The 71166-nt window shown below is 47.5% G+C and overlaps 4 protein-coding genes and 1 pseudogene across 5 annotated transcripts; 2 read left to right on the top strand and 3 right to left on the bottom strand.

Annotated features, from left to right (window-relative positions):
• The first annotated feature begins 34913 nt into the window (after positions 1 to 34913).
• Positions 34914 to 36282, top strand: LOC136450337 (cytidine deaminase 1-like). The gene has a single exon (XM_066450730.1). It carries the CDS (start codon positions 35026 to 35028, stop codon positions 35971 to 35973), a length of 948 nt encoding a protein of 315 aa, XP_066306827.1. The 5' UTR covers positions 34914 to 35025; the 3' UTR covers positions 35974 to 36282.
• Positions 36283 to 37605: 1323 nt separating this feature from the next.
• Positions 37606 to 41826, top strand: LOC136450340 (uncharacterized; annotated as a pseudogene).
• A 674-nt stretch (positions 41827 to 42500) lies between these two features.
• Positions 42501 to 45034, bottom strand: LOC136455016 (protein FAR1-RELATED SEQUENCE 5-like). Its single transcript, XM_066455217.1, has 4 exons — positions 43480 to 45034; positions 42947 to 43405; positions 42796 to 42857; positions 42501 to 42722 (listed from the first exon to the last, which is right to left on the bottom strand). Exons 1-4 carry the CDS (start codon positions 45026 to 45028, stop codon positions 42501 to 42503), a joined length of 2292 nt encoding a protein of 763 aa, XP_066311314.1. The 5' UTR covers positions 45029 to 45034.
• A 2762-nt stretch (positions 45035 to 47796) lies between these two features.
• LOC136450339 (protein REVERSION-TO-ETHYLENE SENSITIVITY1-like) lies at positions 47797 to 50842 on the bottom strand. Its single transcript, XM_066450733.1, has 4 exons — positions 50764 to 50842; positions 50542 to 50675; positions 49167 to 49540; positions 47797 to 48327 (listed from the first exon to the last, which is right to left on the bottom strand). Exons 3-4 carry the CDS (start codon positions 49446 to 49448, stop codon positions 47908 to 47910), a joined length of 702 nt encoding a protein of 233 aa, XP_066306830.1. The 5' UTR covers positions 49449 to 49540; positions 50542 to 50675; positions 50764 to 50842; the 3' UTR covers positions 47797 to 47907.
• A 709-nt stretch (positions 50843 to 51551) lies between these two features.
• On the bottom strand, positions 51552 to 54905 carry LOC136450338 (calcineurin B-like protein 10). 2 transcript variants are annotated; one of them, XM_066450731.1, is made up of 9 exons: positions 54709 to 54905; positions 54401 to 54614; positions 54229 to 54311; positions 53910 to 53969; positions 53269 to 53377; positions 53139 to 53191; positions 52480 to 52560; positions 52268 to 52380; positions 51554 to 52086 (listed from the first exon to the last, which is right to left on the bottom strand). In XM_066450731.1, the coding sequence occupies exons 1-9, from the start codon at positions 54736 to 54738 to the stop codon at positions 52032 to 52034; spliced, it is 798 nt and encodes a 265-aa protein (XP_066306828.1). In that variant the 5' UTR covers positions 54739 to 54905; the 3' UTR covers positions 51554 to 52031. The 2 variants fall into 2 exon arrangements, with proteins under 2 accessions (XP_066306829.1, XP_066306828.1); XM_066450732.1 differs by lacking the exon at positions 52268 to 52380 and having other exon boundaries at positions 51552 to 52086.
• Between the last annotated feature and the right edge of the window lie 16261 nt (positions 54906 to 71166).

Here is a 71166-nt window from a genome sequence, read left to right as displayed (position 1 = left end):
CACTTGGCTCGGTGGTCCTTGTCATAGTGCACCTCAAGAATGGGGTACTGCGGATGGTGATCCCCCATCGTGGTTTAAATTTCAAATGGATATGTTAGAACAAACATTAAGAGTATTATAATATGATGGAACATTAATACATAAAAACAAAGTAAATGTAAAAGGAATAAACTATTATGCAAAATTAGTGAATAAACATATATCATAATAAACATAGCTCCAAGGTTCCAATGTACTAACATAGTAGTTTTAAATAGCATAGCAAACAATTAACATTAATATAATAAAATGTATGCTATATGCACCTATTGCCCTTGTCTTCTATGCCTGCTAGCCTTGTGACCAGGTTCTTTGCAAATGGAGCAAAGATTCCTACCATGGGTCTCGTTGAAGTCTCCTCCTCCGTACATGTCTTCGCCGTACCCTCTCATAGCGTCGATGTCCCCCTTGACTCGCTTCTTCTTCCTTCTACCCTTGCCTACATTCATTAGATCCGGATGCGGCATGTAGTCATAACCATGATAAGGTGGCCACTATGTTGGGTCAATGTATGGCTCGAAGCTCCTCTCCCAAATACTAACGGTGTTCGAACAGAGATACAAGGGTGACAGATATGGCAGATTCTCATAGTTATACCTGCGAACACTGTAGGCCGTGATCATATGAGAGCAAGGGGCATGCATGATCTGAGGGATGTTGCAACTGCACTCTACTTTTTCAAGATCAACACAGGAGTTTCGTCCACCATAATGTTCACCGCCCAAGCTTGTGCCACCCTTGCCCTGTACACTAAAGATATGGCGGCGGGGAACATACAGCTCGGTGGTGTGCTGCTTGGCCAATTCCTCGGCCTCTGTCGGTACGGGACCCACAGGATACCCCACAAGGAAGGAAGAAGACCTAGACCAATTAGGTTTTCTCTCCTGTAATCTTAGTAGTAGTATTACTCTATAATCTTACAAGGAACTCTCATTGTAAACCGACTAGGATTCTGGCCTCCTGACTATATAAAGGAGGGCAGGGCACCTTGGATCGGGAGTTCAATAGAGCAATTGTACGACACAACACTTCATAATCAATCCAACGCAAAAGCTAACACCGACTGGACATAGGGCTATTACTCGATCTGTGATCGAGGGCCTGAACTAGGATAAACCGACTGTCTCTTGCGTTGACCATCGAGTTCAGCATACGCCAAAGCCCAAACATATTGCCCCGGGTACCCCTGTGGCAGGCTATCGGTGGTAAAACATCGACAGCTAGCGTGCCAGGTAGGGGCTTTTGGTGACTTTACATCCGAGAGCTTGATGAACCTCGACAAGCATGATCTTCTCAAAGGGATCAACCTTCATCTTCGGTTCATAGATCTGCAAGGCAGGCGACGACGGCAAGCTCCAATGGCCGTCTCCTTGAAGAATCAGATCATCATCAGGATCATCCTATTTCGATGATAACGACAGATCAACTTGCTGGAAGATTCGCATAGCTCAATCCGACTCAGTTCTCGCAAGATCACATATCTGATTCAAACTCAAGTTCTGCTTCCAAAAGGAAGTCTTATCCGAGTTCTTTTGGAAGACCGAGTTCTTTTTGGACAAAGCTCCAGGGACATGACGTCAACCTGTCAAGAATACTACTCGGAGTACGCCCTAGAATACTTCAAAGAAGTCGGGTCTTCTTCCGTTCAGACTCCACAACATGGCAACATCCTATCAGTCATGGCACGAAGGATCCACTTATCCCATGCTTAGAATGCCACTGAAGGGAGCCCAGGAAGGTCTCGTTTTAACCATAACATCTCAAGACTGCATCATTCACTGGCCAGAAACCGTTCCTGAGGATAACGACGCCCAACTAGTCGATGACACGACAACAGCAATTCTACCCTACCAAGAAGGAGATTCCATCTATGACTTTGAGACCTCTACTGAGGTCATCAATAGCTCTGCCAGTACAGAAATCAACGACGATGACAGAACAACTCACGCTAGAGAAGTACTCATGATTCACCATCCTCGATCACCGTTGATCCCCCCAGAAGCACCCGACGTAAGATCTTCAGATGAATCTGAGTCCAATATATCACCATTTATCTAGGGATACGATGGTGAGACTGAGAGCCAGAGGCAAGCAAGAGAAAGAAAGAACAAATTGAAACAAGGATGACAACGCCGTGCGAAACAGCGGAAAGACACATGGATCAAATACGAATCAGACCTGGCAGAGTACAATAGAAGAAAATCAGAACAGAGAAATCGAAGAAGGACGAGCAACGAATACTCCCTACGATAAGATCCAGGAAGCACTAGAAGAACTCAGGGCGACCTCACATCCCAATGAGAAACAAGAACAGCTCTGAGATTTCCTCTGATCAACAGTCTTTAAAACAAACGATGGAAAGGCAACATCTCATGAACAGGAAGATCAAAATCAAAGGAAGTCTGCTTTCGATAGACTAGGACCAAGTGGAAGTCACAACGGAGGAAGCCAAAGAAATCACAGTCAAAATAACCGAGTAAAGCAACCAAGAAAGGACAGAAGCAGAGCACCTACTCGGACAGCCACGCAAAGCTACTCTCACCAAGACTGATAGTTGGCAAGAAGGGGGCGCAGAGTCAGAATATACAGAAGCCAGAACGCATGATAGATTTCCCTGTTTTGCAAACAGACTTGCTTCGATTCGACTACCTCATAAGTTCAAACCGTCCAACCACTCCAAATACGACGGCAAGACCGAACCAAAGCAATGGCTCAGGATCTACTCTCAATCGATTGAATTAGCCGGAGGAGACGATGACATCAAAACCTTGTTCTTCCCCATGGCCCTAGAAACCATGCCGCTTCAATGGTTTGACAAATTAAATCCCAGATCAATCAGAAATTGGGAAGACTTACAAAGAGCTTTCTGTGAAAATTTTGCGGGAATTATTACACATCCAATCACCCACGCAGAATTAAAAGGACTCAAGCAGAAAGGAGGTGAAAGTCTCAGAAATTACTATCGACGATTTGGCGAACTACGAGCTCAAGTACATGACATCACACAACGAGAAGTAATCGAAGCTTTCTCTCATGGAATCATGGCTAGGTGGCAATTCCAAGACTTCTGCAAAGAAAACCCAAGAAATAACGAAGAATTCAGAAGAACAGTAGAAAAGATGATTACTGCAGAAGAAAAACAAAAGAAAGATTCCCTGAAAGGAACTACAGAGACAACCCGGACAGGCAAAATCCTCGAAACAACAGACATCAGGAAAGAAAGCGAGGTCCAGACAACACGGTAGCGATGGCTGACAAATCAAAGAAATTTACCAAGCCCAGAAGATATGACGACATCGAGAACATGCGTTGCCCTTTGCACCCCAACGGGAGGCACACCATCGGAAATTGCTACACCTTCAACGAAAGGTACACTAGAAAAGATAGCAAGGGAAACAATAAAGAAGACAATCAGAAAAAAGAAGGAGACAACCATGATGACAAGGGATTCCAAAAATCCAGAGGGACAGTAGCAGTAATCTTTGCCGGGATTCCAGACTCTAGAAGCAAACATCAGGAAAAGCTAGCGCTACTGAACAATTATGGCCAGCAGAACCCGCTACTCCAAGATATCTCAACTGGTCAGAGTACCCAATCCAATTCTCAAGAGAAGACCAGTGGACCAGCGTAGGAAACGCAGGCCATTACCCATTGGTTCTAGATCCAACCATTGCCGGCATGACTGTCACGAAAGTACTAATTGACGGAGGAGCAGGACTCAACATCATCTTTTCAGAAACTCTAAGGAAGATGGGACTACAACTCGCCGGGATGATCACACCAACAAGCACACCTTTTTATGGCATAGTACCCAGCAAGGCAGCGATGCCACTTGGACAAATCACTCTACCGGTTACCTTTGGGACTCCCTCGAACTACCGCACAGAGTTCATCAAATTTGAAGTCGCAGATTTCGATTCCTCATATCATGCAATTCTTGGGCGACCGGCACTAGCAAAATTCATGGCAATACCGCATTATCCGTACCTGTTGCTCAAGATGCCAGGGCCTAACGGAGTTCTTTATCTTCGGAGCGACTTAAAGCGTGCATTTGACTACGACGTACTAGGCGATCCAAATTGCAGCAAAGGCACAGGCAAACGATGGAAGAAAAGAAATAGCCACTATCAGCTGCAGAAACAAGCCAAGAAGAACTAGAGATACCGGCTAAGAGACCAAGCATCCTAGCACCACCAAAAGAAGCCAACGTAAAGCAAATCGACCTAGGCACCGGTGATCCCACAAAAACAGCAACCATCAGTGCCCACCTATCGGCAAAATAGGAACTCGCGCTCACCAACTTTCTTCGGGACAACAAAGATATCTTCGCTTGGAAGCCGACCGACATGCCAGGGGTCCCAAGAGAGTTGGCTGAGCACGGAATTGATATCAATGAAGGCTCCAAGCCTGTAAAACAACGACTATGATGATTCTCTCCCGACAAGAAGGCAGCAATTAAAAAGGAAATTACAAAACTAATGGCAGCTGGATTCATCAGGGAAATTCTCCATCCGGATTGGCTAGCAAATCCAGTTCTGGTATAGAAAAAGAACACAGACGAGTGGCGCATGTGTGTTGACTACACAGATCTCAACAAACACTGCCCAAAAGATCCATTCGGGCTACCACGCATTGATCAGATAGTTGATTCAACTAGCAGGATCTGCCCTATTATCTTTTCTCGATTGCTATTCCGGGTATCACCAGATCGCATTAAAAGAAAAAGACCAAAGCAAGACATCTTTCATCACTCCGTTCGGCGCCTACTGCTACAGGACAATGTCGTTTGGACTCAAGAATGCTAGAGCCACTTACCAAAGAGCCATCCAAACATGCCTCAGTGATCAGATCGGCGAAAACGTAGAAGCATACGTGGACGACGTGGTTGTAAAAACAAAGAACCCGGATACACTGATTGAAGACTTAAAACAAACCTTCGAGAACCTGAAGAGGTGGAGGTGGAAATTGAACCCAAACAAGTGCGTATTCGGAGTTCCCTTAGGACAACTACTCGGATTCTTGGTCAGTCATCGTGGAATCGAAGCAAGCACCAAGCAAATTCGAGCAATAACAGAGATGGGACCTCCTCGAAACATCAAAGAAGTACAAAAACTAACAGGCTGCATGGCGGCACTCAACCGTTTCATATCAAGACTCGGCAAAAAAGGGTTGCCTTTCTTTAAACTACTAAAGAAGACAGACAAGTTCGAGTGGACAGAAGAAGCCAATGAAGCTTTCAAGAAACTTAAAGCATACCTCACCTCCTCACCAGTCCTCACACCTCCAAAGAAAGACGAAGACATGATGCTATACATTGCAGCAACTACTACTGTAGTCAGCACTGGCAATAGTAGTGGAAAGAGAAGAAGAAGGGCGCATATATAAAGTACAATACCCTAGTATACTATATCAGCGAAGTGCTATCAGAATCAAAAATCCGGTATCCTGCATGTGCAAAAACTACTCTACGCCCTACTGATTACTTCACGCAAGCTTCGTCACTACTTTGAGAGCCACAAGATTACCGTGGTGACAGATTTCCCACTAGGAGACATCTTACACAACAAAGACGCAACAGGACGCATATCCAAGTGGGTGGTTGAACTCGGTGCTCTCAACATCGATTTCACCCCGCAGGAAAGCAATTAAATCTCAAGCCCTTGCTGATTTTGTTGCCGAATGGACAGAAATTCAACAACCCGTATCAAGCGCCATTCTTGATCATTAGGAAGATGTACTTTGATGGATCACTTAAGCTAGGCGGAGCTGGTGCAGGCGTCCTCCTAATTTCTCTAGACGGAAGACAACTAAAGTATGTCCTTCAGATATTATGGCAAGCCACCAACAACGAAGCGGAATATGAAGCTCTCATACACGGGCTAAGAGTGGCTATTACACTCGGAATCAAGCGACTACTCGTATACGGCGATTCGGCAGTAGTCATCAACCAAGTCAACAAAGATTGGGATTGCACCAAAGAGAACATGGGTGCCTACTGCGCTGAAATCCGAAAACTCGAAAAAACACTTCCAAGGACTAGAAATTCTACATGTCCTATGGGACTCCAACATTGCAGCAGATGTTCTTGCCAAGCTTGGATCCGACAGGGCAGAAGTCCCACCCGGCGTATTCATAGAGGAGTTATCAGCTCATTCTATCAAAAAACCCGGTGAGACAACCACAGAACTCACAGCAAAAAGCAACCAGATTCTGGTGATCAACACATCATGGACACAGGTTTTTATTGATTACATCAAAGAGAATAAGTTGCCAGCAGAAAAACAGCAAGCCACACAAGTCGTCCGCAGAAGCAAGAATTACGTCCTAGTAGGAGACAAGCTATACAGAAGAGCCGCATCATCAGGAGTACTCCTAAAATGCGTCTCATTTGAAGAAGGCAAACAAATCCTAGACGAAATACACTCAGGCTGCTGTGGAAATCACGCCGCTTCAAGAACACTAGTCGGCAAAGCATTCCGCACTGGTTTCTACTGGCCAACCGCTTTGAAAGACGTAGAAGAACTCGTCAGAAGATGCAGAAGTTGTCAGATGTTCGCAAGACAAGCTCATGTGCCAGCCCACAACCTCATCTGCATTCCACCCGCTTGGCCTTTCTCCTGCTGGGGGCTGGATCAAGTGGGACCTCTCAAGAAAGCAAAAGGCGGTTTTCGAGTACATCTTTGTAGCAATCGACAAGTTCACCAAGTGGATCGAATACAAACCACTCACAAAATACAGCGCAGCCAAAGCGGTCGAGTTCATCCAAGATATTATGCACCGCTTCGGCATGCCCAATCGAATCATCACAGATTTGGGTTCTCCCTTCACAGCTACAGAATTCAAAAGTTGGGCACAGGATTGCGGCTTCAGTATAGATTATGCATCAGTCGCACATCCAGAAGCCAACGGACAGGTAGAAAGGGCCAATGGACTCATACTAGCCGGATTAAAACCAAGATTATATGAAGAACTAGTAGACTATGGGGCAAAATGGATCGAAGAATTACCCAAAGTTGTATGGGGGCTAAGGACTCAAGTAAGCAGAGCCACCGGATACTCACCTTTCTTCCTGGTATACGGATCAGAAGCCGTACTACCCTGCAGACCTGATCTGGACGTCACCAAGGATAGAACAATACGACGAAGGAGAAGCAGAACACACCCGAAGATTAGAACTCGACAGCATAGAAGAAGTCAGAGTAAATGCTACCCTGCAATCAGCAAAATACCTCCAAGGACTAAGGCGCCACTACAACAAGAATACTCAATCTCGATCATTACAAGTCGGAGACTTAGCACTAAGAAGAATACAAAAAACCGACAGATGCCACAAACTACTCAGTCCATGGGAAGGTCCTTTTATCGTCACAAAAGTCATCGGACCAGGCACATACAAGCTCATAACTGAAGATGGAAAAGAAGTCAACAATACATGGCACATCAGTCAGCTACGGAGATTCTACGCATAAAAACAAATCAAGAGAGAATATGTATACAAGACGCAAGAGATCAACGTTCATGATCAACAAAGATGCCGCAATATATCATTGTAACACATCAATATTCATGATCAATAAAGATGATTATCTCTCGACAAACATACGTCTCATGGCTCTATCCGAGTTGTCTCTTAAATGCAAAATGGCTGAAAATACGCCTGAGCATCCCGGCCGAGAGCAAAATAGCTGAAAAGACGCTTGAGCCCGCCGATAAGGGTAGCTAACAAGCTGACACCCGAAATAAAATACAAAATGGCTGAAAATACGCCTGAGCATCCCAACCGAGAGCAAAATAGCTGAAAAGACGCTTGAGCCCGCCGATGAGGGTAGCTAACAAGCTGACACTCGAAATAAAATGCAAAATGGCTGAAAATACGCCTGAGCATCCCGGCCAAGAGCAAAATAGCTGAAAAGACGCTTGAGCCCACCGATGAGGGTAGCTAACAAGCTGACACCCGAAATAAAATGCAAAATGGCTGAAAATATGCCTGAGCATCCCGACCAAGAGCAAAATAGCTGAAAAGACGCTTGAGCCCGCCGATGAGGGTAGCTAACAAGCTGACACCCGAAATAAAATGCAAAATGGCTGAAAATACGCCTGAGCATCCCGGCCGAGAGCAAAATAGTTGAAAAGACACTTGAGCCCGCCGATGAAGGTAGCTAACAAGCCAACACCTGAAATAAAATGCAAAATGGCTGAAAAGACGCCTGAGCATCCCGGCCGAGAGTAAAATAGTTGAAAAGACACTTGAGCACGCCGATGAGGGTAGCTAACAAGCTAACACCCGAAATAAAATCAAAACGACTGAAACTAAGCCTGGGCATAGACCAGAGCAATATCAAAAGCAGGACCCTCTAGCTACTTGTACCAAATAGCAAGAGGCTCGGGGGCTACACTAGAAGATACCCAAGAACATGAAGATCTACATATAACAAAGTTGTTTACAACGCGATGGATCAAGAAAGGTCATCAACACAAAGATCTACATACAACGAGTTGTTTATAGGGCACAAGAGAAGGCCAGACAAGCACTCAACAGATCAAGAAAGGTCGTCAACACAAAGATCTACATACAATGAGTTGTTTACAGCGCACAAGAGAAGGCCAGACAAGCACTCAACAGATCAAGAAAGGTCGTTAACACAAGTTGTTTACTTAAACAGAAAAGTACTCAACAAATCATCCGAGGGATAGGCAGGGCATTCAGGCAAAGAAGACATCAACAAAAAGGACCTTCATTCAAAAAAGAAGTATAATGTCATATTACAAGGCACGGGCATAAAAGTCAAATACATCAAGCCTCATCAGGAGAAGGGAGGACAATATTAAGATTATCTACTACCCTACTAGCTAAGTCTTCAACTTCAGGCTCCATCCTCTCAACAGCATCGATGTATTCTTGACTATCAGATTCCTCTGCTATCTTGGACAAAGGGACCGCTGGAGCAAGAACCCTAGACTTAGGGCCAGAACATTCTTGGTACACAGTTGAGCGCACCTCTTCACAAACTCTTGGAAACGAGTCAGAATTCGAGGAATCAACTGAGCCCAAGATTGCTCGTCATCCGCTGGAGTTCGAAAGAACGTCGGCTACTGAACGAAAGGATTTCCACAAAGCCTTCCAGTTTTCAGTAGCCGTCGCCAACCTGCCAGACAAGTCTTCAATGGTTTTCTGGGCCTGCACAAGATCTCTATCAGCTCCACGCCTAATCAACTTAGCAAGCGCAAGTTCCTCTTCGGCATGAGTAATTACCTCCTCAGCCTTGTTATGACTTGTACGAACAAGAGTTTTCATTTCTTCAACGCCCTCCGAGAGTTTCTGCTTTTCAACCAGAGAGCTGGACGAAAGCAGCAGACAACAAGTCAGCGGAAAGGAAAGTTTCATTACAAAAAGAAACAAAAATAACTCTCAATACCGTTGCACTCCTTCTTCATGGCCTCCAAGTCCTTCACGGCCGCCGAGTTCTTTCGGGCCTCCTGAAGAGCGGCATCCCTCTGCTTCTCGATTTCAACAGCCCGAGGCACGAAGAGATTTTTCTTCATCCTGATGCGTTTGTCGCTCAGCCTCCAGCTCAGCTCAGAGGAGATCAAGATCAGCTTTCAGGGTGCTCACTTCTGAAGACAACTTTCTCTCATTTTCAGACGAGAAAAAGAAGCCAGTATGGTCATGAGAGAAGGACTGAGCAAAAAGATACAAAGAAAAACAAAGAATAAGGACCAAAGAAAAGCGAACATCCAAAGAAGGAACGATGAAAAAGCTTACCTGGAGCTTTTCTCCAAAAGAAGTCGCAAGGGACGACAAGTTTCCTCTAGGCAGCAGTTAATTCTGATAGCCGATGAGTGGCATCGAACTAGCTGCACCACATCATCAGCAAAAGGAGGACCGCTGGAAGCAGAGAGAAGGAGAAGGAGAGGCCGGCCGAGGCGAAGAAGGAACTGACCAGAGCGACCTCCTGGGAAGCCGAGGCCAATCCCTCAGAAGGACCCGACGCAATGGTCACGATCACCTCCGAGGGTGGCCAAGTCTACAACGGCGCCATCGCCAGAAAGCTTCAGTAGCCCCCGTAGCCACTTCACCAATAGTACGCTAGCGAGTCCTGAGGCTTGGTACTCGGTGGCACGGTGAAGGGCTAAGAAGAAGTCGACGAAGAAGCGAGAGAAGACGAAGGACTAAAAATTGATAAAAGAAATCGCCGATGAGAATAGGAGAACAGAAGCAAAAGAATGAAGCCAAAATCTACTCACTCGGTCACCTTCTTCCTCGCAAAACCAAAAGAAGACCTCGTAGGGGGGACCATGGTGGCAAAAACGTCCCCGCCACTTGGCGACAGGAGCGGTATAGCCGATACCGGAGCCCCAGAAGAAGCCAGGGCTGGAGCCGTGAAAGAACTCGGCAGCGGAGGTGTGGAAGAGCTCGGTACCAAGGCTACCAAGGAACTCAACACCGGAGCTTCAGAAGAAGCCAGCGCGGGAGCCTCAGAAGAACTTGTACCCGACGTCCGGTTACTTCAAAAAGATCAAGACTAAAAGTCAAGACAAAGAGGACAAATTCAATAGAAGGGGAATATGAAAACAACTCACCACCGCATGATAAGGGGTACTTCATCATCCTCTTCCCCTCGGTCTCAACCAAGGCACCCGCTGAAAAAAGAATAAAAGCACTCGGTTCAAGACAAAAACAAGAAAACAAAGGGACAAAGAGTATAAATATGCTCACCTAAGAGCATGCTAGCTACAACTGGAGTACCTGGAGGAGTACTTGGCTTGCGAGACTTCTTGGAAGCAGGCAGGCCAGATGAAGACCCATCCATTCGCCCCCTCTTCGAGACACTACAAGGACTGCAGGGGGACTAGACGAGGAACATATTCTTCATATATGTCAACAAATCTAGAAGAAACTCCAGGAAACGCTGTGGAGATTAGGGACTTACTGGTTGCGGAAGCTCCGGCAAGTTTTTTCCCAGTGTTCGCCACGATAGGGGGAACAGCAAGAGAAGGGATCGGGTCAACAAAGTTGCGCCCAAATTCCTATGAAAAAGAATAAAACAACAAGACAAGGAAAAGTTAAACAAAGAGAGATACACCAAGAATACATAAAGCACCCGAACGAGAAAAAACAACTTACAGCTGGAGGAGGGTTATTGGCAGAGAACTCAAAGACGGTAGGCGGGACAACGCTCGCTCCTTTCAGCATCTTCTGAAGACGCTCGAGTACTTCCTCATTGGTTAGCTCAAGTGCTGGGACCACGCGTGAAGGATCCTCAGCCCCAGAGTACTTAAAGCCAAGGTGCTCTCGCTCCTTCAAAGGCTGAACTCGGCGATAAAGAAAACTCGAAACAATGCCGAAGCCAGTTAAACCCTGCTATTTCAGCACACTAATCCTATCAAGGAATGGCTGGATTGCCTGGACCTTAGCGGGCGACACAGGGTTCTTATCCCATCGGTCATTAACCACGGGACCAGTCCCTGAGTGGACAGCAAGGGAAGGGATCAGATTGGCGGCATAAAACCAGTCGGCACGCCAATCTCTTACAGAATCAACCAAGTCATAGTCAAAGAACTTGCTCTTAAGACCCTGGCGAAATTGAATCCCACAACCACCAAGAACACTGGTTTCTTCACGACGGGGTTGGGGTTTCAGACGAAAGAAGTAACGAAACAGAGAAAGAGAGGGAGGAATTCCAAGGAAAGCTTCGCAAAGATGAACAAAGACAGAAAGGTGAAGGACTGCATTAGGAGCAAGATGGTTCAAGCAAATCCCAAAATAGCTGAGAAACTGATGAAGAAAAGTAGAGGCAGGAAGGCAAAGTCCAGCACTGAATGAAAGAGACAAAAAGGACGATCTCACCAGGACCTGGAGCAGGGACCCGATGCTCGCCTAGAACTCTCCATTCAGCAATGGCCTTGCTCTGGATCAAGCCATCGCTGACAAGCTCATGGAGCTGCTCCTCAGTGGTTGTCGGAGCCGGCCAGGACTTCTGGGCGGCCCTCATGGCAACAAACTCCTGATTTTCAATCACGGAGAGTGAAGACTCCTCGTCCATGAAGGAAGATTGGGACTTGCTTGCGGTTTTCTTCTTACCCATATACTAACGAAGGAAAAAAAGCGACTAGGGGAAGAGAAAGCCTAGACAAGCGGCGCTAAAGACAGCGGCGGCAATGGCGACGGCGGATGACTGAGAGCTAGGGTTTGAAGGCAAGAGAAAGGCAGTAAAGAAAAAGAAGACGAAAGGTCTTTAAATAGATTTTACAGCGTTAAAAATAGCCCACCAGGCCCATTAAAGCACCGTGTGAGAACATAACGGTCCATTTACCGACACAGCTAAAATGACGGAGGGCACAAATCCACACAACGGTACAATTTAATGGGCAGATTTCAGACTTATCCATCCAGCGATACTGCGGAGTTATCAGATAACTGCAAGAACAACCCGTCAACAAAGAAGAAAAGAAGGGCAACTTCACAAGGAACATAAGAACTCGGTTCTTACGAAAAGAACTCGAGAATATCATGAGCCACCGGAACTATAGCAGAAAAGTAAATAACAACTCAGAAGACAAAGATTCTTTCCATTACAAGCGACTTCAAAAATAGAAGACTACAAATCTTACAAGACCCAACATACTCGGTACCACGAAAAGCAAAGTAGCAAAGAAGAACACGGACACGGCTAGGTTCTGGAACGACTACGTGTCCCAAATTGCTACTCGGAAGGACAAACCGCCATCGGCTACACTGTTTTCTTCAAAGGACGGACGTAGTGCTTCCAAGGTGGAAATCAGCAGCATGGCAGGACAACATGGAGCAGAGAAGGTTGGCAGGCATCTATCTACCCAAGACCGATGTGATGCTGGATATGGTATTGATCTACACCGGACAGTCTCAAGACAGGGCGACGAGGATCAACCCAGAACTGCCAGATGAAGGAACGACGTCCACATCACAAGACTTCCTCCATCTACCGCCACGTACATCCTGGTACATTGCTGCTGCGGGATTACCCAACCTCTAATCCCTATCACAAGACTTCCTTCAACTACGACAAGACGCACAGGAACTATGAAACAGGCCCGGGGGCTGCTCTACTTCATAAACTACCATATTAGTGATCACAAAGGTTTCAACAGAATGTTCAATGGATGAAAGCAAGCACTCCGGGAGGGTATTTATAGATCAAAGGAGCGGTGCACATGGACTAGGAGTACGAACAAAATAAGACTAACAAAGGAACATAGTAAAAGGACGGGACTCAATAATGGAAGACTCGGGCGAGAGGGAACAATACTCAAAGACGGGCATATTCGGAAGAATATACCGACACAGTACAACCCGTGAACAAAAGGCATTCAAACTCAACCACCACCATACAACTACATCTGACAACAACAAACTACTAGAGAATATACCAAAATCCTGCTTCCAAGTTCTTCCTAAACAAAACAACCCGAATATATGCCCGGGGGCTGCAAAAGAAGAGGTATACAGTTCTATCGAACAACTTAGACTCAAGACCCTCCAACTTTTTGTTCCAAATAGCAAGAGGCTCGGGGGCTGCACTCAATGAGTGCACTTTTTTCTCCAAAAAAAAGCGCACACCACTCAGAATGTTTCTTCAAGACAGACGGCGTTAGGACCACAAGACAAAAAGAACCCGAACACAGCATCAGAGCTCCTTTTCAATAAGGAAGTCGGGGAGCCTTTCAACAAAGAATCAGGAAGATTTCAAGAAAAGACCATCAAGCTCCTTGTGCCAAACAGCAAGAGGCTCGGGGGCTACATCCAAATGGGAGTACTTTTTTCTCCAAAAAAGTACAAAAAGTACACACCACGCAAAGATCTCATGAAGCGCTACACGGTTTCGCTCAAGAAAGCACTCGGATGACGCTTGTTCCTGCTCAACGAGACTTGTAGGAACAAGACAAGGCTTCCAGAACTCAACCATGAAGTGCTCGAGGGCTTGTCGGTACGGGACCCATAGGATACCCCGTAAGGAAGGAAGAAGACCTAGACCAATTAGGTTTTCTCTCCTGTAATCTTAGTAGTAGTATTACTCTATAATCCTACTAGGAACTCTCATTATAAACCGACTAGGATTCTGGCCTCCTGACTATATAAAGGAGGGCAGGGCACCTTGGATCGGGAGTTCAACAGAGCAATTGTACGACACAACACTTCATAATCAATCCAACGCAAAAGCTAACACTGACTGGACGTAGGGCTATTACATGATCTATGATCGAGGGCCTGAACCAGGATAAACCGACTGTCTCTTGCGTTAACCATCGAGTTCAGCATACGCCGAAGCCCGAACATACTGCCCCGGGTACCCCCGTGGCAAGCTATCGGTGGTAAAACATCGACAGCCTCCTTCAAATGTTCTGCTCTGGCCTTTCCAAAATGCCCCTGCTCAACTATATTCCTCTGCGCAAGTTCCAACCTCTTGACAAAATATTCATTGCACTTATGAAAGGAGAACTCAACAGTTCTAGACACAGGCAATGATCGAACTCAGGTGAATAAATGGTTGAAAGACTACGAGGAGTTAGTGGTCATGATGCCATACCTGAAACCCCCCTCGTCATATGCTAACACCCACTTAGCCTTCTGTTTCATCTGCGCCTCTAACCAGGCCTTTCCTGCTTCATTTAGCATCTTGTCTAGTTCTCTCTTTGTCTCCTTAAACTGGTGCTCTGTACATATACAACATAGAGCCTTTACCTTGTCACATACCTCCTTCCTCTGACACCGCTAGAAATTAGCGGCAAAGTGTCTCATGCACCATCAGTGCACTAGAGGCGGGAACCCATCTATATGCTCAGTTGCAGCATTAAGAAACCCTAGGTGATGGTTTGAGATCAAACATATAGTATGAGATGGGCCAAGCACTTGTACACATAGAAGCCGCCTGAACCATGACCATGATTCATTGTTCTCTCCCTCTGCCAAAGCAAAAGCCATGGGCACTATATGGTCCTGTACTTTCCTGTCAGGAAAGTGCCATCAACAAGTACGACTGGCCGACAAAACTGGATTGCATGTTCCGTTTGCACGAACGACCAGAACACACGATAGAGGACATGCCTCAATGGGTCCCAAAAATACATCTCTCCGGTGTCCACAAACCATTTCAAGCCAGGGTTGTAGTAATGCATTACACATAAGATGTGGGGCACCCTATTGTACGCTTCCTCCCAACTACCCCAACGAATCACCAGGGCAATTTGCTTAGCATGCCAAGCCTATTCGTACTTCACATCATACTTAACGAATACATATATGGACTATTGTAACAAAAACACCGAAATGCCGTTATTGTCATCAACGAGCCCCAATATACGACAGACAAGGTAACGTGCAGTGAGCTATTGATGATTTTCCTTCCCCTATTTGTTAGGCAAGTGTGGGGTTCGACCACTTTACTTATCCTCCACTTGCCATCACTCTGTCTCTTTCATGCATTTGACCTCCACATACAACCATTTTTGTATATCACGTGGTACCTCAACTCCTAGTCTAAATGAGTGACGTTGTACGGCCTATGGTGATACACAGCATAGTCCTAAAGGAAGAGCTTCATCTCTTATATTGTATTGAATATCATCCCCTTACTAAGGATTTCTTTTCTCATGATCATACAATGATTTCCTACACATCTAGAGACCGGTGTCACAAACTTCCATATCCATCATGCTGACATCCCTATATATATGACCATGCAGTCCGAGCCCGTTGGCCTGGCCCGAGGCCCATTTTTTTGGCCTAGCCGAAGCCTGGCCCGGCCTAGCCGCTAGTGGGACTGGGCTGGCACGGCCAAGAGGAGCAGGCCATGCCTGGGTCTTACCCCAGGCACGTGGGCCGACCGGCATGGCCCGCTCTGGAGCCGAAGGCCCGCTGATGACCCGACCAGCCGGCCTGCTAGCACCGCCCCCACCCCTTGAACCCTAACACCCTACCTATCCCCCCATGCATCCCCCTCCTAGCCTCCCCATGCCGCAGTGCTCACTCCTCCCCTCCCTCCCTGCTCCCCACTCATGGCATCACTCTTCTTCCTTGCTCCCTCTCTTCATTCGTCGGCCAGGTGTGGGCGCGTGGCAGCCGGCACCGCATGCTCAATCCTCGGCCATGCCTCCGCCTCCACCTCTACTCCACTCTGCCTCTCCCATCCCCATGCCGCTACCTCCAGAGCTCCACCTCCACCATGTGATGGCGTCGAGTGCGGCGGTGGCCGCCGCCTCCATGACCCCCCGCACGGCTTCGAGCGAAGCGGCCTTCATCCCCTCCGTGGCGCTAACCCCGCTCCTCCTCAGCTCCTCCCCGTCCCTCGACCACACTAAAGTCCAGCGCAACAGCAGCACCGGCATCGAGCATGGCAACGACCGCCTCCTCCATGACCCTCCATGCGTCTGGCCACCTCCTCCGTGTCCCCCTACAGTGGCCTCGATCTGGCCTTCTACGCCCTCGATCCGGCCACTACTTCATCGGACTCGCCTCCTCCGCCAGTTGCTTCGCCAGATCTGGCATCAAGCGACCCAGGGGGGAGCTCACCGACCGCCGTCGCCACCTCCACTCCTCACCTTCCCCTCCTCTCTATCGCATTTGGTGGGCCTTGGGCTGGCCCGATCTGCTAAAAAGGCCGGGCTCATCGGGCCGGACCGGCATAGAAATTGGCTTGATAGGCCATGCCTGGGCCGTCGGTCAGGCATGATGGATTGGTGCGGCATGGCCCGGTGGCCCGATGGGCCCTTCCATGCCATGCCCTATCGGGCTGTGCATAGCATGGGCCCGTGCCATGCCAGACTGGGCTAGCCCGTTGGCCATCTATGCATCCCTATAGTTCGAAATGCCCCTAAAAGGTACGTTCATCGACCTTAGTTGCTCAAGCTCAGTCGCTGTGTAAGGTGATGGTGGAACATACTGCTGCGCTTCGCTAATTCTGCCCTATGAATCATAAAGGGTATCATCTGCAGGTAAATCTGTGACTAGTCTACCCTGAGCCTGGATAGCATGCAAAACCTCAGTTGCTACTGGTATTGGCATACCATGAACAGGTACTAGCATGGCATCAACCGGTGTGGGCATAGCATGTCTACCTCCCTAGTCATCATCTGAATCGTCCGAATCACTGCTAACTACATCACCGATCCTATCCTCCTCCTCATCCTCCTCTTCTAGTTCGAACTCGTTCACATCGAAGACATTGCTTATACAGCCTACTTGACTTGAATGAAACTGCTCCTGCGTCAACTTACTGTCCAAATCCATGGTACCCTGGGTTGCTTCCCCTTCGACCCCCAATTCTTGCTCATTATCTCCAACACCGTCAATGGACGGCCCGTCTAGGACACCTTGTATCCTGTACCTATTCTCCACCACCACCTCAGCCATGGGTACATTGGAACCTTAGAGCACCCTATTGTAGTGAGACTAGTGAGCAGGGTCACACAAGGGCATCAGGACATAGTGTGCCCTAGTCTTCCTAGTATTAAACCTCCCCTTCAGTGTGAAATCACCACCAAACTTTGCATTCAAACGGACACAAAGGTCGTTGAAGCTAGGAGGTTCATCAAACCATTCCATTTCTTCTTCCATATCCTCAAACATACCATCTTCTCTCCTAACACTTCCTCCGTAGAAAACTCTAACACAACAATCCATCTACAAAAGCGTTTCAGAAACTTCATCAGGTCATCGAAATCATCGTACGTACTGTCTATAGTAATATTAATACATATTCTAACTATAATTATACTAACTAATCTAATATTAACACCTATACAAGACTAACTACAATAACTAATTATACTAAATACGATAACTAACTAGACTCACTAACTGTACTAACTAAACTAACTTTATTAACTATACTAACTTACTATACTATCTATACTAACTAAACTAACTAACTTTACTTATTGTACTAACTTACTATACTAACTATACTAACTAATCATTCAAACTAATTTTGCATCTTAACCCTAAGTAACAAAAATTTTGATTCAATCAACAAATATACAAGGGGAGTACCACGCGGCAGTAGCGTGCTCTTGTCCTTGCGGCGGCGGCGCGCTAGGCTGGGCCGGGAGGCGGGTGGCGCGGGCGCTAGCCTCTGCGGCGGCGGCGGCGGATGGACGTGGGATAGAGTGAGGGGCGCGCGATAGTGGGGAGCGGTGTACAGCGGCGACGCGGCAGTGAGGGCGGCGGCGGTAGTGGCGAGCGCAGCAGTGAGGGCGGTGGCGGGCAGCGGGCGTGCGTGGTTTGGCTGCGCCATGCCAGTTGGCGCGTCCAAAAGTGTTAGTTTTGAAGAAAAAAATAGTGTCAGTTTGAAAATTAGTTTAAAAAATATTAAAAATTAAAAAAATCCAGGGTGACAGGGAGAATAAAGGAGGGGTACAATCGTCCTTTTGCACTACTGTTGTGGCTACCAAGGCAAAATGGTATATATGGGAACTAGAAATAAGAATCAATGAAGGGAACACATATTTTTTTATGACGATGAAAGAATTGATATATTTTGCAATGGTAATGAAGGAATTCTCTCTATAGTCTATAGTCTATAGTCTATAGTCTCTATAGTCTATAGAATGCGGCGCGCGATTGAGGTGACATGGATATGCGTACGCTGCACCACAATTTCAGATAGTACAAAATTCTCTCCCGCCGGTGGTCGGTGTGGCACGGAGCCTCGGCGGCCAGCGGCCTGCTGCGTGGTGGAGTGGACAGTGGAGGACCCGTATGCCTATCAGAACCAGATTTTCCGGACGGATAAGATGCGTGCTGCTTGTGGATACGGACGTAACGGACCTCCTTTTCTGATGGGATCAGTGCCCGCGCGCGGGCGTTTGATCCTATTCGCGTCCCGTTCGTGCCTTAAAACGGTGTTCTTTTCTGATAATAAATCAGATTTAGGCCCCGTTTAGATCAAAAAATTTTGGATTTTGGCTACGGTAGCACTTTCATTTTTATTTGGTAATTAGTGTCTAATTATGGACTAATTAGGTTCGAAAGTTTCGTCTCGCGATTTCTCACCCAACTGTGCAATTAGTTTTTTTTCGTCTACATTTAGTACTCCATGTATGCGCCGCAAGATTCGATGTAACGGGTACTGCGCAAAAAATTTTAGGTTTTGAAGGCATCTAAACGGGGCCTTAGTCGGTTTATCATGAGTAGAATACTCGCCGTGGAGCGCCTCAGCACCTTGAGTGACAGTATTTTGTACCCTTGTGGCGTCGCGTCAGCCAGACGTGAAGTACCCGCAAGTCACGTCTCGTGCTGCCCCTGTTTATGTCTGTGCTCTGTGCATACCTCCGGACGATGTCTGTGCACGGCGCTGCTGCAGGTCTCGAGTCCAACGGCCTGTTCGTTTCAGCCAAAATAATCGTGGATGGATTATAAGTAAAAAGTAAAAATACTATTATAACTTATAATTCACGATGGTATAAGCAACCGAACAGACTGAGTGTCCAACGCAAAGCAACCGGCACCTTTACCGCACGGCACGCCGGAGCACCGGCGAACGCGGCGCGCTCGGTTGATCGGCAAATCTTTTATCCTTCTCTGACACGTAAAGCAGGCCACTTATCCAGCGAAGCGAGGGGCACGTCTCTTCTCAACGCGGATAGGCAGGAATATCGGAGTACGGATCTGTGATTTGGTGGCCTCTCTCTCTCTCTGCCGATGAGTACGCATGCTCGCTGCTCGTACTGACGCAACGCGGCCCCCTCTGCGTCAGGATCCGATGTACTACCTCCGCCCACAATAAAATGTAATTACGGGTCACTTGTCGATCAAAAAAAATTTAAATTTAATAAAATTTATAACAAATATTATTAGCATTTAGGTCTCCAAATAAATTTATTATAAAAATATATTTTATAATTAATCTAATAATTGTACTTTTTAATATAAATTTAGTTAAAACTTAAATTATTTAATTTCTCGAAAAACAAGAATTATATTTTTTTTATGAACGGAGGGAGTACATGTACTCCACTGGAGGAAAAGCATTAAGAGAAGCTAGCGGAGGAATCATGTTGGGGCACCAAGTTGTGATTCTGATATGTGTTTCTGGATAGATAGCCTTCGGAATTCACCTTTTCTGAGAGAGGATAGTTTCCTCGATACGTTGGTTTCCGATTCTCGTAACCTACTTGCGCTAGCCATTCCTCTCAAAAGAAAAGAGAAAAAACCTTGCGCTAACCTTTGCTGCAGCAGGAGGATTCTTTTGTTCGGATTTTCAATTGGGCGAGAATTGCTAAGAGCACCAGCAACGCGGGCGCATATGCGTCCTGTTTGTTTGGTTTATAACCCGTACTTTTTCAATCAACGAACAGTATTTTTCTTTTACAACAAATTAATCAACAGTACTTTCATCCATGGCTTATCAGCCGAGTGAAAAGGACAATGAATGTTAGACTGTCTCCAACAGAAATAACCCAAACGTGATACCTATTCAATAATATAGGTCACCTATAGTTAAAGAGTCATGGATCCAAATATCGTATTCTCCAACAGCCGAGCAGCCAAATCACACACCTCTCTCAACTCTCTCTTTCTCTCTCTCTCTCTCTCTCTCTCTCTCTCTCTCTCGGGATGGAGGCGGCGGCCGGCGAGCGGGGCGGCAACGGTGGCGCACGCGAGTGGGGCGGGCAACGGTGGCGCATGCGAGCGGGGCGGGCAACGGCAGGCGCGGCGAGCGGTGCGGGCTCCTCCTCCCACGACGGCCCTCTCTCCCTCCGGCGGATCCAGCGTGCCCTCTCTCCTCTCTACCTCAAGCTCTGCGCGGCGAGCAGATCCAACGAGCATGCGGCCGATCGATGAGCAGGCGGCCGAATCCATGCCGGTCAAGCGCCATGGCCTCCCTCCCCACCGAGCTCCGCCCGCCTCCCTCCCCGCCGGCGAGCTCCCTCCTCTGCACGGCCTCCCTCCCTCCCTACGAGATCCGGTGAGCGTCGCCTGCCTCCCTCCTCGCCTCGCCGTCGTCATCGTCGTCGGGCCCGCCTCGCCGGCGAGCTCCCTCCCCTGCACAGCCTCCCTCCCTGCGAGATCCGGCGGGGGAGTGATCCCAAATCTGGCGAGGCAACCAAGGCCGACGGCTCTGGAGGTGCTCCCATGGCGAGCTCGCCTCGCCGAGCCGGCCCCTCCCCGGCGCGGTCTCGCCTGGAGACTTTGCGTCTCGGAGAAAGACGACACAAATAAGCGTCCCGGTTGGCCTCGTACCCAAAATGCATGCCGTGTTTGAGTCTTCTGTTGGAGTCGGTTTTCTACCGCTAAAACACCGTGCATGAGCCATTTTGGGTTTACGTCGCCATTTGCGTATGCTTTTGGAGACCGTCTTAGCCTAAGGAAAAAGGTTCCTTCAACACGTAAGCATAGAGTACGGAAACCACTATCTCTTCTCTCCACCGCAGGCTATACTGGCTCCGTTCGGCTGGCTGAATTTTGGCTGAAATTGGCTGAAAAACACTGTTTTGGCTGAATTGTTGTGAGAGAAAAATATTGTTTCGGCTGAAAAAAGAAGCCGAACAAATCGGCTGAAAAAAGAAGCCGATCTGGGTAAGCCGAACAGGGCCACTAGCCAATTTTGCTTCCATGGTCCTGTATTTCTCTCTCTTCACAGAGTCCAGAACTCCAAATGGTTTTGCTTTCATCCGTCAGCTTTGTGAGTTCAAAGTGTGCTCTAGGGGCTTTCCTTTTACCCACAGCGCACTCTCCGGTGGGTGCTTCTGCATTGTATCAGTTGGGGAAACTAGCTCCTCCGCACGCTACACTCAGGCCCGTCCCATGGGGGAGGGTAGGCAGTGCGACGCCCGGGGGCCCATGGCACTAGGGGCCCATGAGTATACGTATATGTAGTACATGTATTTGGCTCCATACGGTCACGTCCAGTTCAGTCTGCGGCTCTGCGCGGCAACCCTTTCCTATTCGCGACTCCGCGTCAAAGCATGCGTGCTGTTGCACCGCGGCGGCTGTTCCGGCGTTCCCAAATCCTGAAATCCCGATTTCCGTAATCTGGAATCCCGTGATCCCAGCAGGCGCCCACTAACCCAGCTGCACTGCAGTCCCTTCATCCCTGTCCCCGACTCTGCGGTAAGTGATTATGGTTTCAGTTCATCAGTATTTATTGTTTGTTCGATCTGAAAACTTCAGTTTCTTTTTTACCTTGCAATCCAATACATACAGGCATCAAGCGATAGTGCAGCGAATTGTTGATCTATTAGTTTAATTATTTAATTCATCAAGGAACTTATGGACATGCCACAGACAGCAGGCTGCCCATAATTTGTTTTAAATTTTAAGTCATTTCATGGATTTCACCGTTCTTTAAGCTTCTTTGATGTATTGTCGTTTTTTAACAAACTATATTTTGCGAGTTAACTCTTATTACCAGTAGTACTATATAGTTTAATCTCGTGATATTAAAATATTAGATTGCCGGTACTTCATTGTCTTGTTTGCCCAAGGGCCCTAGAAATTGTTGGGACGGCCCTGGCTACACTGATGGTCTGCGAGGATATCAACTCGGTAGCGTTTTTGTCCGAGCCTATTTGGTATTTGGTATTTGGCATGACCAAGCGAGGATATCAACTCTCTCTATATATATAGAGAGAGAGAGAGAGAGGGGGGCTCCGTTCGCTTCGCTGAAAAAACAAACCGAAATACTGTTTCAGCTGATTTGTTGTGAGAGAAAAATACTATTCTGACTGAAAAAATAAGTTGAAAAGTACGAATTATAATATATATATATATATATATATATATATATATATAGTATATTCAGTAGCCAGCTACAAAATAAGTTATTCTGTAGCCACCTCTATTTACGATAATTTTATATACTAATTTACGATAATGTCAATACATATTTACGATAGTTGGGTTACTATAACACATGAGGATATTTACCATAATGTTATAGTAAACCACATAATAAGGAGTTACTATAATCTCATAAATTAACATAATAATTATCGTAACTCAAAGTGGCTACAAAATAAGTTATTTTGTAGTCAGCTACAGAGTAGTGTTATATACACACACACACACAAAACATGGAGCGTTGGAGAAGGCATAAATGGCTGAGGCAACTGAAATGAATTTATATAAAACCATGGGCCTGTTTGGGTTCTGTCGGTGCAGAAAGTGATCAACTAGTAAATATTTATAGTTTTACTGTACGTTGTGATCGGAGGTGGCCTAGCACTCAATGACACAGAATTTATACTGGTTCAGACAACGTGCCCTACGTCCAGTCGAGGTTGGTCGGCGACTTTATTCCTGAGTCCAGGTACTCAAAGTCTGTAGTGGAGGTACAAACGAGAAGGAGGAAGAAGGGGGTGTACAAGAGGTTCGGTCGACTCCAACCGAAAGGGTCACACTCGGAACTTGGCGGTCTTGTGGTTGGGAACGTTGATGTCGATCTAGTGAGTCTGGGCTTGAAAAACTCGATCTCCCCTAGTTGGAGGGAGCACATCCCCTTTTATAGATGAAGGGGATGGCTCTACAGACGAGAGGAGGAGAGTACAGATATTTCTAAGTCTTGCTGCCTACGGTGATGAAAACTGGATAATGGTTGAACCCTCCCAATACTGGTCTCGTTCGCTGGTCTGAAACTTGGCTGAAACTGGCTGAAAAACACTGTTCCAGCTGAATTGTTGTGAGAGAAAAACACTGTTCCGGCTGAAAAAAGGAGCCGAACAAGCCAAATATGGAGTAAGCCGAACAGGGCCACTGTCGATGTCGCTGTAGGATGTTAGATGTGCACAGGGGGTCGAGATATCTTCTTCAGGAAGGATGGATGCCGGTACCTGCAAATACTTCTGTATGCCTGGTGGCATGTAAGGAGCCGCGCTATGTTCACTCGATATGGCAGATCCTGGAGCCCATACTGCGATCGATGTCCAGAGACACGTGGGGGGGCTTACCATATGGGAGTTTCTAGCGGGCGCTATAATACTTTGTGTCAGAGTGGCTGCAGAGCACTGCTTCGTGCAGGGTATGGTCCCTGATACAGTGGTGTTGACTTGTGAGCCATGCCTTGCCTTTCTTCGCACGCCTTCTGGTTCTTTTCGAGCGGGCGTCCCCGGTCGGATGGTCCCTAGTCGGTTCTGGCGCGCCAGTCGGAGAAGAGCGGTGAGCAGGCTTCCCGCGAGCCCCGGTCACGGGGTCGGAGTCAGAGGCGGTCCTAGGGTTAGGCTTTCCGAGTGGAGAATCGTCCGAGGGATTCGGACAGAATCGTCCGGGGGATTTTTGTCTTGCCAACGGGTGCGTGTGAGCGCACCTACGGGTGTAGCCCCCGAGCCCCAGGCGGTTCGGGCCAAACCGATTGGGGGTGTTGTCTCAGCAGGCGTGTATGCATGTTTTTTAGTTTGAGACAAAATTTTATTTTACCATGGCGTCGTTGCGCAGCCGAGGTGTTTTTAAGCACGGGGATTGGATTGAGACAGAACTTAATGATCCCAGCGTCGGTGCGCGCCGAGGATCGGACAAGGAAGTTTTTAGTTTTTGAAACAAGCCCTGGCGTCGATGCACGCCGTGAACGGAAATAACCTAGTTTCGGATGCAACAGAGTTCGATCTTTGGCGTCAGTGCGCGCCGTGGGATCGGGTAAGGTGGAGTCGCAAGTAGACCCAGGCGTTGGTGCATGCCGTGGATCGAAAGAGTTAGTTTTAGTTAGTGAAGCCGTGTGAAGCCATTGCGCGAGTTAAGGAGTCGTGGTCCCAAGCCGTAGCCGGATGTTGCCTATCCCGTCGACGCGAATTAAGGAGTCGCAGACCTAAGCCGTAGCCGGATGTCGCCTATCCCGTCGACGCGAGTTAAGGAGTCGCAGTCCCAAGCCGTAGCCGGATGTCGCCTATCCCATCGACGTGAATTCGGAGTCGCGGTCCCATGGCGTTTAAACCCCCGAGCCCTATCGGGCCTTCGTGGGGGCTGTCAGTCGTTTTTGCGCTACCCCATCTGGTTCCTCATAATCGGAGGGGCTGAATTTCATCGCCTATCCTGATCGCTCGGGCTCAAAGACTAGCTCGGTGAGCTCGCTAACGGGTGTGATCGAGTGAAATCCGGGTCCGTCGTTCGTGACGGGGTCGGCATAGACCTCTTGTGACATTCCACTACTCCTTTACCTGTAGCCTAGTAGATGCCTAGGTCGTTCCATAGACCGACCCATGTGGCCTAACGGCCTCCCCTCGATGGAGATTCTGTGGGCTCGGCGAGAGATTCAGGATCGAACGAGAAGGTTGAGATGACCCAGTTTGCCAGACCGGGCGAAGGCCGCACGGTGCTCATCTATGGTTTTCTCCCCTGGCTCTGTTTGGTTGCTCATGTCGAATGAGGTAAGCCACCACTTCATGGCGCAACACGGAGCGTTTTGGTGCATTTCGCTGCACGTGCGATGCTTAGTTCCCGAGCCCCCGGGTGGTTCATGCCCTAACCTCTGGGGGGTTCAGGCGTATGAGATGAATGCGCGTATGGATGTATGAATGATTTGTAATGAAATAGAGGGGCTTTGATGGTGTTTTACCTTGAAGACTAGAGCGACGGGGTTCGTTGGGCTCCAGTCAGAAACATCGGTCCGGGTCCTGCGCTTGTCAATCGTGGGTTAGTCCTCGCATGAACAGTTTTGTGTTTAATGAACATATGCTTACCTTGATGACCTGAGAGACAGGGTTCGGAGAGCTTCAGTCGGAAATGTCCGACCGGGACCCATGCTCGTCATTCGAGACGGAGTCAGCATGGCCCGCATGGGGCGCCCCTTCGCTTCCTACCTGTATCTCAGGTGCTTATCCTGAATGAATCGATCGACTCAGGAGGCTGGTTGATCTCTCCTGGGTGACTCAATCGACTCAGGGAGGTTTGGTGGTCTCTTCTTGGCGGAGATTCCTCGCTCTTCCTTCCTTCTTCTTTCTCACCGAGAGTGCCTGTACGCTGCGGCGGTTCCTTAGTGAGAGGAAGAGTGAGCGAGGGGGAGGACTTATGGATCCTTTTGCAAACCCAGAGCGTGATGTCGGATTGGAGGTGAATGTCACTCCGATCTTGGCCGAGCCGAATGCCGCGTCGTCGGGAAGTGAGCAGCCCGAGCCTTCGTCGGTTGCACCATCATCGGATGTCACCAGGTCGGCCCAATAGCATGTAAAAATATAATAGTAGTTAGCAAATGTAGGAAGTTTTAAGTTCATGGGGAAGCCCCCGTGTAAGACGTTTCGTGTGTGTTTTAATGACTGCAATCGGTTTTTGTTTTTGTGACGGAGTTGCTCCGTTCGGCGAAGCTTGTTCCCTTTCGTTCCTTAGTTTTCTCTTAGCATAATTTTGTTTTAAATTTCTTTCTATCTCGTACCTGCCCATTTGTTTCGTAGGTCACAACTTTGTGAGCCCAGGGCGTGGCCCGCGAGGCTCGGCCGGTCGTAGCCGTAGGAAAAGGCGGGGTGCGATCAGTCGAAATGTTTCAAAGCAAAGCTACGTAAGGTAAAACGAAGGAGCGAACTACCCTTTTATTCAGGTAGGAGGAAGTTTCTTCATACAAAAGCAAAAGAGTACTTAAGGTAAAAACAACAATGAAGGGGTAGTAGAGCCCCCCAGTGGAGCCCCCCCGAGCGCCCCGAGCCGAAAAGTGTTCGGGTCGGGGTGCTCTTACGGGAGCGTTCGCTAAGTAAAGGTAAGACTAAAACTTAGGAAGAGAAGAAGAGACATAGCCGTTCCAATGTCCTTGGAGAGAGCATCGTCGTCGCCCTTCAATCGGTAGGCTTTTGGTCAGATCACCTCGGTCGTCTGGATCCTTGTCCGCTGTGCCCCCTTCTTCGGTCATTGTCTCCTCGCCTTTTTCTTCCCTTGGCCTGCCGGCCTACCTCAGCAGGCATCTGAGGAGCTGGCAGTCCTTGTAGAGATGGTTGACGGGATAGTTGTGGTTGGTGCACGGGCTCTCCATGAGATCGTGGAAGTGGCATGGAGGGTCTTGCTGGGGCTGAGTGCCCGCGTAATCTGCCGCGGCGGCCAACGCGGAGTTGGCCGGTCGGTGGCGATCCTTTCTGTTGTTCTTTCCTCTCCGTGTGGAGGGGCCCTCGTCTTGATCCTAGCACTGGGCCTTACCTTTGTCGCGGCCCTCGTTGAAGTGCGGCAGAAAAAGGCGCTTGCTGGGGGTGTTGGACAAAGGTCCGTGGTTCCAGGGTGTCAGGGCTGGAACTTCGGTCGATGCTACGCATGTCTTGGTTTGGCCCAAGCTGCACGTAGATAGGCGGTCGGAATGGGGCGGTCGTCAAGTCAAGATGAGGAGCGGTTGCGGCTCCTTATGCCGCAATCAGTGGTTGATGCTATGACAGGGTGTGGTGCCCTATCTGCTGCGTCCCTGTTCCCCGGACGGGGTGCGAGGTCATGAGTCACGATACGGAGTACTCCGCCTATTGAACGGCAGCGGTCTCCAACAGTGCCCGGAGGTTCTAATGGATTGCCCGTTCGTGAGGGTCATTTGGCTCGGGCAGGTCATGCAGGAGCATTGCCGTAGCGGCAACATTCTGGCTAGCCCGAGCGAACTGTGGGGGGTTGGTCCCCCAAACCAGAGCGTTGTGCTAGGGCTAACGGGCGTGACCTCGAGCGCCGCTCGCCGGTCTATGCGCACGGGGCGCAGCGTGGTGCGTCGGGCGCGTTGGTGCAGTTGGCGGCTGATACGGCCACTGTCGTCGTAGATCCTCCCCGTGCTCACGTGTGAGCTTGGGAGTCTCCGCGTTAGGACCCAGTGGGGCGGGGGTCCGGAAGGACTCCGTTACCCCTAGCGGTCGTTCTAGGGCGTCCGCCGCAGCGTACTCCCGGGACCGACGGTGGCTAGGCGCCACGTCGCCGATGCTGGAGCCATCACTCCCGACGGCGTCATCCATGATGTCAAGGAAATAGGTGGGAGCATAGCTCGCCATTCCCACGAACTCAAACGTGAGAGGCTGCGGTGCCAGCACCTTTTGGAGTCCTCGGGCGTATGCGTCCGTGGAAGACGCAAGGCCAGAGGGGAACCGGCCGTATGGCGGTTGCGATGGGGACAACGGTAACCCACCGGGTATTTGGCGGAAGATAGAGTGCAGTAAGTAAATAACAGCATGTATATTACTCACAGCGGGGTTTGAGCAGAGAGTTTGCTTGGAATGAAGCGCAGATGCCACGCCGTTGAAGTCGCGCGTCCCGGAGTTGATGGAGGACGTCCCTCCGACAGGTGTCGGGTCATGAGCCTCCGCGTGGAGGTGAAGTACGCTGAGCCGGTCGATGACGAAGTCCAGGCTCCCAAAGCGGAAGGCCTGGAATGGCTCGAAGACGGGTGGAACCCGCATCCCGACGAGCAAGACTGCGGGGAACTCCAACAAGCCGAAACGAATCGTATCGTCGGAGCCCACCACGGCGAGAGTGGCGGAAAAATGGGTCATCCGATGACCAAAAGAGTGTTGAACGTACAGCGTCTTCCCCACGGACGGCGCTAACTGTCGGTGCAGAAAGTGACCAACTAGTAAATATTTGTAGTTTTGCTATACGTTGTGATCGGAGGTGGCCTAGCACTCAATGACATAGGATTTATACTGGTTCAGGCAACATGCCCTACATCCAGTCAGGATCGGTCGGCGACTTTATTCCTGAGCCCAGGTGCTTAAAGTCTGTAGTGGGGGTACAAACGAGAAGGAGGAAGAAGGGGATGGACAAGAGGTTCGGTCGGCTCCGACTGGAAGGGTCGCGGTCGGAACTTGGTGGTCCTGTGGTTGGGAACGTTGATGTCAATCTAGTGAGTCTGGGCTTGAAGAACTCGATCTCCCTTGGTTGGAGGGAGCGCATCCCCTTTTATAGATGAAGGGGATGGCTCTACAGGCGAGAGGGGGAGAGTATAGATATTTCTAAGTCTTGCTGCCTACGGTGATGAAAACTGGATAATCTCCCAATACTGTCGATGTCGCTGTAGGATGTCAGATGTGCACGGAGGGTCGAGATATCTTCTTCAAGAAGGATGGACGCCGGTACCTGCAAATACTTCTGGATGCCTAGTGGCATGTGAGGAGACGCGTTATGTTCACTCGGTATGGTAGATCCTGGAGCCCATACTGCGATCGATGTCTAGAGACACGTGGGGGGCTTACCATATGGGAGTTTCTAGCGGCCCCTACAATACTTTGTGTCAGGGTGGCTGCAGAGCACTGCTTCGTGCAGGGTATGGTCCCTGGTATAGTAGTGTTGACTTGTGAGCCATGCCTTACCTTTCTCCGCACGTATTCTGGTTCTTTCCGAGCAGGCGTCCCCGGTCGGATGGTCCCTAGTCGGTTCTGGCGTGCCAGTCGGAGAAGAGCGGTGAGCAGGCTTCCCGCGAGCCCCGATCACGGGGTCAGAGTCGGAGGCGGTCCTCGGGTCAGGCTTTCCGAGTGGAGGCCGTGCGGAGACAGCCAGGGCCTGACGCTAGCGCTCCGATCAGACAGGCCGTTCGGAGCTGGCCTGAGCCTGAGCTAGTGCTTTGATCGGAGAGATGAGCCGAAGGCGGTCTGGGCCTGAAGCGAGTGCTCCGGTCTGTTGGTTTTAGACTTTCGGGCCGGTCCAGAAGAAAGAAATGTCGTTTTCCTGGGCCGAGCCCTGACGTGGAAGCCGGTCCCCGAGGGACCCCGGGTTTATGAACCCGACAGGTTCTCATGTATAAAGTTTAATAATTTGACTCAAATTGAAAACTAAAATTTTATACCACTCTAGCTTACTCGTGTGATCTAAAGTTTTAAGAAATGATCTAAATTTTAGATACCACTTTAGACCTTTTATTTAAAATCTCAAGAGTTAAAGTGGTCTAAAGTTTAGTGGCTAAACTTAGCCTATACATATAGAGGAGGGCATGAGCCAGGAGGATTTAAGAGGGCATCCCGAAGTCCTAGTGCGACAGCTGGAACTCAAGCAAGCTCACGTGAATGACACCGTTGAATTTTAATTGGACTTGAACTAATTTTATTTAATTAACATCAAATAAATCATAAGACTCATGTTAAATGCTTGGTACAATAAATATTCAATAACATGTAGGATTTTGACTAATATTTAACTCAACTTAAATACGTGACTATGCACATATTGAAAGGTTGAGACGAAAGACATGTCACACACACGCACATCTACTCGAGTCGAGAGGAGAGGTTAGGTTTGCCACTTGGGCAAATTGATGGCGCGTGTGATAAAGGCTCGTCAAACCCTTCATGTCAGCCGTTACCAGAATAATGTGCCTTGATGAGTTGTTATCTTTAATGCTATTGAAATTGATGGCGTCCAGGTTCGTCCCCCTCCACGTCAGTTGGGTTTCTCAGGACAGTCTGACGAAAGAAACTAGTAGTTTTTATAATATAGGATATCGTATAAAAAAAATACTGCTTTCTAATTCATGATTTTTATGAGTAATAACTATTTTTTCTTTCTCTCTCCTAACTCTATCTTTTCCTCTAATGAGAGTGCGACACGAACTTTCTAGAAACTGGTGGTTTTTCCTCAACGGCGATTTCATGGTTTCTTGGTGCATTGGGTCAAGAGTAGACCTGGTTTCTTTATAAAGAAACCATTTCTATGATTTTTGCTCTCTTTCTTCATTAATTACGTTGCCATGTCAGCATTTTGCCTACGTGGCAAGTCATTTAATGAGATAGAAACCATCATCAATGCACCATTGGGACTGCCCTTATCTCAACGCCATAAGAAGGCCAAAACCATCTTTTCTCTATTGTCACTGCTTCTCAGTTCCAATTCCATAGCTCTTGCACGTACAAGTAACATGAGAGAGCAGCCCAAGAACATGCTTGGGTGATGGACGATCAAGTTTTTAGGGAAGCGTATCTTCGCGCGACTGTTGTTATACAACTATTTTCTCGTGTTCCAGTATTTGGCATATGGCAAACGGAACAACTGCGCAACTATTTCCTCTCCCTTGTATCGAGCGTGAATGACGACATCAGATATCCACTATATCAACTTGTGGGAATGCGCCGCCGATGCGCTGAGTACGATCCCACCTCATCAGAACTCAAAGTATACCACTATAGACTCTTTTACGTCATGTTCATTTGACTTATAAGTAGTATTTTTTCAGTCAACGAATAGTATTTTTTCTCTCACAACAAATCAGCCAACAGTACTTTCAGTCATGGCTTATCAGCCAAGCGAAGAGAGCATTAGTTACTTTGTTTGTATTGAACATCAGTATGTCTAGTATATATTATCTACCGGACACTACGAACCAAAGCGGTTCAGGCCACTGTTGAAGATAGGATTTGGATGCCCCTTCTGAGGTGGCTTTTGTGTGTCCCATGATTAGATCTAAAGATTTTTCTTCTTCTGAAAGAAAAAACAGCACATATCACTATTTTAATTATTGTTCGGTATTATGTTAAACCTCAAGTTGCTCTTCCACACACACTTTTCTCTGTACCATTATTCCCTTTTTTTCTCACCGGTTTAGGGGCCATTTCTCATAAATGATTGAACCTGGCCCCCAACAACCACTGATAGCTATGACAATCAATTATGTTTTTTTTCCCAAGGGAAAGGCTTTTCGAGCTACTAAAGAGTTTGCTTCAAGTGAGAACCCATATTATTCACTTTGATCAATGTTGATCTCACTCTATCGTAATACATTATACTATTCCCATCATAAATTAGAAATAATCTTAAGTTCTCTTAAGTTAAATAATCATGAGTATAGCTAAATTTATAAAGATAGTAATAATTATGATCATTTCATCTATTTTGATACGGCAGATGTTAATATTTGTATTGACAAACTTATGGTGTTTGACTTAGAGCAAACCGCAATATAATATTTTTAGGAGGTTATATAGTCAAACTTTTATACCGGGACAGGTGCAAAATTTTTTATGGAAGGCGCAGCTGAGGCGTGTGGGAGTAGCTGCTCTGGCACAGGCGCACAGCACGGCCGTAGAGTCAAGGAGCATCAGCTATTCAGCTCTTGTGACTTGTGAGCCCAGACAAGTCACAGTTGCTCTTCCACACACTTTCCTCACTGTCATTATTATTTCTTTCTTTCTCCCACGAGTTCGTGCCCATTTCTCAGAAATGATCGAACACGATGGTTGAACCTATAGATGTCCAACGGGGTGGCTCACCCCGCCCCGTCACGGCCCGGTGGGGGTCGGGCCGGCACGACACGCTAGGCCACTCGGACCGTGCCTGCCCTACGGCCCAGGCATAGTCTGCTGGGCCGTTTTTCGGGTCGGGTCAGCCCGAGAAGCACGGCCAATTCAGCGTGTCAGGCTGGCCTGAGGCCCACGAGGGAGCGCGAGCATCGAGAGAGAAGGGGAAGGGGAGAAAGCGCGAGGCCGAAGATGGCAGTGGCCGCCGCTTGCCGGCGAGCTTGCCTTGGCACCGGATCTGCGTCGGGGCGGAGCTCGGGGTCAGCACGCTCGCTCCCACAGCGGCGTCGCTCAAGGTGAGGGAGGGGCAGGGGCGTCCGCGCTCGGCCGTCGGCGCTGCGAGGAGAGGAGAGGTCGCGCGAGGAGCCGAGGATGCCGAGGAGAGGGAGGAGGCGTCCTAGACTCCCGGTCCCGTGTCCGCGCTCGCCTCGCCCGACGCGAGGGAAGGGAAGGGGGCCTCCGCGGCGCCGGCACGGAGATGAGAGGAGGAGCGAGTGCGGCACTGTGACTGCGGCGTGGGGAGGGGGCAGGCTGCGTGGGGGGGAGGGGAAGGGAAAGGGAGTTAAGGTTCGGGGGTGGGCCGGTGGGGGCACTAGGGGAGTTGGGGGTGGTGGCTGCCTGGTTGGGGCTCTTAGCAGGCCGGCTGCCCGGGCCGCTACCGGGCCGTGCCGTGAGAGCCCACGTGCCTAGGGTAAGGCCCAGGCACTGCCTGTTCCTTCGGTCCGGGCCAGTCTAGGCCCGCTTGTCACCGGGCCGTGCCGTGCTCGTGCTGGGTCAAAAAATGCGGGCTTCGTGCCAGGCCACGGTGCCTCGGACTGTATGGACATTTATAGTTGAACCCAACAAGTATTGTCTATTGATGATTGGCTATCACAGTCAATTCCTTTTTCTTTCAAGGAAAGTGCTTTCCTTTTATTTATTTATTTACTTATTTTTTGGATCAGCTCCTGTGAGCGCAGTGCCCATACAGGCCATAGACCATAGACCACAGCTCACATCTAAGAAAGGAGCCAAGCACAACTCCAATCCAAACGAAGTATAGCTCGCACAGCAACCAACCGCCCCAAGTCCCGGCTCGAATTGGCATTGCGTTTGCCTTTGAGCCTTCTACGTATATGCGCACCACACTCTGGACTCTGCTGAGCTAGAGGCCACTTAACACATGGAACGCAGTGTGGCGCTGGCACAGCACGCAACCACCGTCTATTTCTCAACATGGGGCGCCGTTGGCCTATGCGAATTGCTTTGCGTCGGTCCGTCCCGCTCCCGGTCCCGGCCCTTTTGCGCACCGAAGCAGCAAAGCAAGTAAGCAACCTCGCGCACGGCCACGGCCGAACGCCACAAATGGACATGTCGCTGCGTGCCCGCTCGCTATGCACTGCACGGTCCCTTTTCTTTTCTCCCCCAGTCCCCACCTAGCTCAGCTGAGTGCGAGTCCGATGCACGCCCCGGCGGCCTTTTCCATTTCGTGTCGAGGAGGCGCGGCGACGGGTCCCTTTCGCGTCGCCTTTTGCTGGAAAGCACATGCACGTACTCCCCCGCCGAGGCACGAGCGCCACAAGCAAGAGAGGTTTTTAGTTCAATGCGACGGCGGCCTGACTCGGAGCACCACAAGCCGCTCGCTCGGCTGAAGCTGAACCCACTAGCGTAGCGTCACGCACACACGTTGGTTCGTTCTCAGACGGAACCCGTCCGTCCCTGTCGCTTGTCTGATTAAGCGAGCAGCACCCTTATTTTCCGTGCTGTCGACCGAGGCGAGCAGCTCCAGTCCTCCCTCGTACGTGCTGCTGGGTCACATTGGGTACCCAGAGAGAGAGAGGCAGAGCCGGGCAGGCACCGACTCGTCTTAGTCTCGCCGCTCACGGTCGGGCGAAGAAAATGGTCGGATCTCACACGCGACGATTGGGCGAGTCACGGCACTCGGCGCCGATTGGATCTGTCTGCTTGAGTGGAGTCTCAAATCTGAACTCTGCGATCCCCTCTCTCACAAGTCACAGAAGGACCTGCGTCGCGGCAACAATGATCTAACGAAAATCTAATCTAATCACCGGAACGTGAAGCACGCGAGGTAGGCAACCGAACGGCACCGATAAACACCATTAACAAGTGCATAATTGAGACCGGCTCGATGGTTCAGCTCAAACGCGCCAAACCGCTCCATCAACATCCATCCACACTCCCGAGAGCCGCACATTCATTCATTCATTCGCAAGGAAAGGAAAGAGACGCGAAGGCGACGTCGTGAAGTAGAGCCGTGCATTTCTCGTGGGTCACATGCTGGGGAGCAGCGGTAGCGGGTGGACCATCATTTGGATCGTAGGATAACACATTATTATTGGTCAAATCTTGCCAGTAGTTAAGAAAACTTCTACTAACATATAGTATATGTCTAACCGGCGGGGGAGTAATATATATAGTTGCTGTGTCAGAATTCAGAAATGGGTGGCTTCAGATCTAAACAAGAAATTGGTGGCATGTGTGTTCCGTCTCAGATTTTCCAACTCACACCAGACACTCTCGCGAGTGGCGACCATATCGTAACGTGGCAAAGTTTTCAGATGCACTGTGACACGTCGAATGCAATTGTTCGGTGACCATTTTCGTTTCCAAAAAGCACTAAAAAAGGGAGAAGAAAAAGAAAACCCATCCAAAATCCAAAAATGAAATAACGAGACACTTGCTGCTTCCCCGTAGGCCCGTACCCACTTTATAAATAGGGGAGCCTCGCACCACAGCCAGTAAAGGCCCCCTCTCTCTTCTCCCTCCTGTCCTGGGTGCTGGCCCCCTCCAAGCTTCAAGGAAACGTCCAAGCGCTTCCTTCTTCCTAGTGAGGAGCCTAGTTAGACTTGGATCTGAGCAATGGGGCAGGAGCAGGCGGCGCCAAAGCCGGAGGCCGCGGCCACGGCGATGGAGCTGACGAGTTTCGTCATGACCGCGGAGGAGGCCGAGCGCAAGGCGGCGGCCGCCGGCGTGGCGACCGTGCAGGACCTGCTGCCGCTTCTGGTCCCGTCCGCGAGGAAGCGCGCGCGCGTCCCGATCTCGGACTTCCAAGTGGGCGCCGTGGGGCTGGGCGCCAGCGGCCGCGTCTACGTCGGCGTCAACCTCGAGTTCCGCGGCGTCCCGCTGTGCCACTCCGTCCACGCAGAGCAGTTCCTCGTGGCCAACGCCGCTGCCGCGGGGGAGTCCGCGCTGCGCGCCGTCGCCGTCTCCCACATGCCCTGCGGCCACTGCCGCCAGTTCCTCCAGGAGATCCGCGGCGCCGCCGGCATCCAGATCCTCGTGACCAGCGACGCCGACGAGGGCTGCGCGCCCGAGTGGCGCACGGTGGCGTCCCTCCTCCTCCGCCCCTTCGGGCCCCACGATCTCCTCGCCGAGAATGTGCCCCTCGTCCTCGAGGCGCACGACAACGCCCTGGGCGATCCCGTCGTCACCGCGGTCGCCAATGGCTTCGCCCCCGGCGACCTGGACGCGCGCCTGAGGGAGGCTGCGGAGGCGGCCGCGCGGGCGGCGCACGCGCCGTACAGCCAGTGCCCGTCGGGGTTCGCGGTGGCAGACGGTGACGGCAGGATCTACGCCGGTGGCTGCCTCGAGTCCGCAGCGTACAACCCGACGCTGGGCCCCGTCCAGGCGGCCATCATTGCGATGGTGGCAGCCGGAGGCGGCCCCGCCGGGGACGTGGTCGCGGCGGCGCTCGTGGAGAAGGAGCAGGCGGCGGTGGCCCAGGAGGCGACGGCCAGGATCTTCCTCGACGCCGTGGCCCCACACGCCAGCTTCCACGTCTACAAGTACAGGCCGTCCGATGCTTGATGAGCTTCTGCGGCGGTGGGATGGGCAGGAACGTGATCGAGATAATGTTCATAAAAAATAAGAGTAATTTAAGAATAAGATGATAAATCTTGTGCAGTTGCCAGCAGGACTGTGATGTGGGGCCTACTTACTCAGCGTGATTATTGTTCTTCTACTGCCACTTGTGTTCACTCTACTGTACTTATTCAGATTGTTATCTGATTTAATGGTTGGCCTGAGCCAGATTAGTTTTTTTTTTTGCCACATTTGACAGAGCCGGCTGCTAATGTGGCCACAGGGACCGCTCCCCAGTTCCCAGCGTGTGTTCTATTCTGAGTTTCTCTGATCAGCTCCAAATTGCCTTCTTCCCTGAAGACCATAAAATAGTCATGTATGCTACGCCCGTTCGCTTCACTGAAAAAACCAAGCCGAAACACTGTTCCGGCTGATTTGTGGTGAGGGAAAAAACACTGTTTCAACTGAAAAAAACAAGCTGAAAAAGTAGGATTATAAGAGAAGCGAACATAGCCTACGAGTAAGTAATTTGGACTTGAGGCCTTTCACTGATGGATGTAGGCAAGGTTCCACAACATCAACGTACGTACTTTTTTTTTTCTTTCATATCATATGATTCATCCGACTTAGGTTTCTGTAGGTTTTCTCTGCTCAGTTTCTGAAGTCTGAACCTGCCACAGTGCCTGTGTAGAATGTGCTTATGTGCATTGCCACACTCTATACACCTGAAAAATCAAGTGAGGTTCTTGCGCTCCCTTCCTTATCTCTGTTAGTATTTCATTATTAATAGGTAACCGACATATAAGACAATTTTGTTGTCTATGTAATCCCACAGGATATGGAATTTAACTAGGTTGATACTAAAATAACTTTTCTTCATGTGATTCTAGTATGCTTAGCTAAGGCGTGTCCTGCGTGGGTATATGTGGATTTTAATAATTTAATTCAATTCACTATGACAGTTCCTCTGTTAGCCGTTCTGGACTGATGCCTTCTTTTGTTTGTAGAACAGTTCCCCTGTAAACTCTAAACAAGTGATTTTTTGACATAAATTCCGTTCATCCACTGTTGGCACTATCCGTATCTGATGCTTTACTTTATAATAAAACAATTCCTTAATTTACCAGGCGTTTGTAAATGATTTGAATTTTAATGAGATGACGTGTTGAAATGTCAATAAATCATGTCGGAAATGATATACTCCGTACCTAGTTCGACTAATTGTACAACTGAAACGTGACACATGCGCCATATACATCCAACAGAACTAATCCTTTCAGTGGCCGATCTGAAATTAATTTTACTCTAATTTGCACCTTCAGTTCTCCAAACCCCTTTTTGAAACACTACCCTACAGTCTTCTTGCCAAATTGCTTGAAAGAAATTTAAAAACTGATTTGAAATTCACCTCATGAACTGACTTGGCTGACGTACCCCAGGCCCCAGCAGTCAGCAGAGGAAGCTTTCTCGTACCGTCACTGCAATCATGGACCCACATGACAGAGAAATAGGGACCCGATATGTGCAACGTACCAACGAACCCAATCCCAAACCGAGATACGTCTGCGCTCCTGCGACGCGCATGGCGCCACGACTCCCCGTGGGCCGTGGCCTTGGGCGGCGCTCGGACATGAGTACATGGCGCTCGGTGGCCTCGCGTCGCGCTACTCACTCACCGACCCACCGGCACCGCGCCGCGGCCGCGTTCGTCTCCACAGGAGTCTATGGCCACCCTCACGCCGCCACGGTCGCATCTCCTCCTCGGCCTGACAAGGCCGCAGCAGCAGCAGCCTACAGCGCTTCGTGCCTGCGCCGCCTTCTCCCGCTCTCGCCACGCGCCACTCTCACCGCGGGCCGCGCAGCCGCGGCGCGTCTTCCTCGGCCTCGGCGCCACCTTCATCGACCAGGTCACCCGCATGGCCTCCGGCGGCACCTCGTCCCGCTCTTTCGTTGCCGGAGCGAGGCCGAGGCAAGGGGTTTCCCCAGTCGAGCAGGTTTTTAGGCGCTACCTTTTTTCGAAAACATTGCTACAAAGCTGTACTATTTTTTGTTTTCGGACCTGGTTAATGGAGATCTGTTGTAGATTTTGAAGAATGTGGAGTGGCCCGATGAGTTCCCTTTCAAGCCTGAGGACTTCAGCCGCTTCGACGAGTAAGTAGCTTCTTCAGCCAATCAGCCAGCAGGCCTTGCTGCTGCCACTAGTGACTCACTATGTCTGCCCTTGTAACCTGTGGAATAATTCAGCACTGGCAGATTGATTTTAGCGTACTTAACAACAATCTTGACATAATTTGGGCAGACGGGGTTTAGGGCCTGTTCGGCTGGTATTAAAGCCGGCTGATAAGCCGGCTGAAGCTGATTTAATGTGAGAGAAAAATACTGTAGATTCTAGCTGATAAGCCGGCTGATAAGTTCAACGAAAATTTTGATTACTTGCAGATCATCAGATACTCTGTTTTACTCAGTTCCACGTTTTGTCACTCACATTGATGACCAAGCAATCCAAGCTCTCACAGAGTACTACTCTGAAGTTCTTCCTCCAAGTAATACTCCTGGGGTGGCATGTGCAGCAGCTGGGTACACTTCTGTTCTTTTTTTTGAAAGAAATCACCACTTCCGTTCTTATGTGTCACTACTATGAAGTTTCTTATGTACTGTATCCACATTATGCAGGTGAGCCACTATCCTCCCAGTTACAAACAGGAGAAGATCGTGGGGATGGGTATGAATGAAGATGAACTGAAAAGGAACTCGGTATTATGTACTGACTAAATTAGTACACTTTTGTAAACGTGATGCATGCATAGTTTCCCATTATAGAAGTATTCATCAACATTCTGAATAGTGCAAGTGGCTAGTTTGGTGTCATGCTCGATTTATTCCACTTAGGCCCCGTTTGGATCCTTAGAATTGAATTTATTTTAATAATCATTATTTAGACATATATTAATTAAGCTAATATAGTTGTATATGGATCATATTTGTATATTATTGTTGGTTATATGAGAGATACTTATGTGTTGCGTTTCTACCGTAGGGGAGTGAGTTGAAGAGCGTGTTATAAGTTGCAAGGTAGAAACATAGGATGATAATCTATAAAATTAATTTTCATCTCCCATCCTATGAATTTGAGATAGGCTTATATGTGAACTTTGGAAAGTGGTGGCATGTCAAATTCTAAGCCGAATAGACTAATTTATTAAGTAGATTTCAATTCATCCGAAACAAAGGATACAAACAGCCCCTTAAAGTTTTCAGGATAGCAGCCACATAATTTTTGGAGAGTAAGAGATGGTAGATTGGTAATTGATTATTTAATTATTTCAGCAAGTTGGGGCTTCATTTGGCGCAGCTCCATCTCCGACATGGTGAATCTGTAGTTTGTAATGTAAATTAAAGTAGTTTAAATATCTATATTTAATCTAAATTAAAAACGAAATGAGTCATGCAAATGCACTCAGCATGCCTACAGCTCCAGATCAAAGATTTTGTAGAGCTACAAATACCCAGGTCTAGGAAATCCACAAATCTCGTGGATGCCAAACAGGGACTTCATCCTTAGTTGTTCCTGATAAGGAGAGCAAAGACCTGCTGACAGTTCAGTCTTCCTATGTCTACATGTGAGAGTAGGACTATCAACAAGTGCAATTTGCACAGTTACTTCTCCTTTGATTATAGTTTTGGCTTACAAACGTTTAAATGTTAACATGAGCTCTAGGATCTATTTTTATTTTACAAACTGCAAACACGTATCTTATATGCAGCAATGTTGGAGTTTAGTCAGTAACTTTACATTGAGATCAGTTTAAATCATTACAGATAAGCCATGCACCTTTTGTAACTAATATGAGTCAGCAAGTGGTACTTCCTTTGAGCTGCTTTGCTAAACCTTCTATATGTTGACATAGCTTTTTTGTTGTTTTTTTTACGACAGTAGGTATTGACTGAGTATGTTGTGCAAGACCTCAATGTGAACCCAAAGCTTCCTTTCGAAGATAACACCTTCGATGTTATCACCAATGTGGTACTGTGTCCTATATTGTATTCTTGTTAAAAGAAGAGATTATATGTTGTAGTGCAAAGTGTTACTCCTTCCATTCCAAATTATAATAAGACGTTTTGGCTTTTTCTAGATGCATAGATTTTGCTATGCACTTAGATATAAGCTATGTCTAGATACATAGTAAAAGTAATGTATCTATAAAAGCCAAAACGTCTTATAATTTGGAATGGAGGGAGTATTACTTTATTAGCATTGTGAATTGGAGCGCAAAGATTGTTTACATTATTTGACAGTAGCACTTCTTTGCTAGTTAGGTTAGTGTAGATTACCTGACAAAACCAATAGATGTTTTTAAGGAGATGCGACGAATACTCAAGCCAAGCGGCCTTGCCATAATGAGGTAACATCCTGTCCAGAATGACACATGCTATTGACCAGAACTACTTTTGGATATCGTAGCATGCATTACCATATTTTGGTGGTAAGGATCTTAAATTATAGTTCTAACTTTGGATATAGCTTTTCAAATCGGTGCTTTTGGACAAAAGCTATATCTATATGGACATCAACTGGTGATGCCGATCATGCTTGGATAGTTGGAGCTTACTTCCATTATGCTGGTTTTGAACCTCCCCAGGTATGTACTGTTGAATAGTTATGGTGCATTCCCTAAAAAAAGATAAAGAAGAACTAGGGCTTCCAAGGTTTTTAATTGCAAGCTAATAAGGCCTCCACTGGAAGCTATGAAAAACTACTAGGGATATAACAACAGTTATTTCATTTAGCAATTTTAACAAAAAAAAGATGAAATTTTCTATTAGGTATGCACAAAAACATGGAAAGGAAAATTCATGAACGCAAATACTCAAACATATATTCAGGGCTCTAAGAAAACATGTCTCCTGGTCCATTACTCAATCAATCAACATACTCATGGCTATAATCAGTATTCATGTCCATTCAACATTAAACAATCTAACAACTCAACAATTAGACGATTGTTCAATTATTAATTAAAGCAAATATTAAATATTTGTCTCGGTCAATATTAGCGACGGTAAAATAGTTGCAACTAAGCAAATATCGATGTTCAGCAATTGACAATATCATATATAACTTCAGGCCTCCTAAAAGGCTATAGCTTTGCTATTGCGGTGCTATTTAAAACCTTGGTGAATTCCAAAAATGATATTTTTTTCTATTTTCTCCTTTGTTTGCGTGAACATGTTTCTACCTATCAAGTTAATAGCCTTCTAGACATTTGCAGTGCGTTGGAATCAAAATCCAGCTACCCCTGTATGTATTTATAGTATTCTTTAATTAATGTGTTCAAATCAATCCCATGATAAAATGTTTTTTCTTTAATTTCTGCAGGCAGTTGATATATCTCCTAATCCAGGACGAACTGACCCAATGTATGTTGTATGCTCGAGAAAGAAAATAGGGTAAACTAAATAGTGTATTTTGCAAGGTTTGTCCCTCCTTCCTCTCTGTTGATTCTAGTGTTTGATGAGATTTATTCAACAATTTCTCTAGTGTGCTTGTATATTTGTAGTGCTATCAAGAATCATATAAAGGGGAAAACAAGAAGAAGCAAGTTGCTTGCCCCTGATCGCCTGAACTTGATGCTTGGTGAACTGATGCAGGCAGCGCACGTGCATGTTTCCGTGAGCAATGCAACGATAGGAAAAGGAAGCAACACTGCTGCACAGACTATTTATAGAGGCAGTCAGATTCATGTAGTTTTTTTTTTTTGGGATAAACAGATTCATGTAGGTTGTAGCGACCGTCTTTACTAAAGCTCTCTAGAAATGATATTTTTTTTAAAATAATAATAATAGTATTTTATAAAATAATTGTAGATATGGATGGTAGTTTCACGAAATTGCAAATCTAACACAAAATTGCAAATCTAGCGTCTAGTTGACAGTTCAGCTGAAGGCTTTACTGATACTCTGGCTCTGGTAGTAACTCTCCAGCTACCTGCTGTTCATTATTGTGTACTCGTCGGTGATGAGTACCTCTGCCGGAACAAAGTTCGGTGCAGCCCGGATACAAAGCGCATCCGGTGCCCACCCTTCCGCCCGGTCGACGCGTGGAGGCGCAGGAAATCTGACGGTCACGTGTCTGGGAAGCTCCTAGCGCCTCCGAACGGCTCGCTTTCCTTCCTGGCTCCTCGCGCATCTGCATGCATGGCTCGGCAACGCGGCTGCATGCATCGCGAGGCAGGGAATTGGAATAGGCCTCCACGGGCCGAGGACATGCATGCAGCATGCTGCCGTGCCTTGCCTACGCGGTGTGATTGGCCCAAAGATCACGTAGAGTTTAGTATAATATGGTAGCTACAGTCAAGCGTGACCAATAATGGAGATAATTGCGCTTTAAAAGATAAAAGAGGGTTCAACTGCAAACAAAAATCATATGGCGCCCTCACAGTTAAAAGATTAAATTCTTTATTACACCATAATAAAATCTTGGGCAAATAATAAAATCCCGCATGCAAAGTGTAAACTTTAACAGCTTAGCACAGTTACATGTTTTCATGATTGGATCCTCCAGCGAAATGTAATCTCCTAACTGCTGACTGCAATGTGGCGCCTTGATCAACTCCAAGTAACAAACTCGTATATCCTCCTTGTATATATGGGGCAGACATGGTAGAAGAATTCCCAATCATATTAAAGTGTGGCATTGTCGCATTACCATATCCACCTTGGATCAACGGAGCAGACACGATAGAAGAATTAAGATCCTGTGTCATATTAAATGTGCATATAAGTAAATAAATTGTGAAAAGGGTATAATTAGTCTCAATCATGTCTTACAGCTAATTGCTTTGGATCAGCACCTCCATCTCCATTTTCTGCAGCAGTATTTGGATCCTCTTCTGCATATGACAAAACATGAACATAAAAAATTTATTATAGAAGCAACCATCAGGGAAGAAAAAACATCTTGAATTTGTAGGATCACTACCTTTCTTCTTAGCACTTTTCTTCTTTGACTTCACTGTCTTCTTTTCAACCACATTTTTGAACCGTGTATTCTTTGGGCCTTTTACCACCTGAGGAACTCTAAAAGATATTACACCATTCAATGAGCCTGTGTCACATTCATTCGGAATTAGAGGAACCTCATTTGATTCTTTTTCTTGCATCTTGCTAAGAGAAGTATCTGCTTGCTGGTCCAACTTCTCTATGGCTTTCTGGAAATCATCAAGAAGCTCTCTTGACACTGAACACTTCAATGCAATAGTTGTAGCTTTTCGAGAGATAAGTGCAGCATGTGCTTTCAAATCTTCCTCCTCACTTCCTTGTTTGTCGATATAAAATCCCCTTTTGGCATATTTTGTCCATCTGTTTAGAATATATTGCGATGGCAAACTATACACTCCATTTATATTGAAGACTCTAAGGGCATGCTTGCACAATATACCTATAGGACATGGATACCATTTTCAGTAAATTGTATAAAAAAATTATATTACAAATTGAAATGCATATACGTACCTATGGCTTCAAACTTTCTGCAAGAACATGTAATGGTAGAATCTTCACCGTTGAACACTACTGTTGCTCCACGAACGGATTGCATGTATGTGACAAAGAATGTCAAGTTGGTCCCTTCAGTTTGTAGCAATTTTTGAGACAATGATAATTGTTTTTTAAATTCATCCTCAAACTCAGAATACATCCTTCTTGTGTATGATTCCGCTGCGGTCTTCAGCATAGGTAAATCTGTGGTGTAAGTAACCGCGTCCTTTCGGCGTGAATTAAAGTCTTCATCCAACTCGTTTTCACGAAGACTAAGTAAAACCTTCTCACATTCTACAAGGAGTTCCGAAAGACCGAGTTTCCTACGAAATCTTTTCTTAAAGACATTGTTCATGCCTTCACTCCTTTGAGTCGAGGTCATATCCGCTGTAAAAGCATCACGGTACACAGCTGCCCACTTTGCCCTCAAATAATATAGGTTTCTCATCCAAGAGTTATCCTCTAGTTTATATTCAGATAACAACTCATTCCACTTCTCGATGAAGTAAGCCTCCGATCTATCTTCATACACACATCTCTTAAAATCAGTAAGAAACTTGTTATCTGACTTTTGAATTACATGCCCGAGATGTTTAGCAGCATTTAAGTAAATGTGCCACAAACAAAGACGATGGCTTGTATTTGGGAATACATAAGCAATTGCTCCAGCCATGGCCACGTCTTGATCAGTGAAAATTGTCCTTGGATGCTTGCCTGACATTGCTTTTAGGAAGGTTTCAAAGAGCCAAACAAATGATTCAATAGTTTCATTAAATATCAATGCAGCCCCAAAGATTATCGTCTGCTTGTGATGGTTTGTTCCAAGGATTGGAGCAAAAGGCATCTCAAACTTATTAGTCTGAAACGTAGTGTCAAATGACACAGCATCACCAAAGCATTTGTAGTCCATAATAGACTGACCATCTGCCCAGAAAAAATTTGCTATCCGACCATCTGTCTTATCTACCTGAACGGCATAAAAAAATGTAGGATCCTGTAACTGCTTGTTTCTCAGGTATTCGGCCAGTGTCTGTACATCATTGGCTTCTAAGTACTTTCTGCGCTCGCGTCCAATCTCATTATTGCAATCCATTTTTGCGAATGGCACTTTGTCGGCTCCTCCATAAAACTGCTTCATGAACTCATACACCTGGGCTGGCTTCATCCCGGCTTCTCGTATCTGGCCAATTAGCATCCTGTCTGCTTCAGTGACACGCCGTTGGGATCTCAGCTTATGCAACTTATTTGGACTAGCAAGATAATGATTATGTTCAGTTACAATCTTTTGCACTGTCCAAATCCCCTCTCTGCTGACACTAAACTGAACACGAGCATCACAACCCGTCCTTGTAGTGTCTTTTGATGACTCGGTTTGCCGATGCCCTTGGCTACTGCAAACTATATATTTCTGAGATATAGTACCATCCACTCGACGCTTTGTATTGCTCTTTCTAATACTGAACCCAACCTTACCGGCATATGTGTTATACATCTCAAAGGCTTCTTCCTCCGATTCAAAATTCATTCCAACTTCAGGAGTGATCCCAACTTTATCTGCCACCTGTTGTAAAATGAGATGATGATTAATTATTCAGTCATGTTATGCATGATCGTACCAAAATAGATGAGTAACATGCGACGTTTCTGCATTATCGTATAAATGAACATGCAATGACCCTACCTGTGATGGCTGCTCTCTGTCGACTCCATGACCACCATCAGCGATTGCATCATCCTCATGCGCATCTGAGATTGCCTGCTGTGAGCCTGTATCATCTGAAGAATCCGTCGGGAGACGTACTTGCTGTAATGAGTAACAGGAAGTTCTTGGAGACGTACAAGAAGGATCCGGCGGGAGAAGAGTCGACGCAGAAGAATCCATCTAAGAAGAGGCTGATGATTGCAAAGATTGCAAAAGATGAATTGCCCAATGCTGATGATTGCAAAGATGAATATTTTTTTAACCCTAATGAGTCGGCGTGTTCGAACCTCGACGGCGACGTCCGCAGGCCAGATGGAGGAGGTGGCGCGCCGGGCCAGATGGAGGAGGAGGCGGCGGCGGCGGCGTGTTCGACCCTCGATGGCGCTGGTCCGCCGGGCTAGATGGAATAGGCAGCGGCGGCGGCAGTGCGTTGCCAGAACCCAAACCCTCGGCCGCGCCTATTCCAATTCCCTGCCTCGCGATGCATGCAGCCGCGCTACCGAGCCATGCACGCAGCCGCGCTGCTGAGCCATGCGTGCAGATGCGCGACGAGCCAGGCAGGAAAGCGAGCCGAAGCGCTAGGAGCTTCCCAGACGCGTGACCGTTAGATTTCCTGCGCCTCCACGCGTCGACCGGGCGGAAGGGTGGGCACCGGATGCGCTTTGCATCCGGGCAGCACCGAATTTTGTTCCCCTCTGCCACTTATCACCACGGCTCAGGAGGTAAGGGCGTAAGGCTAAAATGTGGCTCGGAACTCAGAAAGGAGCAAGGGTGAACTAAATATGTGCTTCGATCTGACATACTACTACAATGAGTACAGATTGTGACAAGTTTTTTTTTTAATATGCACGAGAGTGCGCATCTTTGTTGTTACAACGCGAGGCCATGCAATTGCAGAAACAAGGTTGTGAGGCCAATCAAAGACAAAAGTATTAGCATGCCATGAACTTACCTCAAGTCCGTCTCCATTAGTCAAAATAAAGATAAATTGCACCGGTCCTTAAACTATTCGTGGATTCCCGTCTAGGGCCTCGAACTAAAAATATTACCATTTGGATCCTCGATCTATTTGTTACGTGCACCGACAGTCCAAAACACGCCACGCGTGTTCCAGGAGCTGACGTGGATATGCGAGATTGGACATTCCACCGTGTCGGAGGGGACATTCGCCCGCATGCTCGCGTCCTAGGGGTCCGAGAGGCGGCCGACGCGAGCACCTCGACGAGCGCCATCACGGCCCCCGCGCGCACGACGGGCACCCTATTCTCCGTCTCGAGCGACTGGTACGCGCACCTGCTCCGGGAGTCGGCCAACGTCGAGTACATGCTGCGGACCAACTACGACAACTTCCCCAAGGGGATTGGAAGTCCTTCGCGGCGTTGCTCGGGGACCTCCTCGGCCGCGGCATCTTCAACGTCGACGGCCTAGAGCTCGGCAGCGTCACGGTCTGGTCCTAAGCGTTCGGGGTCGTCGCACAGGAGGTGGAGTCCCGCGTCCTGCCGGTCCTCACGGCCGCCGGCGGCGGCGGCGCGGTCGTCGACCTGCAGGACGTGTTCCGCCGCTTCGCGGCTCTGCGCCATGCGCGGCACCGCCGTGGCGCCGCTGCTGTGGAGGGCCAAGCGCCTGCTCAACTCGAGTCCGAGAGGGAACTCAGGGAGGCCACCAAGCTCGTCTACGAGCACGCGGCCGCCATGACCCGGCCCGGTGTTTGATGAATTTTTGTCAGATTAAAATTCGCAGTATATACGCGTACACCTGTGTATAAGCTTGTCACGTACGTACATGCAGGTGAAGAAGCAAGCCACTATGGCCCTAGATGGCCATTGGCCAGCCTCGTATCCAGCGTCTACGTGTAGGGATACAGCGCGTGCTGACCGGAATACGCGCCTATGTGGCTATGTGTCTATGTGTGCAAGCGTGATACGTATTATCCCGGAGAACATGGACTATATGCGTACGCCGCAAGTTAGGCAGCGCGGCGTAGTACCCGTGATACGTACGCCGGCGCCGAACCAGAAGCTCGTCATGGAGAAGATGCGAAGCCGTGCCGGTGCTTGAACGCCGCGATTGGAGATGTACCCGTCGCCGGTCGTGGAGATGCAAGGCGAAGACGAAGGCGATCGAGAGCGTGTGGCTGCCGTACATGCGCGTGGAGGACCGGAGGCAAGCGTACGTACACACGAAGACCGGACGTCAGATCAGACGCCGGACGTGGCTGTTGTACGCGCGCGCGGAGACCGGAGGCCGAACCTGCAATGTGGCTCCTGAGCGCGCACGTGAAGATCCGAAGCCGACGTACGTGCATGCACCTGTGCCCAGCACACATGCGTGGGTGCGTTCGAAGATCCATGCCAGGAAGATCCACGGTGGCATGTCCACGTCACCTCCTGGTGCGCGCATGACATGTTTTGGATCGTTGGTGCACGAGACAATAGATGGAGGACCAGATGGTTGCATTTTTTTAGTTCGAGGACTCAGATGAGAACTTTTTAGTTCGAGGACTCAATGGGAACCAGCTAAAATTTGAAGGACCTACGGTACAATTTACTCCCAAATAAATTTGATGAACTTGCACAGGTTTTTGAATCACCGAGGCTGATGAGTGAGGACACCACTTATTTAATTGAACCTAGCACGGCGATTACATCCATAATTTGTAGACAGCAATGCACTAATGAGTGCTTTCAGTAATTCTTTTCCAGTCAACATATCAAACCCTTAACGCAGTATACTGTAAAAACAAACCATCCAATCAAAAGAACAGAGAATGCTGCCATCCCTACTAGGAAAGACCAGCCAGCCATTAAAATACCGATGCATGTCACAGTTAGGAAAGGTAAGAAAGACCGAACGAAAGACATTTTGTCCACCCATTGGCCATGAAACCAAACAAGGGCAGCCACATTCAAAACATTCCACTCCACAGAGCCATTGTAGGCAAGCCGGTTCAGGCAGTTTGCCACAAACGAGTGGCAATTGCAGGTGAACAGATTGTAGTACTTGTGCTGGAACCCTCTCATGCCCGATTGCAGAGCATCATCCCATGATATCGCTGCTCCAACTTCTGAATGATTGTACGACTGCTTGCATACATGTGCTGCAAGATTAACAGGAAGGCAGCACTGAGCACGAAAGGAAAAAAGAGTTAATCAAGAGGAAATCAACAAGTTGAAAAGAACTACAGGAAAAAGTCTACCCAGTGACAACAGGTTTTTACCAAAAAAAAAAAAAAAAATCAAACCAAACAAGATTACGAAACTTCGGAATTAAACTTTAAAGTGTCATAAATATTAAAACAGGAACACCTCTACTGAAATAGGAAACCTACAAGTTCACAAGAACAAGAATATATGGAATACAGACTACTAAGAAAACAAAAAACAAAAATTGATCAAGACTTCCCAATATTGGTGAACTAATCTGTTTGGCTCTGTTCTGGTCCTGCTTTTCCTGTGATAGCCAGCTACTAGCTAGAACAATCACAGGACCAGTTTCCAGATCATGTATCAAATGAAACATCACATTTATGGGCTCAGCGTTTTACAAGTACCAGTTATGAAATACTTTACTGCTGAAAAGATACTAAAATAAGGAATAATATTCGAAAATATCAACTGTTTACGGATCATGTATTGAAATTAAATGAGAACAAAGGTGCGTTGACTTCATGCAGCCCAGAAATAAATTCAGAAATTGATGACAATGGAAACTGAAATTACCAGATAAAACAAAAATACTATGACTGTGATATGTTGGCAGGCAAGCATACTACTCAGGACTATAGGATTATTAGGCTTTCTACACTTGGAAAGTAACATCTGGATTTATTTTAAGTTCTATGGAGTATGGACCCTAAACCTGTTGACATCTTAGTAGTGATTTAGATAAACTAAAGTACAAGATGAGCATCTATGTTAAATTGCATAGTCCAGAAAATGAAATTATTTTGAATCATCCTAACCTTCTTTCTGTCAAGCTGGAGGTATCTGGCAACTGAACCATAAGCAAAATTATCCATGCTCACCAAATTTGAACCAGCAAAGTCCAAGATAGCCCCATCCTCCTGACAGATTCCAACATGCCCTATGTAAGGAGCAAGCCATGAAACTACAGGAAGAGGAGTCCAGACAATGCAGCACGGGAACCTTGCTCTCTTTGGATCTATCTCGCCAAGTGACCACAGATCTTGTAATCCATTATTTGAACCGAAATCTTCATCAGCAAAATCAGCTTCAAGCTCCATTGACGAAAGTGCTTTAGGTGATATTAATGTTCCTTGTACTTGAAGAAACTAAAACAGCTTCTAGCTTCAATCTCGCAGTTTATCAACGTTTACTGAAAAGAAGGAGCTATCGGGTTAGGTTCTCAAACTTCATGATTAAAACAACTGGTGAAGAATCAAAAAGGTGCACCTAGTTTAGTACACTACCTTTACAATTTCATACGGCAATGTCACTATGTAATACATCGAATGTGGACATAAAAGTACAAACAATGGGTCCTGAACCATATCAATATCTTTACCACTGATACAAACTCTTCTCAAGTATAGTTGCTGCTCACTTCTCCCAACACAAGCCACCTAAAAATAAATTAGCATGTCCCCCATTTGTATTTTGGGTACAGTTGGACCAGGCGTTAATTTTGCTATATCTGAGGAGGCACCCATGCACAAATTGTAAAGCTATCATTACGTTCTTGTCAGCACCATATATTGGTAAAAGATTTACAGACTTTGGACATTTGTTGATGTAGTTTTTATTTGTCTAACATATTAAGGGGTCTCTTGAATACAATAGGTTGCAGAAGATAGTTACGAATTGGTAAGGAATGGCAACTGAATATATTCCTACGTTTGAAACACAGGCACATTTGCACGTCCAGGAGCTGCTGCCTCTCCTCTCCCCAATGGCTCAATCCAAACCTAGTGTACACCAGCGCGTCTTCCCGCATTTCAACGAAAATGGTGAAATGGAATGCCGAGATCCGTTCAAAAAAAAAAGGTAAAGAAGTGTAGAGGCGTTGCAGGGAGTGAACACTGAACAGTACAGGAAATCGATTTCTATGTAGCTGGGTGTGCTAATCGCGCTCAGTGTTACGGGCAATTTAGTATCAAGTTCAATTTCAGGCGTACCCCTGCTCTGTCTGGTTCTATGTAGGCTAACCGGAAACAATAAAGAGAGAAGTGAATCGCAACACAGCTCCCGCCATCTCCCATCTCAGCCGACCAGAACAAACCAAAGCTCACTAACTCAATCCCAAATCCACTTCCGAGCAGCGCGATATAACACGAGGCTGAGAACCGAAGCTCTAAAGAAACAAGCAGTAGAACTCACCGGAGGAACTGGATCAGCTCGCTGTACGACCCGCTGGCCGGTGCCGAGGCGGGGTCAACCTGGTCGGGGCGCCGCCGCTCGCCGTATTGGGCATGAAGAAGATGACTCGAGCGTGCGCCGTGCCGCTGGGCTTGCTGCGGGGAAAGGAAAGAGAGTGGGGGAGGCGCGGTTGTAGAGGCGGGTGGTGATTGTGATGTGGGGAGGAGGGAAATGTGCATGCACCTGGACCGGATGGGCAGCACCCGCAAATGGTAGGCGCACACGCAGGTGGCAGGCGCTTACTTCGTCGGTCGGCGTTCTTTTGTGCCTCCGTGGGCGGTGCTTACTCCGTACTTGCCACATTTGCTTTCCCCGTAGCCGTAGCCGTAGCCGTAGGCGGTGCCCGGTAGCACGCACATGGGCCCAGGGACAACCGCGGCCGGTGCCATCTGGGCATTTTGCATTTACGGTGGTGGGGAAGAGAAGGCCTCGAGGAGTGGATACGGATGGAAACTGAACGCAAATGACACATGAAGATAATTGGTGACAAAAGCAGTGTTGAAAACGCGACGAGAATGATTAAACGATTCGCTCCCATTTTGTTTGAGGACCAAAGTTTTCCGCCGACCGTATGAATACAATGGCCCTAAAGATAATAGTGGAACATTATTATGTCTTGAACTACAAGAGAAAATCATAAAATTGAAGATATAACACTGGAGCAACTTGCCTTACTTACTCTGTCCTAGAGGGAATATAAATCTTGCTTTCCGAGGAGTCGACGATTCTTAATTTTCACCCTATTTCGACGGATGGTTTCTACGACCGATAAGTCGGCTGAAGTTGCTTTGTTGCCAGAGAAAAACGTTATACCATAGCTGATAAGCCAGGCTGATAAGTTCAAACAAACAGGGTAAATGATGTTTATAATGCGTAATAAGCATCATTAGATTAATCATAAAATATATTTTCATAATAAATCAAATTGAAGATCAAATGTAGATTAATATCTCCTATAAACTCGATCAAACTTAAGATTCTTTTATTCCTATTAAAACGAGATTTACATTTTTTTTTTGACACGGAGAGTATAAAATACTGAAACAATAAACTGCACGTCTGCAAGCTGAGAAAAAAAAGTTATGTACGGTTGTGCCCCTATCCAATAAATGGAATGCATTTAGTACTTCAGCGGTACTTTTTAGCGAAATGAAGTGTTTTTCTCCCATAACAAATCAGCGTAAGCCAAATTTCTGGCATACGGGAAACCCGAGCACTGAAGCTGACTCTTCTAGAAGCAGCTTTGCTTGCGCATCAATCTGTCTGGACTGGAGACGGCCAGACGGGGCGGGAAGGCAGGTCAGCGGAGCACCAAGCTGGTGCTATCCAAGAGACCAAGAGTAGCACAAGTTTTCAGAGCTCCCGTTTCTTTCTTTGTCGACTGTTCATCTCCATCTTCTGTTGCCACTTTAGGAGCCACAAAACTACTGCACAATCAACTGTTCATCGCCCTAGTCTTCAACTTGTGTATTGAAAACGAAGCTGGGGAATGCCGCAGTCGTGTCCCTGCGAAGGAAAAGAAGTTGAATAAGCACACGTTCGTACTATTACTGGCAGACATTCAGAAGCAGATAGCAAATTAATTGCAGACATTCACAAGGCAAATGATGAACTAGCATCTCATAGGTGATAGGCCAATAAAGAAGACAAGCTGATGAAATGCACGAATTACAACTAGTATCCATACTTCAAGTGTGGCAGTGTCATCTTCTTTATAACAGAAGGGTGCTGCAATACAAAATCTCTCCACTCCTCTCTGCTAATCCTGTTGTCCTTATCAGTATCAGCGTCCTCAAATGTCTGCAGAAGGATACAGCGCGCATACCTCGATCAGAGATGCCTTCTACTTAATGCAGAAAGAGAAGAGGGGTTGAGGGGGGAACACAGTGATGATGGTACCTTGTCTATTATCGTTTCCACGAGATTGTCAGACAGCTCCAACTGTGACTCCATCAAAGTAGCAACTACCATTTGTTTTACCTGAGGAAAATAACATATATTGGTTTTATACTTCAGAATTGCGCCATGTCATGTCATAGACTTGTAATGTCTCCTGAAAAGCTCCATTACCGAGAACAAGCTTAACTATATTTCATTGTTGTCAACACTATTCTATTCAAGACTGTAATCTATTGTAAATCAAGAGCATGTCCATATTGCTCCTTGAATTAGTAATCCCAAGCCTACTTATTTTTACAATTTTTTTTATGAAGTAACTACACGAGTTTACCAAGCTGATATTTCGCTGAAAAGATCAAAACCTTGCGATCATTACTAAAAAGGACAACAAAATAGGAACATCATGATTAAGCTTGTTCTGATGCTTGTAAGGGTTTCAACAAGAAAAACATTTTAAGATGAGGTGCGCACTGCAAATAACCAGTGCTCATCCGCAAAGGATGTCACATTGGTTCTCTCCAAACATTAAGGAACAGAGAGACTGACAGTGGCAATGCACATGCAGAAGTCTCGAATAGTTGAATACAAAATGTTGACACAGCTATACAAATCGCTGAAGAGAATTTGTTCAGATTATGCACTAACAAATCTATACACACCTCTTCACGCTCGATGAAACCAGTTTGCCTCAAGTCATACAATCTGAATGAAACTGAAGTGCGAAACACAACTTAGTGGCAGACATAACTTAGCATGTCAAGAATTATCAATCACGTTGATCATACTTACAATCAATTTTGTCTTCAAGAGGAGCATTTGGATGAAAGACACTTATTGCATGGATAAACTCATCAAATTCAATAACAGAATTTTTCTTTTCATCAAAAAGATCAAAAACCTACAGGAACAGGAGAAAGGAAAGACTCAAATTAGTGGACCTACTTGGAATGCAAGCAAATTTCAGAATCTAAAACTAAGGTAGCTTTCAGATGTTATGGAAGCTATCAAATCGTACAGTATTTTTTCTATTTTTTGGGATTTTGACATTATAGCATGGGAGAACCCAACAGGTAATGATGTGGTTAGTTGTGATGTCTCAACATCAGTATAACTTCACAAGTTATGCAATGTGGTTCCACCCATACTGCATGAAGCTTAGTTTTTCTTAAAGAAAAAGATGAAACTGGGAAGTAAGTCATGAATGGCATCTTATCAAGCAGCAAAATCCCAGCTCCTTTGGAAGATTCTATAGTACAGCATTTGAGATAGATCCAGAAAAAGAACAAGTCATGTGATACTTGAGCAGCCAAAAAGGTTAAAGAATTTTTTAACCAAGAGGAGTGTGCAGACATTTTCATCTTAGTCATTTCCTTTTTCTTTCTTTTTTCCATTTCTGTTTGACAACCGGGAGAGCAAGCTTTGGCACTTACTCTATCTAGAAAAATATTTTTCCCAAATGGTGTCTTGAATAATGCCAACTGCAGCTCCTCCTGAAAAACAAGGAGAACCTTTACAATCAAAGTGAGGGTCCCAATTCCACATGGATTGGCTAAACTGGATCAATATCTGTTTGGAATGCACGAACCTCACTGAATTTTGAGGAACTTCACAGCAAAGAGTTTAATTGTGAATTGTCACAGGAATATAAAAGGCTCAACCGCCTAACCGGATCGAAAAGTTTAAACACAAGCGCATGTCTGGCCAACCGGACCACAAAAAAAGCGTATAGCGATAAACATTTTAAAAAACCTTATGGATCAGCCCGTCGTCGATGATGGAGCAGCTGATCTTCTTGTACAGCTCGTACAGCGCCTCCACCTCGTTCACCGAAACTCCCAGCAGCCACACGCGGAAAAACATCTCAGGCCACAACAGCAGACGGAAGAGAACACAAAAGCCGAACAGGCAGCCGCATACTTACAGCAGCGGGACTCATCGGCGAGCTCGGCTAGCTCACGGAAGGTGAGACGTCTGCCGGCCCGGAGGCGCGCGCATATGTCGAGCGCAGGCAGCAGCCTGGGCGGGCTCTTCTGGAAGCACCGCGAGGCCGCGAGCAGGACCGCGTCGACCACGGCGAGCACCGGGAACAGCGCCGCGCAGGCTAACTCCCCCAGCGTCAGGGAGCTCCTCGACGCCTGTAAATCAACACCGGATCAGGCCGAAATGAGAAATGGTGAGACCGGATCGGAGGTGGCGATAGGGGTCCGGTCTTCGGTGCTACGAGCGTACTAGAGAATTCGAGGAGCGGCAGGAGTCCATGGGCCCCGGAGCCGGCGGTGAACCATCGATCGACCGGGGGCACGAGGCGTCGTCCTCTCCGTTCGCGGGTTGTTGGGGCGGCCGGACAGGATCGTCACGTTACGAACGGCCGTCGGACGGAGCGGTGGGGGAGCTGGGGATATGATAGGCTGCTGGTGGAATGCCGGAATTGGCAGACCAGGCTAGCTCGGTCGCGTTTTCTTTTCTCAATCATTCACCGGTCCACCCGCAAGATAGTTTAATTTCGATTTTTTTTATGGGTTATTCGATTTTTGCCATTATAATTTTTCAAGTTTTGAAGAACGTCGTTACTATTTGTCTTATTGGAAATTTGTTATTGCTATTCTGCTTCCCCCTCTCTCTTGTCCTTTGCTACGTCTGGAGCGTAGCTAGGTCCACCTACAGGCGTCGTATTTCGATATTGGGCCGTATTGCCCCTGTACGAGAGGATAAGGCTGAGCAGCACGCCACCGTTCTTCTCTGCCGCCCCCGTTCTTCTCTCGCATTCTTCCCCCTTCTCTACCGCACACCTGCGCCACTGTCCATTCTTCTCCCTTCATCCCTCTGATCAAACCCTAACCCCATCTCTTTCCGCGGCGAACCAAGCGTGAGCGGTGGCGGCGAATCGAGGCGTGGTTGACGGCGGTGATCGGAGGTGGTGGCGACGGAGACAAACCCTAACCTCGCGTCCACTGGAGGTGATGGAGGCACCCTGATGGCGGGGAGCTCAGGCTTAGTGCCTCCGTGCGTGTCCACTGCTCCGACAGTGATGGAGGACAACGGCAACAGGTACCCTTTCTGCATCCTTCGTCTCCATGTGGTCAACACAGTTGGCGATTAGTTGCTATTCTGATGATTTGTGCATGTATACATTTTGATTTGGAGATGAATTTACTGCTTCTTAGAGGTGCGATGTTTGCGCTAGAGGTTAAAGTTGAAGCTTTTGCTTCCAAAGACTCAACTAGTAGGAAATCATACACAAAGGCCGAGTGTTTAAGTGGGATGTGGAGTATGGGTCACTGACACTAGACTTGTTGTTGAAACATCTGGCAACAGAAATGAATCTATGCATTAACAAGACACCCACTGTTTGGTTCTTTGACAAAAGATTGAATGAGGATGTCAGACTAGTTGATAAGATACAGATGGTTGATTTATTTGAAATGCATAAGGAGGAGATGACCTGTCATCAGGGTGCATCAAACTCAGGTTCCACATAAATTGCACTATCATGAGTTAGAGCCAGATAGAGAGGCAGCTAGAGAGCCAGATATCTTTGATAACGATGAAGAATACGTGGGAGTTGATGATGAGGCCATGTATGATGAAGCGCCACCTACTGAGTTTGCACAGCCACAACCATTTGACAATGCTAACACTCATGCTACTGCTGATCCATCTGATGACTTTGTCCATGTTGAGGCAGAGGTGGATGATGTTGATCCTCTGGAGATAAATGTATTGCATGACCCTGAGAACCCAAAGATTGTGAAGGGGGAGCTGTTTCTTGATATCATTGCATTCAGGAAAGCATTAAGACATTATGCTGTGAAGACTGGGTTTGAGCTTGCTCCTGGTTACAAAAGTGACAAGCAAATGTTCATAGCAAAGTGTGCTGCTGAGGGATACCCTTGGTGCATACATGCTTCCACTATTTTTTATAAGAAAAATGTATAGGTATATTTCTTTTCTGATTTGTGATATATCATTATCTCTGTTAACATTTATTTTTTGATTTTTGATGTATTATTTTCTGTTAACATTTTCTTTTATCGTATGCTATTGTCAGTGTTCGCCTAAACGGCCTAAACGGTCGATTAAACGGCCAGTAAACAGTAAACGGTGGTAAACTGTTTTGTTTAGGGGGTAAACGGAAATTAAACGGTTGATCGTTTAAACGATCAAAAAAATGGGAAAAATGGTCTAAATGGTCTAAACGGAACGGAGCTAAACAACTGTTTAAACGGATGTTTAGGCGAACACGAGATAAATCAAGTTCAATTTTGTATGGATAAATTTATATACTTAAGTTTATTATATTTATAAACGTGTACACTTGATATGTGTTACATGCATAAATATCTATATTTGGTTCTTTTCACATACATAAATATATATGCATACCAAAATAATTGATTTTTGCTCGGATAAATATGTATAAATGCTAGAATAATTGATTTTTTACACGCACATATATAATTATATATTCTTTTTTTTAAAGTACAAAACCATTTAGACCGTTTAACTTCGTTTAAACACCGTGTAAATAGCCTAAACGCTAAACGAAGGGCGATCGTGTAAAGACCATTTACCGTTTAGAAAAATGTTACCTATTGTAGATCAAAAAGCTTCCGGTTGACCACAATTGTCCTACCACCAAGCTGAGAGAAGGAAAAATAGCCAGTCATGGCTTATGTGCAGATAGGATTGGATATTGGGTTAAGAATAACCCAACAAAGGAAGCAAAGGAGGTCTTTGAACTTATTTTGTAGTCTTTGGCAATGTAATGCATGTGATGGCCTTTTGTGATGGCTTGTGAATTTCAGGTTGCCTATAATGCTTGAAAACTAGAACAAGCTGAATTGATGAACTGGATGTACTGTTAGCTGTACTGTGATAGTCTTTTGTGATGTCTGCAATGCTTGAGTACTTGAACAAGCTGAAATGCTACTGTCATTAATATTATCAGTATGCCTGTGAATTCATACTGTCACTTGGTTCTCTTTCAGTAGTATCTGTTGTTTTTGTTGTATACACATAAACCTCTTATTTCATTTGAACTTGTTAATGTCAGACAATACATAGATTGTCCCAATATCTACTGTATTGTTTACAGAAATTATCAATTCTATTACATGGGGTTGTACCATGTGTGTTTGTCTAGTTGGTATTTTTGCCAGGTAGCTGAGTTTAGGCATTTTGTCTGTTTAGCATGTATCCTGGATGAATGTTAGGTGTGACTCCTCAGGTTTGAGATCTCACTTCTCACCAGGATGGCTTGGCCATGATGCTTTGTGCGGTAATGAAATTGGATTAAAACCAGAGCACAAGTATGAGACCAATTGGATTAAAACCATGATGGCTTTGACCAATTGATCCAAAAATATGTTTAGGGGGTTAATCTTACAACCATAGCACTACAAATTATTTGAAAACTTTTAGATTCTATTCATCAACTTTAGGCACTGGTACATTAACCAGATAATGAAAGCTTACAATAGCTAAGACCAACAGAAGCTACATTGCATACAATTCACTACTTCCAAAGTTTGCTCATAAGACAACCAATAGCTACACCTACACAGACTACTGCTATAACAACACAATCCATCTTGATCTTTTGAACTTGCGCCTTCACCACCGAAAGATCAGTCACAACACTATCAAGTTTCTGCTTCATTTCATTGAGTTCTAGCTTTAGGTCAAAAATGAGCTCGACACCTTCTCCTTAACTCAAATGGCTCACCTTCTTCGATCGATTCTGCTGCTGCTGCTGCTCTGGGTTGCGTAAGAATACAACATACTACGCCTCGGACATTATGATGCCACATGTTGTCGGGTCACCCTGCATCCCACAAAACCCTAGCCGCATGAAAAACATCTAAGAAACTTCAAATTGAACACAAATTGACTTACTTTGATGTTGTTTGGGCACTTGACGAAGGTCTTGCCATAAGTGGCACGCTGGTTGCTTCTGATTCGTACCAACTGAACTCGGCAATCCGGGCACTCTACGAGTGGGTGCAGCGGCGAGCTTCTTGATCCCCTAGTCCGCCGAGCTGGAGCTGGCCGCCGCTACTCCACTAACCTGGCTTCCACTCATCTGCGGCAATGGCAGGTGGCGTGAGCGTCAGCGGTGAGATGTGCAGGTTAGGGTTTGTCTTCATCGCCACCAACTCCGATCGCCGCCGCCAACCACGCCTCGATTCGTCGCCACTGCTCACGCCTGGTTCGCCGTGGAAAGAGATGGGGTTAGGGTTTGGTCGGAGGGATGAGGGGAGAAGAATGGACGGTGGCGCGGGCGTGCGACAGAGAAGGGGGAAGAATGCGACGGGGGCGGCATAGAAGAACGACGGCGTGCTGCTCAGCCTTATCCTCTCGTACAGGGGCAATACGGCCCAATACCGAAATACGACGCCTGCAGGTGGGCCTAGCTACTCTCCAGACGTAGCAAAGGGCAAGGGAGAGGGGGAAGCAGAATAGCAATGGCAAATTTCCAATAAGACGAATAGTAATGGCGTTCTTCAAAACTTGAGAAATTATAATGGCAAGAATCCAAATAACCCTTTTTTTATCCACCTCATTACAATTTTTAAAGTTCACATTGTAACATCCCGGCCCAGGGCTTAACAGGATTAATAGGATACTCATACCAATAAGTTGCAACTTCTTTTCCGGAAGCCCATCTACAAATAACTCCGAGGTTAAGCGTGCTTGGCCTGGAGCGATGGGTGACCGACCGGGAAGTTCTTCCCGGGTGCGCACGAGTGAGGACAAAGTGCGCAGAAAAGACCTGTGTTGGTCTGTGAGGGCAGTCTATATCCTAGAGAAGCTGTCAGATGTAAACGGGCCCGGCCTCGGAGAGGCGGGACGTTACACACATCATTAAAATTCATCTATTTAAAGAACTATCTTTATAATTCCATTTATCCCCCGTTCAAGTTATTTTTTTCACCTCTTGTGCTCATGGCCCTACTATCACGCACGTATTCATATGGGAATAAGCGTACAGGCCCACTATGCGTGAGCCGAAGTGGCTACGCCGGTCCGGTGGCAACCTCGCGAGGCGGAGTGGTGGCGCTACGATCAATTTGTCTATCATATATGTTTTTTGTACTGTTGCTTGTAGTAATGATTCACATGTGTACATTTTTGTCGTTACAAATTTGCTATGATTTTTCTAGATGAAATTAAATATGAAATTACCTAAATTTCTAACATAATCTTCTTTCGGAAATAGATGGCTGTCAATAATCTTCTTCACGAAACCTCTTGTCGACACAGAATTTTCGTCTCCGTGCCGAGGACACACGCAGCAAGCCGGAAGGGTCCGCTCGATGAAGCAGATCCGTCTAGCTTCAGCGCAAGGGTGGTCGATCCTGCGCAATCCTCCCGAGACGTGCCAGTTAATTTGATCCTACAATTGACAAGGAGAGAAAGCTCATCAGTAATTAAGGGTGAAACGTGCCGGTGTTGCCACACAGTTCCGGATGTGCGGCTCTAAGAGACGATATGAGAGGAGATCGACTAAATAGTCGATTCTAGCCTATTCATAAGAATAAATCGATTAAAGCTCATGGGGTCATATAAGAAGAATCGGTTATCATTTAGGATAAATATTATTTAAGCAAATATTAATCAATGGCAATAAGATATCAATGATGATCGGTTTATACTGAGCCAATGATTACAAGTAACCGAACTCCTTTTTATATAAAAAGACAATTCAACACCACTTAACCATTTAATAAAGATAAATCTAATGAACATGTTAGATCTCATCCATCGCCATGACCAGTGGGCATGAGGCAGAATCATGCAGGCTATAGTAACAACAATAGACTCGACGACCCTAACTCATTACTAATATCGGTGGGGCATAAGGCAGAATCATGCAGGCCGTAATACAATAATAAGATCATGGGGCTAATGTATCTTTCAACTTATCTCTACTTCAATGATCTCGTAATGTAAACTGTTCGTGAAAGCACTCGATATCAGCTAAACAGTCGATTCAGGAATAGCGCACAGTTAAGGTCATGCCTCCTCAGGAACGGGTCTACCAACTAACGATCCCCACTCCATGGTGCCAATAGTGGGGTGAGAGGCAGAATCCCACAGGCCATGATGACTGGCCATGGAACGGTTTTCATTAACCAATAGATATACTCAAGATCGGACATGCCTTAAACGCACGCTATGCACGATTAAGATTGATGTAAAACAGTCGATAAAAACATAATTCATCGTTTAAGGTGTAGATTAGATCAACTTTAAATTAGCAAACGATGAGTTAAACAAGATATAAGGCCAATCTAGATCAATCTCAATCGGGCAGAGTGATATTGCTGTAATTAGATAAATGATGAAAGCAATAAGCAATATCGGTAACTTAATGAATCTACCAAAGACTACAATACTAAGGTAGAGCCGATAACTTGACCTTGATCTAATTCAAGCAGTGGGGTGTGAGGTAGAATCACACAGGTGAAAGGTCCTAATGGCTAGAGGGGGGTGAATATCCTATTAAAAAATTTCTACAACAACACTTAACAAACCAGTTAGACAATTATGAGGCGAAGCGAGTGTTGCGCTAGCCTACTAAAAATGCAAGCCACCTACCACAATTCTAATTTATGTAGTTTCTATCCACACAATAACTATGTCACTACACTAAGTTAGCGTGCTCTCAAAGGCTAACTAAAGAGTCACACTAACCAAACTAACAAGCTCTCACAACTAGCTACACTAAAGAGCTTGACAACTAGTTTGCGGTAATGTAAAGAGAGTGAGCAATTTGTTTATACCGCCATGTAGATGAAGAAGCCAATCAATCACAAGGATGAATAAAAATAAAGACCAATCACCTCGGAATCAATGATGAACACAATGATTTTTTACCGAGGTTCACTTGCTTGCCGGCAAGCTTGTCCTCGTTGTGGCGATTCACTCACTTAGAGGTTCATGCGCTAATTGGCTTCACACGCTAAACCCTCAATAGGATGCCGCACAACCAACATAAGATGAGGATCACATAAGCCACGAGCAATCCACTAGAGTACCTTTTGGCTCTCCGCTGAGGAAAGGTCAAGAACCCCTCACAATCACCACGATCGGAGCCGGAGACAATCATCACCCTCCACTCAATGAACCTCGCTGCTCCAAGCCATCTAGGTGGCGGCAACCACCAAGAGTAACAAGTGAATCACGTAGCGAAACACAAACACCAAGTGTCTCTAGATGCAAACACTCAAGCAATGCACTTGGATTCTCTCTCAATCTCACAAAGATGATGAATCAATGATAGAGATGAGTGGAAGGGCATTCGCTAAGCTTACAAGGTTGCTATGTCAATGCAAATGGACAAGAGCGTGAGCTTGAGCTGGCTATGGGGCTTAAATAGAAGCCCACACGAAATAGAGTCATTATACCCCTTCACTAGGCACAACTCGGGGTGACCGGACACTCCGGTCGGATCGACCGGACGCTGGCCCTCAGCATCCGGTCATGTGATACACGCCACGTGTCCCCTCTCTTTGAATATTGTTCACCTGATCTCAACGGTCAATAGTCGACTGGACGCTACGGCATAAGTGATCGGACACTGAGCCTCCAGCGTCCGGTCGTTTCCAATAAGGTTCTAGAAACAAATGTCTTCGACCGGACGCGTCCGGTCATGCTCGACCAGACACACCTAGCGTCCGGTCACTCGGTGACTCCTCTGTGCATGACCATATTAGTGTGACCGGACACAGCCAGCCAGCGTCCGATCATTTCAGCGCCAGTGCTAGTGGTTGAGTATCCAAGTAGGAATCCTTCATCACATTTCTTATCAAACTTGCCCAATCTAGTGCCTTTCTTTAAGATATAACATTTGTAACCAAAAACCCAGAAATATGCAATATTGGGCTTTCTACCATTCAAGAGCTCATATGCTGTCTTCTCTATCAATGGGTGACAATAGAGGCGGTTGCTACAATAGCAAGCCGTGTTGATAGCTTCGTCCCAAAAAGATTGACTCACATTGTACTCACTAAGCATAGATCTTGCCATATCGATGAGTGTTCTATTCTTTCTCTCAATAAGGCCATTTGATTGTAGAGTGTATTTGGCTGAGAATTAATGTCTAATTCCAAATTCATCACACAACTCATCAATTCTAGTGTTCTTAAACTTACTACCATTGTCACTTCTAACTCTCTTGATGGTTGTTTCAAACTCATTGTGAATGCCCTTGACAAATGATTTGAATGTTGCAAATACATCACTTTTATCCACTAGAAAGAATACCCAAGTGTATCTAGTATAATCATCCACTATCACAAAGCCATATTTGTTACCACCAATGTTAGTGTATTAAGTTGGCCCAAATAAGTCCATGTGCAATAACTCAAATATTTTACTAGTGCTCATCATGCTTTTCTTAGGATGGGTGTTTCCAACTTGTTTTCTGGCTTGACAAGAGCTACAAAGCTTATCCTTTTCAAACACAATATCTTTCAAGCCTCTAACCAAGTCATGCTTAGCCAATCTATTCAATTGTTTCATTCCAACATGACCAAGCCTTCTATGCCATAACCAACCCATGCTAGACTTAGTGAACAAGCATGTAGATAATTTAGCTTCACTAGCATTGAAATCAACCAAGTATAGATTCTCATATCTAAATCCTTTGAAGATTAAATTAGAGTCATATACACTTATGATCTCTACATCATCTACCCCAAAATATGCATTTGAATCCAAGATCACACAATTGAGCCACGGATAGCAAATTAAAGTTCAAGCTCTCTACTAGTAACACATTGGATATGCTCATGTCATTGGATATTGCAATCTTACCAAGCCCTTTGACCTTGCCTTTGCCAATATCACCAAATGTGATACTATCATAACCATCGTTGCCATTGGTGTTGATTGAGTTGAACATTCTTGCATCACCGGTCATGTGTTGAGTGCACCGACTATCAAGAACCCAATGCCTTCCTTCGACTTTGTAATTGACCTACAAAAGAAGATCAATTCTTTTTAGGTACCCAAACTTGCTTGGGTCCTTGAAGGTTAGTTACTAAGCTCTTTGGTACCCAAATGGCTTTCTTCTTTAAGCCCATCCATGGTTTACCAATGAACTTAGCCTTTACACCATTTGCACCCTTAGTAAGCACATAGAAAGAATTAATCTTAATGGAGGATACATTAGCATTTTTACTCTTGTTCTTGCACTCATGCTCTTTATGACCAACTTGCTTACAACTAGTGTAAAACCGACCATTGTTCTTCACAAAACTAGTCTTGTGAGGAGCAAAGGCCGCCTTACCTTTCTTGGGGGTATAGCCCAATCCCTCTTTGTAGAGAGAAGCTCTTTGGCTACCCAAGCACATAAGCAAGCGGTCCTCACCACCATAGGCTTTAGCTAAGGTGTGAGTGAGCTTATTGACCTCCTTCTTGAGGTTCTCATTCTCAACCATTAGTGAGGTATCACAAGTGAGACCATCACTACTAGATGAGGTGGAAGTAGAAGTACTACAAGAAGGGTTAGTGGGAGCAACAATGATAGGCATAGATAATGATTCATCAATTATATCACAAGTTAAGCCTACATTGCAAGTTTCAACATGTTTCTTTTTATTTTGCTCATTAAGCAAAGAGGAATGAGCTTTTTCAAGCTTCTTGTGAGCCTTGCCAAGCTTCTTGTGGGCTTCTTCTAGCCTCTCATGAGTTGCTTTGAGCTCATCAAGGACTTGCTTAAGGGCTTTTACCTCCTTATTCAAGCTCTTGCATTCTCTTCTCTTAATGTCAAAGTATTATTTGGCATCTTCTAGCATATCAAATAATTCATCTTTAGTAGGTTCATCATCATCACTATCACTATCATTTTCATTATTATGTTCATCATCACTTCCATCATCATCACAAGTTTGTACCTTAGTGGCCTTAGCCATGAAGCATGATGGAGTGTCGAAGAGAGAAGGCTTGTCATTGATAGCAATGCTTGCAAGTGCCTTCTTCTTGGTGGTCTTGACATCATCACTATCATCATCATCACTTGAGGAGGCATCACTATCCTAAGTGACCACATATGAACCATCCTTCTTCTTGAAGGTTGTCTTGTCCTTCTTCTCTTTCTTTTCCTTTTTGTCCTTCTTGTTCTTCTTGTTGTCATCATCTCTATATGTATCATCAGTCATTATATCTCCCAACACTTGGTTTGGTGTCATGGTGTCCAAACCACTCCTCACTAGAATAGTGAACAATGCACCAAATCTTGAAGGCAAACATCTCAAGAACTTGTGGGAGAAGTCCTTGTCCTTCACCTCTTCTCCAAGTGCTTTGAGATCATTGACAAGCACTTAAAGCCTATGGAACATCTCCGGCACACTCTCATCCTCCTTCATCTTGAAGCTTACAAACTTTTCTTTGAGAATGTATGCCTTTGCACCCTTCACGGCTTGAGTGCCCTCAAATGATTCCTCCAATTTCTTCCATGCCTCATGAGCTCTCTCAATATTCTTGATTTGCTCAAATATTCTTTCATCCAAAGCATCATGGATGGCACTAAGAGCAATGTCATTATTTTGGAGTAGTATTTCTTCGGCGGCGATGGGAGCCTCTGCATCTTCAATCTCAATCTTTGTCTCTACTACCTTCCAAACCTTCCTATTGATTGACTTGATATAAGTTGTCATCTTAGCCTTCCAATAGGGATAGTTGGAGCCATCAAATTGGGGTGGCTTCTTTGTATTGTTGATTTGAGCTATTTTTACACCAAAGGTTGTTAAGCCTCAAATCACGGTGACCTCGGCTCTGATACCACTTGAAAGGTCCTAATGGCTAGAGGGGGGGCGAATAGCCTATTAAAAAATTTCTACAACAACACTTAACAAACCGGTTAGACAATTATGAGGCAAAGCGAGTGTTGGGCTAGCCTACTAAAAATGCAAGCCATCTACCACAATTCTAGTTTATGTAGTTTCTATCCACACAATAACTATGTCACTACACTAAGTTAGTGAGCTCTCAAAGGCTAACTAAAGAGTCACACTAACCAAACTAACAAGCTCTCACAACTAGTGTCAGGTACCATAAAACGGGGTACCCCGAGCGTACACCACGAGAGGCACTAAAATCCCGTCAACGGCAAAGTTAGAGGGAAAGCCATGGGCTCATAACCAGCCCCGTCCGAACCCACCTAGATCTCTGCATCACCTCAGGCCTCTCACGGGAGGTCTCGGCAAGGAGACGCAATCTCCGCCTCGCGCGAGGCCTCTTGCGGAAGGCCTTGGCAAGGAGCTCCGCCTCGCGTGAGACCTCTTGCGGAAGGCCTCGGCAAGGAGCTCCGCCTCGCGCGAGACCTCTTACAGAAGGCCTCGGCAAGGAGACCAATCTCCATCTCGCGCGAGGCTGGCTTATCCATAACCCGTCGCCCCAGCCTCGGCTGGTCTTCCCGACAGCACGTCATGTCCCATTAATACGTCAACCACTCCCGCAATCTTAGCCGAACGATGGCTCGACACCACGGAATGGCCAACGTGACATGAGGTCGCATCAGCGCCATACCGGCTGAGACAGGGCGCGGCGGGGATTACCGGCCACTGTACTTTGACGCTGTTCCCACGATCTGCGCCCGCACTACACTGTGCCCCACGATCCCCGCCTCAAAAACAACACGACGTGGGCAGCCTAGCCTGGGTCATCACCGCCCCCGAACCAGCACACCAGATCAATCGCTCTCTCCGGGCCTCGACACTCTGCACCAAGGTCTCGGCTATCTCGAGATTCATGTCTGCCGAGCCCCTCCCCCCACTGCGGTGCGGCCTCGGTGCCGACCGAGCCTCGGCCTTGCGCATAGTCAGTCCACAGCGACTCACATGCTGACCGCCGCACTCGCTCCGAGGTAGTCCTAGAGCTCCCATGATGCACATGATCGGATGTGACCTACACGCCGCCCCAGTATTCCAAGAACGGACCACTCCGACGACCATGCCGCCACAGGAACAGGCTACAAGGCTCGGACATGTCGCCTCTGTTCGCACGACGCCGTATAGTTAGCACATGTATTGTCCTTGTCCTCCCTTCAACTATAAAAGGAAAGGACCTGGGCCATTTATGGGGGACGGACGAAGAACAACACCCTGTAACACACACATTTCCCTGCCGCCTGAGAGCAACGCTCAAGCGACCCACATCACACCTCGTCGAGACCTGGGACTAGCTCCCTCCCTCACCTAACTTGTAACCCCCTACTACAAGCATTTCGATGCAAGGAATACGAGATCGATCTCCCAGACTAGACGTAGGGCTCGAATTGCCCGAACCAGTATAATCCTTGTGTCTCTTTGCATCACCGTCTGGAATCGGGAACACATAGGATAAATTCACTAGTTGGTTGAGGACCTCCCGGTCCGAAACACCGATAGTTGGCGCGCCAGGTAGGGGGATCTACGTGTCAGTTTCATCATCCCGACAAGTTCCGGATGGCAGACCTCGTACGACCGCCGCGTCTCGGCACGGTGGTGTGGTTCGGGAGCCTAGAGTTCATGTCCCTAGGGCATGAGTACGACATGGTACTTCTCACACCCTGAGCCCCGCCTGCCTATGATGACGTCACGCATCGGCAGCCCAGGCGCAGGCGGTGCCCAGGCGGCTGTTCTCGCCGCGCTCGCCAGGCACGGCGTGAGCAAGATCATCCCGATGCCACGCAAACCCAGGGCGACTTGCCGCTCTCCACCGGCACCCCACAACTAGCTGTTGGCGTAGGGTCCCTGGTTGGGGATCTGTCTAGCCTGAGCATGGACAAGGGAAAAACGCCGGTGGCACCTGGTGATGCCCCGACATCAAGCTCCGCTCCACCAATCCTTGAGGAGCTATCTCCGGCAGAACAGAGCCCGGCGGTGGCACTATCTCCATACCCCTTTGGGTTGAGAAATGCCGCCGCATCTTATGCTTATGCCTACGCTTCCGCTCACGCGGATCTCTCGGAGCGCCGCCAGCACTTCATTCTCGACTTCAACACCACAGCGTCGACTCACGCCCACGCCAACCTCCACGACCATGAAACTATGCATCGCTTCTTGGCTGCAAGCGACTATTGCTTTGGCTACTCCAATTCTGACGATGAAGGTACTTACGATCCCACTCGTGAGTGCTTCCACATCGGACTAGGGATGCCAAGCACGGGCGACGAACACGAGGGGGTGGATGACCGCACTCCGCTTCATTAGGGAATGGGCGATGCGACACCTTCACGCATTGTCCCCCCGGCAACACAGAACGAGAACCTTGCCCTCGGACAATTTCGACGCCCGGACCTAGAACAGCTCCGTGAGCTTCAGGCCAAGGTTGAGCAAGATCAACTCCTTCTACAACAACTTCGAACCACTCTCGAGCAGGAGCAGCAAGGCCGCGGTGACGGCGGAGGAGCCCGACGATGGGCCCACGACGTGCACCATCGCATCAACGACGACGAAGGGGACGATCGCCCCCAATCTTCAATCATGCTAGCCAGAACATCGTGGCTGCGGTGATGCTAGTGCGCGCGATGCTCGAGCCCTCCACCATGGAAGGACGATGGATTCGTGGCGAGCTCTGGGATCTCCTCGAGACCGCCACAGTACAGCAGGCAGAGAGTTCCGCCTCTCGGTGGCGCGGAGCCGCCTCGGACCTCCCCTCAGCACCACGCTGGCATAATAGGGAGGCCGCGGTTCATCCTAAGCCCGCTCGGGTGCCGGCAACCAATAGGGTCCCCCCGGTCCACGACCGCCTCGATAACCGACATGAGGCACAGGGTGACCATGAGGTGGTCGGCCGACGACGGCGCCACGATAGTGAGGGGCCCGCCCGAGGCTACCATCTGCATCAGGGCGGCTGTTATGACAGCGAGGAAGACCGCAGTCCCTCTCCTGAACCACCTGGCCCTCAGGTCTTCAGTAGAGCCATCCGCAACGCTTAGTTCCCAGCCCGGTTTCGCCAGCCAACCAACCTCACGAAATATAGCGGCGAGACCAACCCCGAGCTCTGGCTCGCTGATTACCTCCTGGCTTGTCAGCTAGGTGGTGCAGACGATGATCTGCTCATCATCCGCAACCTCCCCCTGCTCTTGTCAGACTCGGCGCAAGCCTGGCTTGAGCACCTTCCTCCCTCTCAGATCCACGACTGGCGCGACTTGGTTCAGGTCTTCGTCAGGAATTTTCCAAGGCACATACGTGTGCCCTGGAAACTCCTGGGACCTTAAGAGTTGTCGCCAGAAACCAGACGAGTCTCTCCGAGACTTCATCCAACGCTTCTCGAAATAATGCACCGAGTTGCCCAGCATCGGCGACTCAGAGATTGTCTAGGCTTTTCTCTCTGGCACCACCTGTCGAGACTTGGTCCGAGAACTAGGCCAGAACATGTCGTGCTCGGCCGCCGCGCTCCTCGACATCGCCACCAACTTCGCCTCAGGCGAGGAGGCTGTAGGGGCCATCTTCCCCATAGACGACGCCAAGGGGAAACGGAGGGATGAGGCCCCCGAGGCCTCGGCTCCCCGCCTCCCCAAAAGAAAGAAGAAGGATCGCCAGGGGAAGCGGGCCGTCCTCGAGGCCGATATGGTCACGGCCACAGAACGCAAGAATCCTCGAGGCCCTAGGGGTCCCAGACCTTTCGATGACATGCTTAAGAAACCCTACCCTTACCACCAAGGCCCGGTCAAGCACGCCCTCGAGGATTGCTCCATGTTGTGGCGTTACTACGCCAGGCTCGGCCCCCCCGACGACGATGCCAAGCAGAAGGGCGCCGGCGACCGGGATGATGACAAGGATGATGGGTTCCCCGAGGTACACAACGCCTTCATGATCTTCGGTGGACCCTCGGCGTGCCTTACGGCGCTGCAGCGAAAGAGGGAACGCTGAGAGGTCTTCTCGATCAAGGTGGCCACTCCCCGGTACCTCGACTGGTCTTGAGAGGCGATCACCTTTGATCAAGACGACCACCCCGACCATGTTCTGAATCCCGGGCAGTACCCACTTGTTGTCGACCCCATCATCGGCAACACCCGACTCTCCAAGGTGTTGATGGACGGAGGCAGTGGCCTCAATATCCTATACTCCAACACCCTAGAGCTCTTGGAGATCGACCGATCGAGGCTCCAAGGCAACGTCGCACCCTTCCACGGCATCGTGCCAGGGAAACGCACGTGACCCCTCGGGCGCATCGACCTTCCCGTCTGCTTCGGTGCCCCCTCCAACTACCGCAAGGAAGTCCTTACCTTCGAGGTGGTCGGATTCAGAGGAACCTACCACGCCATCCTAGGGCGGCCGTGCTACGCCAAGTTCATGGCAGTTCCCAATTATACCTACCTCAAGCTCAAGATGCTAGGCCCCAGCGGTATCATCATGATTGAGTCCATGTACGAACATGCATATGACTGTGACGTCAAGTGCATCGAGTACGTCGAGGCTCTCATCGAGGCCGAGACCCTCATCGCCAACCTCGACCAATTCAGTGGCGAGGCGCCTAACTCCAAGCGTCGTGCAGGGACGTTCGAGCCCACGGAGGCCATCAAGCTCGTCCTAGTCAACCCCGCCTGCCCCGACGACCGGGCGCTAAGGATCAGTGCCACCCTCGACATCAAATAGGAAGCCATGCTCGTCGACTTCCTCCGTGCGAATGCCGACATATTCGCATGGAGTCCCTCGGACATGCCGTGCATACCGAGGGAAGTCGCCAAGCACGCCTTGGACATCCAGGCCGACTCTAGACCGGTGAAGCAACGCCTGCACCGCTTCGATGAGGAAAAGCATAGGGCCATCGGTGAGGAGGTGCAGAAACTTTTGGCAGTCGGGTTCATCAAGGAAGTGTCCCACCCGGAGTGGTTGGCTAACCCCATGTTAGTTAGGAAGAAAAATGGGAAATGGAGGATGTGTGTAGACTATACCGGTTTGAACAAAGCCTGTCCAAAAGTCCCCTTCCCATTACCCCGAATCGATCAGATTGTTGACTCCACTGCGGGGTGCGAGACCCTATCTTTCCTTGATGCGTATTCTGGTTACCATCAAATCAAGATGAAAGAGTCCGACCAGCTTGTGACTTCTTTCATCACCCCATTCAGCATGTACTGCTACGTGACTATGCCTTTCGGCCTTAGAAACGCAGGGGCCACGTACCAGCGGTGCATGACCCAGGTCTTTGGCGACCACATCGGGCGGACCATCGAGGCCTATGTGGACGACATCGTGGTCAAGACCAAAAAGGCCGAGGATCTCATTGACGACTTAAGGATAGCCTTCAAATGCCTTAGAGAGAATGGCATCAAGCTCAATCCCGAGAAGTGTGTGTTCGGGGTCCCCCGAGGCATGCTCTTGGGATTCATAGTCTCCAAACGCGGCATCGAAGCCAACCCAGAAAAGGTCTTGGCCATAACTAGCATAGGACCAATCAGAGACCTCAAGGGAGTACAGAGGGTCATGGGATGCCTTGCGGCCTTGAGCCGCTTCATCTCGCGCCTCGGCGAAAAAGGCTTGCCTCTGTACCGACTCTTGAGAAAATCCGAGCATTTTTCTTGGACCCCCGAGGCCGAAGAAGCCCTCAACAGACTCAAAGCGCTGCTCACAAATCCTCCTATCCTGGTACCCCCAACCAGGGATGAGGCCCTCTTACTCTACATCGCTGCAACAACCCAAGTGGTCAGCGCTGACGTAGTAGTAGAAAGGCAGGAAGAGGGCCATGCTCTAC

Source organism: Miscanthus floridulus, chromosome 5, assembly GCF_019320115.1.
Source record: "Miscanthus floridulus cultivar M001 chromosome 5, ASM1932011v1, whole genome shotgun sequence".
NCBI classification, from domain to species: Eukaryota; Viridiplantae; Streptophyta; class Magnoliopsida; order Poales; family Poaceae; genus Miscanthus; species Miscanthus floridulus.
Note: the sequence above shows the minus strand (reverse complement) of the source record. Positions and strands in the feature narration are given on the sequence as shown.

Excerpts from the sequence above, each read along its gene's own strand:
- LOC136450337 (XM_066450730.1), top strand. The coding sequence starts at position 35,026 with ATGGGGCAGGAGCAGGCGGCGCCAAAGCCGGAGGCCGCGGCCACGGCG.
- LOC136455016 (XM_066455217.1), bottom strand. The coding sequence starts at position 45,028 with ATGAATTTTGAATCGGAGGAAGAAGCCTTTGAGATGTATAACACATAT. Across the intron at positions 42,858-42,946 it reads GAAAAGTGCTAAGAAGAAAG|AAGAGGATCCAAATACTGCT; the intron begins GTAGTGATCCTA and ends TGTCATATGCAG. Across the intron at positions 42,723-42,795 it reads CTGATCCAAAGCAATTAGCT|GATCTTAATTCTTCTATCGT; the intron begins GTAAGACATGAT and ends AATATGACACAG.
- LOC136450339 (XM_066450733.1), bottom strand. The coding sequence starts at position 49,448 with ATGGAGCTTGAAGCTGATTTTGCTGATGAAGATTTCGGTTCAAATAAT. Across the intron at positions 48,328-49,166 it reads TCCAGCTTGACAGAAAGAAG|TGCTGCCTTCCTGTTAATCT; the intron begins GTTAGGATGATT and ends TTTCGTGCTCAG.
- LOC136450338 (XM_066450731.1), bottom strand. The coding sequence starts at position 54,738 with ATGGACTCCTGCCGCTCCTCGAATTCTCTA. Across the intron at positions 52,561-53,138 it reads GTTTCATCGAGCGTGAAGAG|GTAAAACAAATGGTAGTTGC; the intron begins GTGTGTATAGAT and ends TATTTTCCTCAG. Across the intron at positions 52,381-52,479 it reads TGGAAACGATAATAGACAAG|ACATTTGAGGACGCTGATAC; the intron begins GTACCATCATCA and ends ATCCTTCTGCAG.